The sequence below is a fragment of the Rosa rugosa genome, chromosome 5 (genome assembly GCF_958449725.1).
Source record: "Rosa rugosa chromosome 5, drRosRugo1.1, whole genome shotgun sequence".
Taxonomy (NCBI): domain Eukaryota; kingdom Viridiplantae; phylum Streptophyta; class Magnoliopsida; order Rosales; family Rosaceae; genus Rosa; species Rosa rugosa.
Window position 1 is genome coordinate 54,292,336 of NC_084824.1, and position 59,795 is coordinate 54,352,130.

Below are 59,795 nucleotides of genomic sequence, written 5' to 3' on the forward strand. Positions count from 1 at the left end.
TCTTTAGATGATGTTGAAATTTCACGCAAAGGTCCTTGCCATTTGTGATCCCAAGCCAAATTTCCAAAGAAGAGAACAAAGTTCAAACCATCATGATCACAAAGGAAAAATGGAGGACTCGGCCCAATACATATTTGGGCTTGGGCTTGTGCCTCGGTCCATTGTAAAGTTCAGCTCGTATATAACAACGTAAAGACTTAATATAGAGACAACAGAATCCCTACCCGGCATTAAGCAAACGTAGCAGAATGCAGGGTTTGCACATAAACAATCAAACCCACCAGCTGACATGCATGGAGAACATTCATAAAAACGCAAGCTAGAATTTATCATCTAATTAGGAAAAGAAAATCTTGACCAATATCCTTATGAGTCCAGGAAACCAGGACCCTTATTATAATAGGGAAACCTAGTACAAATTGGAATGTCTTAAACTCTGAAACTTTTTTGTTTTTATTTTTAAAAGGATTTTGGAACCCAGTCTTGAGGGGACAGAAAACCTGAACCCCAAGCTACAAAAAAATAATTACAATAATTCTCGTAGAGAACATCCTATATGTCTCATCTAACAAAACATCATCAACGGAAAATAAACTAGCAAGGTGAGCAAGCCTATTTGCTACATCATTTGCTTCATGGTAAATATGTCGGATTCTAACTGATTGAAAAACATTTAATTAATCTTTACAATCATCTAAAACTCGATTTACCTTTGAAAAATTCTTCTCCTCCCCATTGAGAGTAGCAATTAAAATGGCATATATCAATGTTAGACCAATCTTGGTGAATACCAAGTAGTAGACCAGCTCTACATGCCTTAGCTTCCATATTTAGGGTCGAGTATGCATGTACAAAAGGTTTAGCTAAAGCAGCAATACCCATACCCGAATCATTTCTGACCACCATGCCAATTGCCCCCACAACCATCTTCCCCTCTAAATGCACCGTCGTAATACGTTGATATATATTTCAGTCTACCACGAGATGGTTTTTGCCACTTGGTAAGAGGTCTCTTCTTCTTCCTCATAGCCTTAGGATGGTACTTCTGAAACTCATCCAACAATCATACAGTCCTCGAGATCATATTCATGGGCTGTATGTAGCACCTTTCCACACCATATTATTTCTCTCAGCCCATAATTGTAATACCCCGAAAAATCCAAATTAAATTCCATAGATTTTTAGAAATGATTTCACGATAGTAGGAGCGAGTACGAAGCTTGGAGGAGTTGTGGAAGTAGTTCGAACGATTTTATTTTCGAAAACAAACGTTTTTTAGGGGGTCAACAAAGTTGACTTTTTATACGTTCAAAATTTGGGAAAACTTCCTTCATGAAAGTTGTAGAGCTCGTCGATACGATCACGTGCATATGTGGAACGCAATATTCGGAGTTCGTATGAATAAGTTATGAATATTTGAAAATTGAGATTTTTCTATAAATAGGTGGAAAATCTGATTTATTTCGGAAGGACGAAAGTTTCTCAAAATTGCATTTTGGTCCCTGGAACTCTCCGTTCTCTCTCCTCCCTACGCAGCCGACCCGGTCGACCCGACCCGGCCCCATCTCCCTCCTCCGGCGTCCTCCGGCCACGACCCGGCCCTCTCCGGACTCGCCATGACACGCCCAGCCGCCTGGTAGCCTCCCCTTGCACCGCCGCTTCCCCCAGACGGAGATCGGAGCTCCCCAGCCACCGATCGGTGACCCGGCCAGATTTCAAGTTTTCCGGCGTTCCCTCGGCCGATCCTTCCCATTTTCGTGATCTCCTCTTCCTCCTGATCATCCCCATATAGGCCTTGCATGACGATTTTGGGTGTAGAGCGCTTGATCAAGGTTTGACTTTTTCGACGGCTCTGATTCAATCTGGAATCAGATCAGACGCTCCGGATTAATCCAAATTCAAAGCTTGATCTAGGACGATCTAGGCCAAACCAGACTTAGCTCCAGGTATGAAAGACGATCAACTCTTCATTTTGAACCAGTTTGTAGTTGGTCACTTTGCCATCGGAGGTGGTTGACCGGCGTTGACCGCCACGTTGACCGCAGTCTGACCTCCGCTTGTGGCGGCGCGTCGGACCTTTTTTTTGTGTTTTCATTATCTAGGCGATGATCTACGCATCCATACGAGCGTTTTGATATATTACAAGGTTATGGTAGAAAAAGTTGGTAAATAGTGGATTTACGTTTTGACGTTACTATTTACGGTTTTTACGTTTTATCTTCGGTTTACGATCTGCGAAGATCAGACCATCGGTTTTACTTCAAATTTTAATATGTTGATCGTATGACTGTCCCGGTGACTTTGTGAGGTCACGGGCGAAGATCCGACCGTTGGATCTTCGTATAATTGAGAAATAGTGATTCGGAAGGCGATTCGTGAGAATCCGACCGTCGGATTTTCATATAATTTTGTGGAGATGTTAGTAAGGGCGATTCAGGAAGATCTGACCGTTGGATCTTCGTGATAATTTTGGAGGATGATCCTAAAGGCGATCCGTGAGGATCCGACCGTTGGATCATCATTAAATTCAGATCCGACCGTTGGATCATCGTTTAATTTGAATCCGACCGTTGGATCATCATTATATTCAGATCTGACCGTTGGATCGTCGTTTAATTACATTTATGAGTTGTTGGCTAAGTTAAGATCATTATTGGATTAGGTTATCGACGGATTGATTTGGCGGACAATTCGGGAAAATTGTTGTTTTAGCTGTTAAGAAGACGCAGCTGGATTAGAGGTGAGTAAACCTCACGTGGTTCATATTACGAACCAAATAAATTTAATTACTTTATTTTATCGCAATCGTGTGAAAATATTTGTGGAATAAATATTTGTTTTAAATCATATGGACTTGATCAACTACGGTCCATAGGTAAGTAAAATGATTTCATTTATACAAATGAATTTCACGGTTTTTATGCTTGAACTATAGTTGGTATTAGTGGTCATCCCTGAGCGGATGATTACGTATATATATATTTACGTGAAATATATATATTGGTTGATGCGTGATTGACGTGATGAAATGATTGAGAATTGATTGGTTATTATTATTCAAGCTATTAATCTCACATTTAATTGTTGAATAATAGAATATTGATCATATGATGTGAAAGCCATTTTATATGCTCAATCATGATTATGTGGAAATTATTTTAAGAAATAAAGATTTATCTTGAAATAATATGTCTCTTTATGTGGGTGTACATATACATATATACGATCTATAAATGATAAAGATTGTATTTTGTGAATTTGATTATGTCTGAGAAGTACAGTTGTGAATCCGGGTGATTCCTACAACCCCGTGCTTAAATGAATTACTGGTAAATGTGTTTTGGTGTTATGAGACGTTAAGCCTGGGCCCTAGTCCCTACAGATAGTGCACTATTATACTCTTAGGAAGGTTGCTTACTTTGAGTATACATACTTGGGTATAGTACGTTGGACCCTAGTATGCTGCGGCTTTCCCGTACTTTGGGTATAGTACGTTGGACCCTAGTACGTGGATTTATGATTTGTTACCAGTCAACCTGGCTTACTCGTGCTTTGGGTATAGTACGTTGGACCCTAGCACTTGTATTTATGATTTGTTACCAGTTAATCCGAAAATTCACTAAAAAGAAAAGTGTACTTATATTATTTTGATCAAATATCTATTGGTGATATATTGTTAATATGTGAAGGTGTTAGTGAAAAGAGAATCAAGCATGCTTTGCTTTAATGTTATTTCACATATTAATGTTGCAATATTTGTTGGTTGTGATCAGTCAAATGTTGAGTTTTAAAAGAAAGCATCGAGAATATACTTATATGTTTCTTATTGATTTTTGGAGTTACCTTGTGAGTGTGTTGATTGTTTATTTGAGTTATAATAAATATAATTGAATAAATCAACAGTTCTTTCTTGTTTACTCATACTGGCTGTCAAAAGCTTACCGGGTTTTGTGTTGTTGCAACTCCCGGTACACTATTCAAATTGTGTAGCGGGTAATCCTACAGGTCAGGAGAATCAGGGCAGTGATCGTGCGGTTTAGAGTATTAGTATTAGTATTAGATTTATAGCATTTGTTTTGTGAGGAGAATTGTGCTCTCTTGAGCTTTATAATTTGTTTTGGTGAGAGTGTACTGTAATAAGTAGCTTGAGGATTTGGTTTATGTAATTATCGAGAGGTGTAATGTGCAGTTGATTTTGAGAAAAAAATTCTGAGATTATAAACAGGGTATTTGAGGTTCATGCTTCGAATATGAATTGCTTAAATTCAGAATTCGGGGTGTGACAATAATAGTCTCGCTGGTCAACAGAAAGCTCCGGGCCAATACAAATAGTTATTTGGGCCAACACATATCACACTCTTCGAACCCATGCAATTACACAAATACACTACAAATTAACCGAAACCCTAGCATTGAGCTAGAAGATCGCCATACAGTCGTACACCAAAAACCGAAAAGTCTAGCGGAATGAAGGACAGTGGAGATCTCAAACGTGCACATGAAGATTTAAAATCATAACTCCAAGCTGCAGAAGGTATTGGAGATGACAGGACCAATGCATTACCGGATGAGATTCTCTGTCATATACTCTCTCTTCTCATGCATTTATATATGAGGATAATGCAGCTTGCATTGAGCAAATGAAGCTAGGTTTCATCAAGGGAGACAACACCAAACATATATCACCTAAGTTCTTTTACAATCAGCAACAACAAACACTTCTAAAGATTGAAGTGAATCAAATCCACGATTGTAGCAGACTTATTTACTAAGTCGTTATCTAAATCCACATTCGAGAAGCATGTGCAGAGCATCAGAATGAGAAAATTATCCGAACACCCACGATTGTAGCAATCAGGGGGAGATCTCGACATCAGAGGGAGGTATAATGTCTACATGTTTGATCTCGAAGAGTGAAGGACGTGTTGTACTCTTTTTTCTCCTCCTCAAGGTTGTTTTGTCCCACAGGGTTTTTATTACTCGAGCAAGGTTTTTAACAAGGCAACATTTGAAGCGTCATGATGTCATAAGCGAGATACCAAGTTTGAGCGGCACAATGGGGAGTGTTGAAGGATATTTGACTTTAGTGTGTCTTGTCAAACTAGAATTACTTTCTATAGTTGTAATAGGAGAGAATGTTGTAGATTCCTTTTTCTAGTTAGAATAGGATTTCTTGCACTCCAACATACTCTATATATATCTATTATCAATGAAAGACACAACTATTCTCTACAATTTTCTCTGCATCCTTTATTCTTAAACACGTAGAGCTGGAAGATCGCCATACACTCATACACCAAAAACCGAAAAGCCCAGCGGAATGAAGGACAGTGGAGATCTCAAACGTGCACATGAAGATTCAAAATCACAACTCCAAGCTGCAGAAGGTATTGGAGATGACAGGATCAGTGCGTTACCGGATGAGATTCTCTGTCATATACTCTCTCTCCTCATCCCGTTATATTCTGTCCGGACCACTGTCTTGTCTAAGAGGTGGAACAACTTGTGGACTAGTTGTATTACCAACCTTGATTTTGACATGTATGATTTCCGTTCATCATGGCATAACTATCGCATTTTCGTCAGGTTCGTTAATCGGGTGTTGGCCTTACGCGACTCATCGTTAGACATCAGAAGATTTCGTGTTGATTGGGTCGATTGTGAAGATTTCTCTATTATTGATCGTTGGATACGTGCCGCCATCAAGGCTAATGTTGTTGAGCTTGATGTTTCTTTTTCTGTGGAATGTTCTGGTGAACCTTACTTGGTGCGTCCTTTCGAAATGCCTCGAAGTGTTTTTACCAGCAAATCACTGGTGGCTTTGAAGGTGAAGTCAGATTATCTTACCTATTCTCTTCCTACAACAGGTTGTTATTTCCCAAGTCTCAAGTTCCTTCATTTTTCTTCTGGGTATAATTCCGATTCGGCCTCAGAGGAAAATCTTTTCCGTAGCTGCCCTGTACTCGAAGAGTTGACTATAGAAGGACATCATAAGGAAGATGTTTTGAATTTCAACATATCTGCACCTGAATTGCGGATGCTAACGACCATCATTTCAGAAGAAAGGCATGATGAAGAATTTGATGAATCGGATGAAGATTCTGGCGGAGAAGGTTCTGGAGAATATAGGGTAGAACCCTGCAATTTCTTTATCGATGCCCCGAAACTTGAAAACTTCTGTGTTGCGGGAGAGGTTATGTCAAAGTATATTTTGGAGAACTCAACCTCCTTAGTTCAAGCCAAAGTTCAACTCCAAGAGTTCCATGAAGCTTGCGCTCACCGTGTTGCTGAGTTCTTGGATAGAATTTCAAGCGTCAGATATATGGTCCTTTCAGCTCCTGATTTTAAGCCTTGTTTGCCGCATGTTTTTAGTAATTTGATCAAGCTAGAGCTGGTTTTTTACAATCAGTCTTGCTGGAAATGGCTTGCCGACGTGCTCAACATATCGCCTAATCTAGAATATCTTGTCTTAGACTTTGCAAAAATCAAATCAGGAGGACGAGATTCATTGCCTGATTTGGAATCTTTTGGCGATGACTTTGCAAGCATCAACATGAGAGAAGGATGGGATTCCTTCCATCCACCAGAGTTTTTGCCTAGTTGTTTGTCTTCACAGCTCAAGACTATCTCCATAAAGGGATTCAAAGGAACACCGAATGAGATTGGCGTGGCAGTGTATTTGTTAATCTATGGTGAAGTTCTAAATAAGGTGATTGTGTCTTGTGAGAGTTGTTCCAGCATTCGCGGTGCAAAGGAGAAGATTTTATCCTTTGTAAAGGGTTCAAAGACATGTCAAGTTAGTTTTATCTGAGAAAGTTTTATCTGAGTTAGTTTTATCTGAGAAAGTTTTATCTAACATGTCAATTAAAAGGAGGTTCCATCATGGTATTTTATTTTTCTCAAAGGTATGTCAGTATCTTTTGGTTATTGACTTGGTTTGCAGCTACGAGAATATTTCAAGTTTAATTCTGTCTAATACTTGGAAGTCTCTAGTCTTCTTTGTTTCTTTAAGTTATCAACGGGTTGAAGGCCGCAAGTTTCTTATTATACAAGTAACCAGCCAAGTAATTCTCTTTCTTAATACTGGATAGTATTTGGGTCTCAAGAACTAGTCTGTATAAAGAATACAAGCAGATTACTAAAATGCACTGCCATCTCAAAGTGCCTACTAACCTACATCTTGAAAGAAGTACAAAAACCAAGCCCAAATATGAACCTATATCTTCCGGCAGGCAACAGGTCTCAGTTATATACAAAAACAGAAACACACTTCAACTATGTGTGAATGAAAGAAAAATTGAAATGATCACCTCACTGAATACACGTGGTAACTTAGCTAACTAACCTGACTAATTTCATATCCCATGAACCATGACAACAAACATTATGAGGATCATCAATGTAATAGAGTCTGCATGTGTAGTCGAGCTACCTGTACATGAGAAAAAGGCAGAGAAAATGAATTCAGCATTACACTGTCAATATGAATAACTCAAACAGATACTTTAATCCCATTAGTATAGCTGTTGGAACTAGCATTCAACTGAAATTTCTGAGTAAAATCAGCTCCTAGAAGAGTCAAAAGTCAAATAATATATGTTTTGTTGTACTGCTTTCAATAAGTAAAGTTTCCACCAGAAGTGCAAGAGTTCACCCCCCAACACACACACACACACACACACACACACACACACTTGACAGAACAGTCAGTTTCTATTCTCCACCATAATTCTTACTATTGTCAGCCAATGCAGGTGGTGGAGGACTAGTAGACTTATTTGACACCGAAATCCCAAGGTTTGCACAATCGATTCCAATTGTACCTTAAATACAAAGAGTGAAACAGTCAGACATTATCTTCTCATCTGCATTGCTGCATACTCATTCATCATCATTATCAGTATTTAAAAACTTTAGGTGCTCTTACATTCTTTAAAGCAAGGGAAGGTAGTCACATTGAGCAGGTTATAATAACCTTCTCCACATTCACATTTGTACGCCAATTTTGATGTCTTGTTGCAAGTTCCACCTCCACAATCCATCCAATAGCAAGCTATAAGACCAAAAATATATAATAAGTGAGTTTATCTAGGAAAAGAAGGAGAAAAAAACAGTCTGTTGTATAAGAGTCAATACGATCAAAGATTGATGTGTTGGTCTTGTTCGATTTATCTGAAATTGGGGCTGGTGCTTTTGCACAGGAGTAATCCAGGTTACCTATAAACATCCACAACCATATATCAGCAACCTCAAAATCATGACATTGGTTAGAAATTATTCATGTAACATTATATAAATCTTTGACTTACGGGTAGAATATCAAAGTTAAAAGGAAAGTTACACTCAAAATCTTTTGACTTATAGGTAAGATATCAAAATCACAGCTTTGCAATTAGAAGTGTGTGCATATCTCACAAAGACAAGATTAGTGTGTGACTAACATGCACTACCAAATTAAATTAAATGGGCATTATTTATTAACAGATTTTGTCCTTTGGGGTCAGCTGTTTGTCATGGTTTGATATATACTTCAATTTTATCTGAAATGTAAGCTGTTCTGCTGTTTAAATTTCAGTCCCGGTTACTTGCCCTGTATTTATTGCGGAGAACAAAGGCTATCCATATACCAAAAACCCCTTACCCCCAAGTCCCCAACCAGTTACCACTGAGCAAAGATTACTAACATCAACCAAAGTACTAAACTAAGAAACCGGCATTTAAAAGTATTAAGATTTTTTTTGCATATTTAAGAGCTTTAGAATAACAAACACTCTTACACTCCCAGAAAAACAAGGCGCACACACACAGACACAGATATATAAAATAAGGAGAAATATGTATGTGTGTGTGTCTATATTATTTTAGTCGAGAAGATATTATTTGACTGTTATTACTAGATACAGTCCATAATCTACTTGTTTATGAATTATGGAACGAGAAAGATTGAGAGCCCTTACAATTGGGAATCACACAAGGTAGAAACTTGAAGTGATCACTATTCTCAATAGTGGTCCGATTCCACCCAGAATCACATTCACATTCGAAAAAGAAAGTGCTACTGGTTGAAGGCTTGCATGTCCCTTTACCACATTCTATGCCTTTGCAAACATCAACTGTGATCAGAAACCACCATTCCAAGCGATAGTGAGATAAAAATGAAAATCAAAGAAAGCCCAGTAATTTAATAGCAAAAGAATGAGAATGAAACAAACCCATGACTGGAGAGATAACAGGAGCCAATATGTCGCCTAATGACTCGGCAGTGACAGATTCAAGAGGAAGAAACATGGCAAGAAAAACACAGAAAATGGGGAAAGCCATATTCTGAAGTCTCAAAATTTGCAGATACTAAGACAAGGCAGAACAGAAGCTGGCTGGAAATGAATGAGAGAGAGACAAAGGGGAGGAAGGGCGGTGAGGTATGCTTGTGATTTAATGTTTGACCTGTGGATCGGATGAGATGAACTTTGAATTGGAATGCTCTATAGTACTAGTTAAGATTTGCTATAACGTGGCTGAGCTTCAAAGGTTTACATGGGCAAAAGTAGGTAGTTGGGAGTTGGGGTATGGATCTTTTTTCAATACATGGACACGTTAGATTTATACATTGTCCATACTCTTTTGAGAAACTTTCAAAAAGTGATACGTTTACATAAGCTTTATTTATGTCACTTTTTTGAAACTCTTTCTATAAGATATTTTTTCGACCACAAAATAAAAATTTACAACGAAAAATCTCGAATATAGCCAAGACTTATTCTATTGGAATTGAAAGCATGAGATGCGGAGAGAGGCGGTGAGCTCTTCCATGCCATCAAATAACGAGCATGGTCAGTATCAGTTATAGCATATGTTAGAAAATTAGTTTCTCTTTTGATATATTTGAACCGAATTACTTGTAGCTGTACGTTGAGAGAGCTAGCATTTGGATGTTATTTTTATCAGGAACTTTATCCGTCAGGAAGGAAAAATAGCACCCATTATGCTATCCAATATTAGCTTCCCTTTGTATAAGAGTGATAGATTGTTCATACTTATTTGGTCGATATCGAGAACCTTTCAAGAACTTCTTATCGATATTTCACTGGGCTCCCTCAAATCTGACCGCTGCTCAAGTAGTAATACCGGATTACCGGCTACGTTGTCCTCAACATGATTGAAATTACAATTCATGGTTAATGTGTGATGGAGATGTGATTACGACCATCTTCACCACCACTAAAAGCTTTTAAGTTGAGGCAGGTAAAATTCTTTTTCCCTCATAATGTGGTTTTGAAAACTTGTTCATAGCAAGTCATTTTAGAAAAGAGCTTTATGTAAAACTTGTGACGACTGTACTTGAAAGTTTCCTACTTATTATTGTGGGTAGATTCAAGTCGATAATCCATATGCCATAGACATAGAGTTAGGGTTAGGGTAAGGGATTTGAACCTAAGAACCGTTTGGAAAAATATTCAAAGAGCCAACTCGATCTTTAAACTTTAATTATAGGCCACCAAGAGGAGCAGCAAAATATTAATTGAACTTTGAAGTTTGAAGTGGAGCTGATTTCATTGATGATGGCAACGAAAAGTTCTAAGTGATTAGGCAGGAAACAGTTGTAAATGCCCATTCAATTTTGAAATATGCCCAATGAGTCAATGACCATACATAAACATTAAATTTTTTAACAAATTACCAATAAATACAAACTCGCTCAAATAATTCCCACGCGCAGAGTTGAAGGGACCTATTTCCTTGCGGTGAGCTCATAAAGTCCATGTAGACATGTAGGCAAATTCTTTATTTTTTACTGACGAAAATGTCCCTTAACGCACGTAAACGAGAGAGAGAGAGAGAGAGAGAACAAATCTGGACCAGGTCAATCAAGGAGACGAATTTGGAAATCTCACTCAAATATGAAGTTGGATTTGTAACCCAGATAGAGAAGAGATCTAGATCTGTATCTATATTTGGATCGAGATTGAGATCAATCAAGGCGATGAATCTAAAATTTTCATTCAAACATGAACTTTGAATTGTAGATTTAACACTTTGAGGTATGTTTTTCTATATTTTGAATTTTTCTATTCCATTTCTATTGAAATTCACAATGGGTTGTTTTGCATGTGGATTTTCTTGTTAATTCAGACTTACTTTTTATTATGTTCATGGTGTTGTAATCAAATGCTAGCTGATATATATAATATGATTGTTTTTTTTTTTTTTTTTTCTGGTTAATACATCTGATTTTACTTAATCGTTGGTGTTTAATTAGATTTTCACAGTTCTGTTTTCATGAAGTAGTTGGTTAATTCAAGTCTCTTCTTGCAGGGTATTTTAATTTCTATCCAGTGGCTGAGGTAGATGTTTTGTTCCTATTACACAGTTTGTTACCGTTACATATAATGACGGTAAAGTTCTTAGGAATTCTAGTTATCTACTAAATCCCTACCGACCCTCATTAGCAATTAACATATTCCTACTAACCTACAATAGGATTACTTTATTCCTACTGATCCTCAGTAGCAATTTTCTATTTTTATACTAATCTTCCGTATGAACTATTGGTTTTCATATTGACTCGTAGTTAATTCCCTATTTCAGTAGCTAGTACACAATTCTCAATTACCAACTTCAGATTGACCGTCAATAGGAAACACATCCTTGCTACTGACAATCAATAGCATTGATACATTACTAATGTGTCACTTTCATTTAGTAGTAGTCACCCGATTTCCACTCATAATGAGGCAAGAAATTCAATTCCTTACTGATTTTGTTAGCAATTACCCAATTATTAATTGTTTGTTACAATTATACTGACTGTCAGTAGTAATAATCAAATTCTCTGTTGGTACTCAGTAGTGATCATCTAATGGATACTGATGAGTCTAAATGTTTTCCATATGAACTTCATCTAGTTAGTAGATTTAATAGTTTAGTTCTCTCTTCATACATGTCTATAGCCTCACTTTTATCATGTATTACTTAATCATTTACATATACGAAATAAAGTTGCACTAACAAATACTGTATATATATCAGTAACTTAAACTATATATAATAACAATTGACATGTTCATGATTTGTTTATTATTTGTAGTTTCACAACATGCCTACCAAAAAATGTTCATAAACTATGGATAACACGTGGAGAGTGCAAACAAAAAGAAGGAAGTATAAACTCAATGTTAAGAACAGAGGCAAAGACCAAGAATGTAGCAAAGGAGAAATATTGTATTGTAGTACAAAACTAATCTCAAAATTTACTTGTCATTAAAGTTGAAGGTGTTTTTGAAATGTCAATCAAGTGTAACATTGAGAAAGCTAATGCAAAATTGCAAGATTTTTGAATGTTACTGTTGGTCAATAGTATTTTATAATACTTGCCTTGATTTAGATGAAAATGGCTAGCCAAATATTTTTGGTTTATTTCATTTTATTGTCCATGCGGTGGCAGTTCGGTAATGACTAGTCATTTTGAAGCTGCGGTGGCAATCTGATAATTACTGGTCAATAGAAAGTGACTGCGCTAAAAGTAAGCGCGCAATTTAACCCTGCAAAATGTAGTTGTCAGTGTAGAATAAATAGAGATCGTTCTAGCCGGGGATTGATGGTACACCTGTAATTGCAAAAACAAGTAAATAATTAATAAAAGTACAAAGTATTATTTACAAAAATAAAACAAAGAATAAAAATATATACAAGTTAATGTAAAAAGGGGGTTTAGGATTATAAAATTAATAATTAAAATAAATAAAATAAAGAAAATGTAAAAACATATATACCAGGGTGGAACGCAAGAAATAAAGATCAAAACCACAATCATATGCATGAAATCCAATCACAATTCCTATAGTTGATTAACCATGTCATGAGAAAGAAGTTGACCATGTGAAACGTTAATAAGTAAACGATTTCCCATTTTTTACTTTCCTTGAATAATTAATCTAAGTGAAAGCATCTAAATTAATCCTATTGAACATGCAATCATAGTCTAGAAAGCTAGCTAATCAAGAACACATTCAACGCATGAAGAACAAAGAAAGGATGTCAACCAAAGTGAACAACCTAGTATGAAAAAGTTCATCTATTTGCAATCCTCCTTAATTGATTTCGACTTTTGTCCAAAGCCTTTACTACTTATGATTTAGGTTCACAAAACTATTAGGTGAATTGTTTACCAAAATCTAGCTCCAATTACATGCATATATCCTAAGTTGGCCACCAAAGAACACATACATGCAAAAGTTTTCTGTAAAACAAAATCAATTAAGCAATCTCACATAAGCAACATATAAATCAACATATAAAAATAACAACTTTATTTCAAAACATATAAACGGGCTTCAAACTTTGCCCTTAACGTCATGTTAACTAGAATTCATAACTCTACGAAATCAAACAAAGGAAAAGAAAAGAAAGTTTGAAATACACCATGAAAGATGAATGACAAGCCTTCAGACGAAGAACTTGAAGATCCTTGAAAGCAAGCAATCTTCTAGGGATGACACAAGGATGGATGTCGGATAAGATCTTGATGTATTGCAAGGCTTCTTCTCCTCCTTGGTTGAGACGCAGGGCTTCTGAAGACTAGAGAATGGAGAGAATTTTTGGTGTTTAGAATTGTGAGGGAGAGAGGTGGTGTCGTGGTGTGTTAAGTGGTCTCAATGATGCTCCTATTTATAGGAGGATGACAACTTAGTCTTCAAGTCTTCAAGTCTTCAAGATTGATCCACACAACATCAGCCAATCAGATAATTCCACGTCATCTTTGCTATGTCATCTAACCAATGAGAAACCTCCAATTTAACACCTTGATTTAGGGAGATTATTTTTCAATTAATTGCATGATTATTTTATGATTTGTCTCCTCAATTTCAGCCAAGAATGAATGTGGAGATCAAGGAATGTATCTGGACCTGTTTTCAACCTTTCTGCTTGTTGCAATCCCTTGAATTTCTCCTTCCTTATCTGTTGAAATCTCCCTTTGGCCATAATCATGCATTTAGGATTTAATTGAGATGTCATTATCCATATATATTCTTGAAATTCGGCCAAAATCAGTTTGCATCAAATACGGACCCAAAATTTGATTTTTAACCATTTTTTCTTGCCAAAAATGACTCCCAATCCATATCACCTTTGTAGAGGACGTTTTGAGCTTGTTCTTGGGCTCTCCTAGTCCACCTAGGTATCCTATTGTCATCAGGACTCCTAGTCCAACGAGGACTCTTCACATGAAATGTTCTTGAAGCTTTTGCTTTCCTAGTTCAACTGGGACTCCTTGTGTCATTAGGATTCCTTTTCCTGGCAGGAGTAGGTTTCCTGGTCTGACCAGGAAAACTTCATTTCTTCATTTCAGCTCATTTCTGCAGCCCTTGTGCTTTGCCTTAGCTATCTCCAACGTTTTCCTAGCTTCTTTTTTTCCTTTCAGTTTATTTCAGCTCCATTCCCTCCATGAGACCTAAAAATAGAAATTTTTATTAAAATTACTAAAAGTAGAAACTTTCTAATAATGGAAACTTTCCTAAACAAGAAGGATTTATTTAAGGAAATAACTAAGTAAATATGAGGAAATAACAATTAAAATGTCACATTAAAATGCTCCTATCAGAAAGATGCGGTGACAATTTTGTAATTAATGTAAATTTTAAAGTTTATTTTGTATTAGATAGAAATATAATAAACCGCATGGTATTACGTTAATTTCTGTTTGCGCATGGATATTAGGCTGGATCAATTTACCTTATTGGTAAATTGCTCTAAAATTTTCATGATTACCGAGCAAGCCATCTTCAATGGCCTCAGGATAACCTAATTTTTCAAGTTCCACCTCCACAATCAATTTAGTAGCAAGCCATATATACAAGACCAATCAACTATATGAAATTCATTACTGTTATGACAAAGATGCTCTTGATAGTTTTTCTTTGACCTAGCACTATCGTTTCTAGGGTTTATAGTTGACGGCCGTGTATGACCAGTCTATGACAATTCTCAACCTTCTTCCATGGCGGACTCACTCTCCACCCTGCAGGCTACAGCCTTTGCCTTGTCTGACGAGGCTCATATTGATCTCGGGTTGGCAGGTGAGGCATCCCTGCAAGATAATCACCATTATATGGTGGGGAAACTGCTCACACGAAACCCTAATATTGCTGGCTTTGTTGGATCCATCACTACCATCTAGAGGATGAGACAAGGGCTATTAGTACACGCTGTTGGGGAGCGTTTTGTGTTCCAATTTGATCATGAATTAGATCGGAACAAATACCTCCATGGTGGCCCCTGGTTTTATCGAAACATTATGCTGGTAGTGGCGCCATATGTCGCTGTATCAATTGTAGACTCTGTCCCACTTCACTCCTTGGAGATCTGGATGGTAGTGAAAGGATTGCCACCAAAACTTCAAAACAAACTCGCTCTATCCATGATAGGATCTTCTAACTGGAAAGTAGAGCGTTTTGATCAAGTGGCTCTCCATCGACAGGACGAAGAACGACGAATTCGTCTGGTGATTGACACAAGGTGTCGATTCAGATTCTTTTGTAAGTTCTCTTTCTTTACTACAATGGTGGTTGATTTATCTTTTGTTTATGAAAGGGTGAAAGGGTTGTGCAAGAACTGTGGTTTGTTTGTTCATGATGTGGAGGGTTGTGATAGGAGCATTTTAATGCGACGTTTTAACTGTTATTTCCTCATATTTACTTAGTTATTTCCTTAAATAAATCCGTCTTGATTAGGAAAGTTTCCATCTTTAGAAAGTTTCTATTTTTAGTAATTTTAATAAAAGTTTCTATTTTCTAGGTACATTGGAATAAATGACAAGGAAATAAAGCTGAAATGAAGAAATGGAGTTTTCCTGGTCCAACTAGGAATCCCAGTCAACGCAGGAATCCTGATGAGGCTAGGAAACCTGAAGGCATTAGGAGACCACATGGCTTGAAGATGACGTGGGAGATATTATGGGAGATTAAATCTGATTTTTGCATGGGAAATGATGGAGATAATGTGGAAATCAAGGAGATTACGTTGAGAAAATCAAGGGAGAATTTCAAGGGATTGTGCAACAAGAAAAGACTCAAAACAAGTCCAGATTCGTTCCTTAATTCCCTCAAGATATGTTGGCTGAAATTAGAGAATAAAATCTGCAATTTTAATGTGGAAATCAAGAGAAAATCAAGGGGAGGATGTTAAGGATAAAGCCATGGAGAGATTTAAGGGAGAAAAAGTCCAAAACAAGTCCCGATTCATTCCTATTTTCACTCAAGATTATTTTGGCCGAAAATTAAGAGAAAAATCAGATAAAATCTTGGGAAAATCAGCAATAATATATTTGGAAAGATTAGGGATTGATTTTGGAGCTTCCTGATTGGTTGAATGACATAGCAGAGCTGACATGGCATTAATTCATTGGTTGGAGCTGTGTGGTGCAACCAGAAAATTCCTTGGAAATTAAATTCATGAAGCCTTGCCTTCCCCTATATAAACCCCCCTATGCTAGATGTTTTAACAACAACAACACCACAACACCTCTTCATTCAGAAAAATTATCTCCATTCTCTAGTTGCAAAGTTCTGCGTTTTCAAGCAAGGAGAGGAAGAAGAAGAAGGAGCCGTGAAGATCATATCCTCCATCATCCACCTTGAAGGCTTGCTTCCAAGATTCAAGATCCAACCATCTAGCTCTCCATCTCCATCTCCACTCACGGTGTAATTCGTTCCTTTTCCTTGTAACCTTTTTGGTTTCCTTGTTTGATTTCGTATGAACTTGTTTCTAGTTAACCTAACGTTTAGGGGCAAAGTTTAAGCCCAATTTCTATGTTTAAATAAAGTTTTCAGATTCTATTATTGTAATTCGAGAGTTGCTTATGTGAGTTTGTTTAATTAAATTTGCTTTATAGATATCTTTTGTATTTTAATCTTATGTGGTTCGAAACACTTACGGTTTTGATATGAATGGTGCTAGATTTAAGAACATGAAATCAACTTTTTGTTTTGTGTAACTTGAATCGAAGTAGTAAAGGTTTTGGACAAAAACCGAATTTAATTAAAGAGGATTGCAATTAGGTGGACTTTTTCATACTAAGTTGCACACTTGAGTTGATAGCCTTTCTATGTGTTTCATGCGTTAAACATGTCATGATTGACTAGCTTTCTAGGGCTTGATTACATGTTTGATAGGATTAATCTTTGTGCTTTCACTTAGGTTAATTAGCATTGAAAAGTAAAAAATGGGAAATTATTTGCTTTCGAATATTTCACATGATCAACTCCTTTCTCATGACTTAGATGATCAATTATAGGGTTTGAATCGAATTTGATTACATGGAATTGGTTTTGATTTTTGTTCCTTGCGTTCCACCCTTGTATATATGTTTTTACGTTTTCTTTATTTTATTTACTTTAACTTTTGATTTTATAATTCTTAAACCCCCCTTTTATTTCGTTATTTGTATATATTCTTTTTGTAAATAATACTTTTTACTTTTACTAATTAATTAATTGTTTTTGCAATTACATGTGTATCCTCAATCCCCGGTTAGAACGATCCCTACTTATTCTATACTAACAACTACATGCAGGGTTAAATTGCGCGCTTACTTTTAGCGTTACCAGGTTGTAATATGCTCTTTGTCAAAGAGAATGAGGAGTTGCAGATGGCAGTGCCAGTGGGTGAGATGGCGGGTTTGTCAATTGTGGCTGCAGTGGGAGGTTCTCGCACTGTTACTGTGCCTAGGGTTTCTGGTAATTCTAAGGTCCCTAGAAAGCCTAGAATTTCAGGAGAACTAGGGTTTATGTCCTAAGTTGCAGCAAAATAGGCTTTCAGCACAGAAATCAAGCTGCCTTCTTCTCCCATCTGAACTCTGAGTTTCAAGCCTCGGGTCTGCTGAAGAATGGGTCGCTATCTGTCACGCCTTTGATTTTTAACACAAATAAAAATTGATATATAATCCCATAATTATACATGCGTGATGGTTCAGCCATCAATACAAAATACTTGGAAACTTTTTCCCTTTAAACCAAGTACATACTGACGCCCTGAACCCACTATGTCAATACAGACCCGCTCCTCAGAGTCATATATTACATAAGCTTACGAATTAAATTGTCACCACAAAATAAAACGTAAATGCTCCTCAGAGCTTACTACATAACGGAAGTCTTTATCAACGGTAAAGTCACAAAAATGGCTTCCTACCGTAAGGCTGCAAAGACGCTACCTCAGCTTCAGCCACGATTATACTGATCTGCAGGATTAACCTCTACACCATTGAATAGTGCACCGGGTTGCCACACAACAAACCCGGTAAGCTTATGAAAGATTATATGAGTAAACTCAAAACCACAAAGTAGAAACACATTCTTAATTCACCTTAACCTAAACAACGATAAGCACATAACTCACAACTACAACCATCTGTTTCATAACCTTCCATAACATGCTTACGTAGGTCAACTCGTGACTAAAACCACATGCTCAGATTCTCAACCTAGCATCCAATTACACAAATTCCAGTCAAACAAAACCCCCTCAAGTAATGTTTGGAAATTCTTTGACGCACAACGGTGAGTCACATAGATCACACTCATTTCCTTCCTATCGGAAGCCTTTGCCATCAACACGACATCAAGGTGAAAACAAGGAATCACCTTCCTATCCTCACACAGAGCACAATCATCACCCCTATGGCCTTTAAGATCAATCAAACCATCAATCAATAAAATCAAGAATAAAACAAGGCAATCACAATTCAAAACAAGCAAAACAATTCATAGTAACCCCTGCGTACAGTTTTAGTTCAGGAGGTCACATTAAGACAAGCAATTCAAGTCATAGTAATCATCATAACCCCACACTCTGACATCCGTAGGTAACTCCGACTATCACAGCTAGCAGTCATCTCGATCTTTGTTAACTTAATAACAATTCAACTCCGCTACCGAGCAGTCATCACACTGATCATCACACAGATCTCACCGGTCATCCCACAGATAGCCATCATCCTACTGATCATCACACAGATTTCGTTCGTCATTATACATATAGCAATCGTCAAACTGATCATCACACAGATAACAATCATCCAACTGATCTTCACACAGATTTCTCCAGTCGTCACACAGATAGCAATCATCACAAAGATTCATCGCACTGATGTCATTGATTCATTACACAGATATTCCTACACAAGCTTTACATGACAATCATCACAAAGATTCATCACACTGATGTCATCGATTCATCACACAGATGTTCCTACACAAGCTTTACATGAAAATCATCACAAAGATTCATCACACTGATGTCATCGATTCATTACACAGATATTCCTACACGAGCGTTACATGACAATCATCACAAAGATTCATCACAGAGATGTTCATACACAAGCTACCATATCTTAAATCTCAATTAAGACGGTCATACTAGACTCATGGTATCACAACACATGAAATTCTACAATCACAACTCAAAACACAATTTCACCATTCTCGAGCAATAATAAACTCATTTCAATTATTGTTCACATCACAATGAAGCCACCAATACATATATATTTCACGTAAATATATATATATATACACACACACACACACACACACAAGTAGTCCACTCAGGAATGCCACTAATACCAACTATAGTCATAGTTAACCTAATAACTTCAAGACAATATGGTAATTATGCTCATATTGAATATCGTGAGATTTACTCACCTCTGAATTCCGTTGTGTCTTCACACGCTAACCAAGACAAGCACAAATCGCCGCAATCCGCTCAACACAAGCCTGTCAAGTACCTAAACACATACGGTCTCGATTCAGTGCACGAATCACAAAGTGATTAAAGTCCGAACCCCATTTTTGAACTAAAACCACAAAAGTGATGCCAATCGAGGCGAAACCACATCCGAGACCGCCCAAAGTCTCCGAAATACTTCTACGATCAATATGTCAAAACCACAAGTCGATCGAACACTCAAATCCTCACTCACGGATCGAATAATCGAACGGTCCGAAACCGTAAAAATCACAACATATTCATACGATCTCCAAAAATTACGTATTATATATCGAAACGCTCTTATCGACGAGTAGATGATATATAAAACCAGAAACTATCCATTACATGGCCGGAAGGCAGCCAAAACACCGCCACAGTCAGTGGCACAACCACCTCAACCACCGTCGGCCAAAACTCAAAACTAGATTAATCCAACTGTCCAAAATGTCAAGAACACCAAATAGAACAACTTTAATACCTGGGGTTCAAGCCAACTTGGCCTAGATCGCCGCCTATCTTCACCACAAGCCGCCGTGAACTGTTCACCATGAGTTGATCCGATTCCAACGTGAATCGATCAAAACTAACACCATAGATCGCTGAGGAGGCTCCTACGAACTCAAAACAGAAAGCTTGAAGCCATGACGTCGCCGGAGCTAGGAATTCCGATCGGGTCCTACTGCACTCAAAAGCTACTGCCTTCCAGCACCGCACATGGTGAGAATCGTCAATAGAGGACGTCACAGGGAGGAGTGCACGGTGGAGGCGAGTCGGTCTAGGCTTGCTTCAACGGTAGAGGTCACCGGAAAAGCTGGGTGAGAGAACGGAGGTTTTGAAAATTTTCCAAAAAGGGAAGTTTCCAAAATGAAAATAGTAAGTTTCCGAAAACGGAAACCCCTATTTATAGAATTTTTCCAAACTTCAATCGCTTATAACTTTCTCATACGAACTCCGATTTTCACGTTCCATATGTTCACGAACTCGTATTGACGTGCTCTACGACTTTCATGAAGAAAGTTTTTGGAGAAACCCAACGAATGAAAAGTTAACCCTTGCACCCTAAAATGACATTTCTTGAATAATTATTTGCCCGAAACACTTCTGCTCCATCTACGAGCCACGAAACCGTCCGATAACCACTAATTAAATTCTGGAAAATCCTCGGAAAATAATAATGAATTTCTGAGGTACTACATTGTCTTTTCTGGTGGCTGAGACACCGGCTGTTAAGGGTCTTAGAGGTCAGAAACGGACCACTGAGGTGGCGATGCTGAAGCCCTTGAAGTGTTTGTTGTCTCTCCATGCATTGGAGCTACGTGTGACTGAGGATATAAAACTTTCTCTACCTCAAGAGCAGGGTCCTTGATTATCTCCCCTAAGAAGACAAAGCTCGGATGACCTATGGGTGAGAAGAACAAAACTAAAGTTGCAAAGATGGAGGAGGTAGTGGTGTTGCCTTGATCTAAAGTGAAAGGTACGTAGGAAATGATTCCTAAAAAGGCTTGAGGAGGAAACTAAAGGAGAGTCTCTCCCTATGGAGGATCCAATAGAGGCTACTGTTCTGGAGAGTGGGAATGCTGCAAAAGATGTTCGGGTGGTTATGGAGGATGCTAGCAAACCTTTGTAATCCAAATGTGCTTGCTTCTGCTTCTGTTCAGGTTGAGGAGTTGAATACCTTTTCTGAGAATTTGCTTTAATTTCTGCTTGAGTGGGGAAGATCGACGAGAGACGAACTTCTTCTTGTTTACTTTATTCTTTTTTGGGGTAGTTTTGTTTTCTTGTTTTTGCGCTTAATCCAAAAAGGTGGGTGTGATAGGGGTGTGCTTAGTCGTATACTCGTTTGTGGGTGTACTTTGAGGTGTACTCTGTGTGATGACTTTTTCTGGCAGCCTTTACCGGCAAGTCATCATTGTATTGCTTGCTGAATTGCATAATAGATGACTTTTTCAACTCAAAAAAAAAAAAAAAACTGTATGAAATTCATGAATGGAAGTGTTGCCTTTGCTGGCTTTATCTGTAACCGGGGCTGGTGCTTCTATAAAATAAAACATGCATCATCAAGACGATGATAATCGGCAAAGAAATACCGGAGTTTAACCATACTCTTCTCTCTCTTATCCCTAAGATTACCTCTCCCAAGCAGGTGATCGACTGATCGAATTCACGCCTATTAGTTTGTGTTCAATTGTTTATAAGTTGATTTCTAAATCTCTGGCCAATCGGCTTAAGAGGTTTTTACCATGATAAACTCCGCTATCAATGGTTAAACTTCTTTGGTTCAGCTAGCTTTAATCGGCCATACAATTTAATTGGAACTAAATCTCATAAAACTGCCTAACCTGAGGATCTACTATGTACCAGGGCAAATTAGCAAATAAACACTTTTTATTTAACATCCTTGAGCCAATTAAAAAGATGTTTCTGCATATGGCTGCAAGTTTTTATGGTATAACAATCCATCAGCAAGTACATGAAACAAAACTAGAACCAGGAATGAAGCTTAGGAACAAACAGAAACATTAGTCCGACAATAGGGGCAATCCGAATGGGCATGAAGCCAAGGCGAAAGACAATGGGAATGAAATTTATGGGCACACGCGAGCTCCATGGCCTCTTCTCCTGCCTCAAAATTCTCCAAGCAAATAGCACAAACATCTATTTCATTTCTGCTGAGAGAGAAGAAGGATCCCCGTGAAGGCCTCCCTAATTGCTTTGAACTTGAACCCATTTTGGCATAATGGTTGCTGCTGCTGCTCCTTTGTCAAATTGGTATATACAAAACTAGGTACTTAGTAATTACTGATTAATTATCAATCACTCGTTTATCATATTGGAATTTAGAAAAGATAATTAAGAGAGTGCACCTTGAGCAGGGTCTGAAACGGCCAAGCCTTTTCTCTAGTCTTTCCCGAGCTTTATGAGCTGCTTCATCATCCAGAATATCCATGGAAGTCATTGATGGCTTGAACCATTGATTTCCTTCTTGACGGGGGTGGGTGTGGTTTGATCTTCTTCTTGGAGGCAGACCAACACCAGGTAGCCTTCCAAACCCAGACATTTATGTTTTGTGAAACAAGGAGAGAGCTAGCTAGCTAGATATATATATAATAATTCATTTTGACACCATCATCTCCCTTGTGAATTACAAACAAACTTCTAAAAGAAATGGTTAGAATTCAATTTGAGCACGTCAGGACTTGGTTGGAATGCAATCAATTTCCAACAAAGTGATTCTTAGAGCCCAACTCAGGAGCTGCAAATACAAACAGAAATACAGCAGTAATGCAATAGCAGATGATTTTCCACTTGGCTATTGTTCTCTGAGGGGTTCAGGCAATATTAATGACTTCTTGTTAACATTGTGCCAACTTTTCCACAGAAAGTTCAGGGTAAAGTGTAACAGTGGGGGTCTAATTGTTGTGCACAACTGCATGCAGTCATGTGTTCTTGATGAACCAGGCCCGTCCCCCATTACGGGTGATTTCAATTTCATACAACGAACTATAATTTGTGTGAAGGTTTAATTTGATGAGATTTGGTCCTGGGAGAATTAGTGTTCATTTTTTACGAAAATTTTTTTTGGGCGGAAGTGATGTGAGGGAAGAAGCCCCCAACATGGCAACATGCACCCCGAAATTTGTTACACAAGAAAAATGATACAAAGGATGGAGTCCATGTCAAAATCTTCCGAAACCAATTAAAACTAGCGACAAAGAAGTAATCCATCAATAAAAAGGAAACTTAAGAATGCAAAAAATTTGTATGTGAAAAAGGAGGTATTATTATCACAATGACCAATACCATTAATTGACAATGCTTAGAAAGGCCTTGATTATAAAGTACCATATGTCATGTATTATTACATTGGCTAAGTACGTAGCATGGCAATGGTTGGAGAGACCCATTAATTTCTCGTGGCGCATTGCTCGTGCTGCACCAGCTGCTCACTATGTTCGTCCTCCTCTTCCTCTTGCTGTGGCTCCTCCATATTGTGGCTGCAGATAGATATAGTGACTATCACGGTGCTCCTCCGTCATATAATACTACTTCTGGATTCTATGACTATCCAGTCTCACAAGCGTCTGTTACGGTTGGGCGTCCTGCTGGTAAGCCCATGCCAAGACTCAGAAACGTAGCCTTAGAATCATTTACAGTATTGAAAGGATTAGATTCGAGGGAAACACAGGGGATAGTTGCATTCTCAGCCTTGGCCACAAGAATTCTGTTGGTGACATTGACGGCGACCAAGATGCATGAAGATCAATCATGCAAGAAGCCTCTATATATATATATATATATATATATATATATATATATATTTATATATATTAATTATATGTGAAATAATGTATTCTAGCAACGATACACCAGTGGTAAATAGATTTTCCAGATCTAACGCCATGGATTCTTATTAACTATTTTACTGTCGATCAGCTGCTCTTAAGATCAAATAATCGATCATGGACTAGTACGTTTGTACGTACGTATATGTGTCTGAGGTTTACAGACCTCTTTAATTTTTTTGCTTTTTGTCAAATTAAAAAGCTTACATGAATTATATTAGAAATCATGCATGATTTAAAATGCAAGCCGTGAAGAAAATAAAATGGGCTCCTGTTGAAGGACCAACAAACCCTAAATCAACCCAGCTGGTATTGGTGGTCACTCGCTCCCCATATATACAGCTGGGAGCTAGGTACGTAGTAGATGATCATTGAAATTAATGGTAATTGCACTGGCTGGTTTTCATTACGATGAAATAAGACAAGTCGATGAATCTATAGAAACCAATGAAGAAAAATAAAGATTCTAGGACCATTTATGGGTTAATTTTAGACTAAATAATAAATATGCTACAGAGTGGTTGCATATATAGGCTTCATGTAAAACATTTGCATGTGAAGCAGACTGTTGATATCAAAGTGAATGAGTGTTGTCGATCACGACCTAATAAAAACTGTAAGGAAGAAATTATATTGGTAATTAAAAAGCTAGCATGTATTTTTATGCATGGAGCTAGTTGAATGATGATAATATATCACATATATATCGATCATTTTGAGTTGTTGACGAACATAAATTTGACTACCATTTCACTAAAACAAATTTAAATTTTAACAGGCCCCTAAAGGCGTAGCTAGCTTGTTAATGCATGGTCCAATCCAAATCCAGTAACCCAACCCTACATGATCCACAACATGACAACCATGTATTGATATATACAACAACATGATCGACGTACCGACGTACCACCAACTAGGGCAAAGTTAGGAATGATTAAGTTGATAGAAATACAATTCCTATAGTAACAGCTCCTTAAAATGAATAATTCCACATTGTTTAAGGAAAATTAAATTGGGAGAGAATTGAGTCGTACTTCAATAAGCCTCTTTATATAGAGAATTACAAGGCATAGGTACAAGGAAACGTAATATTACATTGATTGGATATCTCCAAGATTCTCCGATATTATCTCTAATTCTAATCCTATTACCACTAGGTCAAGTAATCTAGAGTTTAGGGCAGACACATATTCTGAATTTACTTGAACACTCCCCCTTGTGTCGCCCAAACGTGGTGCTCCTCTCGTTGCCTCATTAAAAACCTTGCCGAGTAACAAAAACCTAGTGGGGCAAAAATAATCTCGGTCGAAGGGGAAAAAGAGCATAACACACCATTCATGTTTCGAGATCAACATGTAGACATCTCCCCCTGATGTCTACATCTCCTCCTGATGACTACAGTCATGGGAGTTCGGATAACTTCCGCAAACGATGCTACCAACATATTTCTCGAAAGTGGAATTTAGGCAATGACTTAGTGAGTAAGTCTACCACACTGTCCTCAGATCGAACCTAGTTCACTTTGATCTTGAGGAGAGTCTGTTGTTGCTGATTATGCTTGGTGTTGTCTCTTTTGATATAGCCTTACTTCATTTGTTCAAAATAAGCAGTATTATTCTAAATGCTCGTAGGCTCATCTGTGGTAGACTTCAAACCACAATTGATCGAACATGTATAATTATGGATCCAATCCATATACATTCAAGAACCACTTCATGAAGAGCAATATATAATCTCTACATGGTTCGAAGATATAGCGACTAGGGTCTATTCTGTAGACCTCCAAGATATCACGGTCTTTACCCATGGCGAACACTTAACCAGTTTGGGAATGACTTTTGTGTGGGTCAGAAAGATACTCAACATCAGCAAAACCTTCCAAAACACATGTCATTTTGGGATGGGGATAGAGGATGCAGACCAGTGTTGACGGCGTTCTTGGTGTGTGATGGGTCCGAATCTATCATCTCTCTGTAGGGATAGAACAAGCCCATATCAATCGTACATCTCAAGTACCAAAAGATATCTTTTACACCAATCCAATGGCCCAACCAAAATCCTCATTGGTTGCTTCTAAAGCCTCTCGCTTGTTTTACAAAGCCTGTTCCTTAGGGAAATTAGGACTGAGACCGTCTTATGCAAAGGATATGAAAATACTCATTCTATTCTTAAGTAGGTGCGATTTACCCTAGGAGCATAGAGAGTTTCTGTGACAGTAATCAAGGTGCCATTTGGCAAGGGGAACTTGGGTTATTCTATGTCCTTGAATTAATACTGATGGCCCAGCCATCGTAGTCACAAAGTAATATGCTCAGAATCAAAATGGAGTGATAATGAAAAGAACTCGAAATTTTATTCATAAGCCTACAGAGTACATCATTGTCTCTTAACCATTAAGAGAATCTAATCCAAATGGTAGTTAATGCAAAACAAAGGTAGTCGTTTAAATTCTTTTGATAACTCCAAAATAAATATGACCAGGTGAGTAGAGAGATGTCGGTGGAGTAAGGCTCGCTTAAGTACCACTTATCTCAAAACCTTTATAGACATCATACTCAATTTGGATGAGCCTATGTGAAGAAAACTAAACCAATAACAATACTACAAAGTATATGGCAATTGCCTATTACATCTCTTGGAAAAATAAAGACTTAAACAGAATTGGCGATCTATTGATCCCAACCAGATTTGAAGTCTTCAACCCTTCACTCTAGATCATCTTCTTGATCTTCTTGTTCCATATAGTGAGCTTCTCTTACTTCACAATATGCTTTGTAGGCGGTGACGATATTTCCACGAGCTCTACAAATGTGTGTCCAATGACCGGACACTCCACATCGGGAACATACATCTCTGTGCTCAGACTCCATTGATTGAGGCGCTTTGAAAGCGTCATTAGGATGACTCTTAGTGTTGGTGGCACCACCAACATGGCCAGAGGCGTTGCCTCTCTCTCTTTCCACGTTGACCTCTTTGGTTCTGTGTCCACCTATTTTGGCGGTTACCTTCCTCATTAGAGCGAGAATATGGACCAGAACGTCCAGAATTGTCCTAGATTTAGGGTTTCGCTCTTGGCGCCCTCCCTCAGGGGCGCGACTATAATTGGACTCCGGAAAATGCTCTGATCCCACGGGTCTCAAATTATAGTTCTTCACAAGAATGTTGTTATGCTTTTCAGTGACATTCATAGCTCTAATGAGCTCATGAAACCTTGTGATCAGTCTTGCAGTAACATCGACTCGATAGTTCTTTGCAAACATCAAAACAAAGACCGGGAAGGTATAGAGAGTCCTCTCAATCAACATCGCATCTGTGATATACGTTTCACAGAATTCCATTAAGTATTTAATGCGAAGTGCTTCCGAGTTGTAGTCAATAACTGACTTGAAATTATAAAAGCGGAGGCTATGTCATCTCACTTCTAGTTCAGGAAGCAGGGAGTCACGGACGTTGCCAAATCTTTCTTCGAGTAAGACCCACAACCTCCTGGGGTCTTCTTCATTCATATACTTGTACTGGAGCGAATCATCCATATGACGAGTCATTAGGATGATGACTTTCACCTTATTTGCCTCTAAGGCTGCTCTATTTGCTTCCGAAGCTTGAGCTCGCTCAACAGTTAGCACGTCCTGGCTAGGCTCGAGAATCGTATCCAGGATTCCATCGGCCTTGAGATGCTGGCGGACATCACAAACCCACTTGTGATATCCAGAGCCAGTTGTTCCCAATGGAGCAAAGTCCAATTTGTTCAGGTTACTCATCCTGAAAGAAAACAAGAAATTATGGTTAGTTTCGGAGCGTAAAAGGCTACCATGAAAACATATAAAATTTCTGAGCGTAGTCGCTCCTAAGAAATTATGAATTTCCGAGTGTAATCGCTTCCAAGAAATTAGGGATTTCTGAGCGTAGTCGCTTCCAAGAAATCTGATTCCAAGAGGTATTGGATTAGATCGAAACAATGACGTGTTTGTGGTCGATCATAACTTCTCAACAAACTCTAAGTTTGGAGGACTCTACAAGCTCCAAACTTGGAGTGAGCGCAAACCCCCACAGTTCGGCTTTTGGTCTCCCCTAAGAAGAAGAAAGGGGGGGGGGGGGGGGTAGAATTAGAAGGGAGGTTGCAAGTCCCCGAGGAAAAAGAAGAGAAAAAGAACAAAAACTCTAAAAACTGGAACTTTAAAACATACCTCTAATTAGAGATTCTGGTGTGGCATGGTATGGCGCGTTGTGGCAAGGTGTTCTAGGGTTTTAAGATTTTTGGTTTTTGGGATTTTAGGGTTAGGGTTCGTACTGATAACGTGTTTAAGGAAAACTGAATTGGGAGAGAATTGAGTCGTACTTTTCAATCTCTTTATATAGAGGATTACAAGGCATAGAATCAGAGTTGTACAAGGAAACGTAATATTATATTGATTGGATATCTCCAAGATTCTCCGATATTATCTCTAATTCTAATCCTATTACCACTAGGTCAAGTAATCTAGAGTTTGGGGCAGATACATATTCTGGATTTACTTGAACACACATTTTATTTTGACATAAAAACATGACTGCCTCTTCAAAAAAAAAAAAAAAAAAAAACATGAACTGCATTAAAGTGAAAACAAGATTAATTCATTTCAAAAAAAGAAAACAAGATTAATTAGGCCCAACCAAAGAGGCCAAATAATATCAAACAAATATTATATAGAAAAAAATGACTCTTTCTCTCTATCTTTTTCTTCTTCTAGTCTCGTTTGAGAGGCTTGGGTAGGTGGCAAGGGGGAGCTTGTACTCATCTCTGCGTTAGAGCAAGTCCACCGGTTCCTCTTTAACCGGGCAAAGCATGGATTTGTTGAGGTGGTGACCGGGCAAGAAAAAAAACTCCCTTCCACCAACAGAAGCTTGACCGGGCAAAGGAATGACTTTCTTGACTTCAGTCAAGAAAAAAGGCAAGAGGATGACATTTTCCTTGCCCAGCCAAGGCTTGTGCCAGCTCCGCCCACACCCAAACGTGGTGACGTCTGCGGAGAGAGAAGAGGTGAGGCGACCTCGGGGGCTGCAGCAAGGAGAAACTGAAGCAGCAACAGCAAGCAGACCCGCCTGGGGTTGCTTCAATCTCCACCTGGGGGCAGCGTCTGGGCGGGCTGAGGCGACGAAGCGGCCGGACGAGGTGAGGCGACCTCGGGGGGGGCGGGTCCTTGGCCGGAGGACGGAGAAAAATCCGGGTCTGGTCGGACGAAACCCGCCAGGTCTGGTGCAGCTGCGAGAGAGAGAACCGGAGGGGGAATGAAAAAATGAAAATTTAAGATCCTTTGAAACAAAATAGAATTTTTTTTTTTTTTTTTGCTATTTATAGAAAATTTTCAGATTTCAAAAATTCATAATAAATTCATACGAACTCCGAATATTGCGTTCCATTTATGCACGAGATCGTATCGACGATCTCTATAACTTTCATGAAGGAAGTTTTCTCAAATTATGTATGTGTAAAAAGTCGATTTTCGAGACCCCCTAAAATTATATAATAATGAACAGTGTTGACTGGGCAAGAAAAACAACGGCTGTAAACTCATGTCCAGTGGCAGTGAATAGTAACTTGACTGGTCGAATTCTTGACTTCTCGACTTTGCCTTTTCTTGACTACGGGTGCACTTGCTCTTAGGCCTGCAAGTGTGGCTGGGCAAGGGAATTCCTCTTTCTTGATTATGATTGGGGAAATGCTGACGGGGCTACCACTGGTGTGGGCTCTCATCGCGGTTTTCTAAAAATTATTGGATTTGGATTTTCGGTAGACAACGATCGGATTTTTGATGGTTTGGATGTGACAGTAGGTCTGAACCGGCTTGCACACAGTACGAGTTTGATGGCAGCGAGCAGCGTCATGCGATGGGATTGGTGGCCAGGAGATCGAAGGCTGGTGGTGGTGTTGTGCGGTGGGGCTGATGCGCTGAACTTCAGGCTTACTATTTTTGGCCTCAATTTGTCCATAAATTGCACTTGTAGGACCTCAAAACGTGAGCAAAAGTACTAAGCACAAGTCCCTCCCATTGGGTCTCTTAATCTAGTAGATAAAGCTTTTAAAATAGAGTATATAAACCTCATACACAAGTAGTCTATAGTCTATATAGTTTTAGACAATTGTTTAGTTGTAAATAAAGTGCCCCTTGACTCAAGTCAAGCTGAAATGTTTTGGATTGAAAATTTCACATAAATGCCTAATAATTGAGTACATTAATTTGGAATAGTTCCTCTCGAGTCCCTGAAATCTCATAGCCACCTTCATGCTTTACGGTTTAATCAATTTGGTCAAGTGATCATATATCTTAATCAATGTGTGGCTTTCTGCAATGATAATATATATCCTTTAGTAGTCCTTTTGTAATTAAGGAAAAAAGATGATCATCTCCTTAATTTGCTGCATTCAACATGAGGAATAAAACAAACTAAAACGTACAGCAATAATAAAAGATACCATTTCACTTGTAGTAACTATACAACCAACTTATAGCATGTGCTTACAGAAGAAGCTTAGTCACATACAAACAAAACAAGATAATTATTTAAGTGCTATAATCTTCAAGAAAGCATTCACATTTCACAAGCTTTCTGATCTTTAAATAATTTGTCCCATGTGGTGAGCAATTAATTAAGCAAATTAGTATTGTTATCTTATTATATGCATTCTGAGTATAGATTTATCAGCTAAACTGCAAAAAATTAATATTGCTTGAATGACAGAATGTCTTTTGAGGGATTATATGCACTGGTCTCCACATGCTTAACTTTCAAGTGGATGCATGCATGAAGGTTCAAAAAATAAACTAATTAAGAAACATGGATATCATTGAATCATTGATGACCCTACCCAATAGATCTTCTGTATCAATAATCCAAACTATATATATTAAATTCCACCCATAAAATTCATAAATTTTCTATGTATAATATGCTTGAATGAGTTGAATCCAAAAATTTCCCTATCAAAGGTATTTATTGTCATCTTTCATGATGCTGCTGAATGATAACAATGATATGGATGGGAAACAATATTTTAAAAGAATAAATTGTCTAGTTAAATTTGAATTTCATCAGAATCCGTTAATTTGAAGAAAATAAATTTGAATTTGAAATTTTATTAATATTTTATTGAAAAAAGATATTGTTTTGACTAAACTAAAATTGACATACGTACTCCACACACTTTACAAATTCTAATTAAACTCTTTAATTTTTCTACTAATAAATAATTGAATAGGATCCTTTCAAAAGATAAAAAAAAAATTGAATAGGATCCTGGTAAGATGAGTAAGAGGGATTACAGGCTGATTGTGTCTACTAATTTTTATAGGATTATGTGTTTAATAATTGGAAGGATATACAGTATGAGAATAGAACAGTGAAGGGTGTTTCCATGAAGCAAACACCTAGTCAAAGGGGAGCACATAAACACATACCATGTGATTGCCAACTCTTTGATTTTATTATATGTCGACACACACACAGATATATATATATATATATATATATATATATATATATATATATATATATATATATATATATATATAATCTTGCTCAGGTGCGGATAACAAAAACGTACGGATTTTGTGTTTTTCCCCACTTTTCGATCACACATTCACATCTTAACCGTTCAGTTTTTAGGTCCTAATGTATAGATCAGCTCTGCAAAATTTCAGCCAATTTGGTGATCGTTAAGACATTCAAAACTGCAATTTACACGAACGAACCAAATCTGTCGAACCGGAACCGTTCGTATATATTGTTGTAATTTGCAGTTTTGAATGCCTTAATGATCACCAAATTTGTTGAAATTTTGCAGAGGTGATCTATACATTAAGACCTAAAAACTGAACGGTTAAGATGTGACAATGTGATCGAAAAGTGGATCAAAACTGGAAATCCGTACGGATCGAAAAACTGCTGACGTCCGCAGTGGAGAACCGCTGTATATATATATATATATATATATATAGTTGAACAATAATGCACTTTACTCCTTTTGAGCCATTCTTGTGTAAATGCCTAAATGGGTAAGATGGATGGGGATATATAAAAACACTATTCATTTGATGTTCATGTGCTACCACCCTGTTCAATTTAAGAAGCTGTTCAATTTAAGAAGCTGGATGGAGTTTCCTCCTTAATCTATTTGATGTTCAATTTGTGCATATTGTATTTGTTAAACTTGTTTGTTTTCGTACTGTGATCTATTGCTTATGTGTAAAATTAATATTGTGAAAGTTATGAGTTTGAAATTTACTGATATAAAAATCAATAGGATAAAAAAACAAACAATAGGAACTTAGTTTTAGTTGCAGTGAGTGAGTTATTTTGTTAGACATAATCTATGAGGTATCCGTTCATGGTCTATCAATTAGCAACTTAATTGGTGACTGTTGTAGATTCATCACATCCCAGCTAGCGCACGCACTTGTTCTTAAGGAGGCGTATGCAAATAAAAATTCTTTGAAAATACAAAGATTTTTAGTTGACTTCAGACTTCTTATTGATCGAGGTGACACAAAAAATAGTTAGAGTAGGTAAAGTGCACGTAATACCTATATATGTCAACTAGAATTCTTATATTTTTGGTCAATTAGCTGTTGTTTTGTCACTTATGTTTGTAACAATAATTCGTGTGGGAGGGAAGAGGGATATAAGGTTCGATCGATGAAGTGAAGAATTTGCCCCCAATTAATTTTTGTTCAAACGGATTATCAGCTCCTATCCACATACGTTACTCTTTTTCTAAGAGTTTTTTTTTTTTTTATCGGGTAGTTAGCAGTTAGTAACGCACACGCCCATGCAGTGGTATCCCAGCGTTAGGACACCTGCACAGACATTGCGGCTAAAGCCAGACTAATCCACTGCACCGCAGACGCACGAACCCAAAGGGTCCCTCAAATCTGCTGGTCACGGGATGGAGCTGAGATTCAAACTCTAGACCTGGGGGTTCCAGACTTGACCGTCTTTTTCTAAGAGTTAAAAGCAAAAATAGTAAAATACCACAATAAAGTTCGATAGGCATGCAAATAAGATCAATTGTGAAAAATTATCTTGGAAAAATTAGGAAAGAAGCAAGACAATTTTGATTCTTCATTTTAATTTACGTACTCCAACATCAAAAATTTCAGTCCTGCATGTAATAATCTGATCTAACAAACAGCTCTCTTATTAACCAACGAAGATTTATGGATTCCTCATACATTAATTGGATGCAGAAATAGCTCTCGCATTTACTAATGCATTTAGTTTCTGATTGCATTGTAATAATTTGATCCAACAGTTCTCACATTAAACCAACCCTTCACCTACTGTCTTATCTCATCTTGAGGCAGCGTAGAGGCTATTAAACCATACTTTTTATAGGTGTGAATATTAAACCATACTTGGTAGAAGGTCTTGGTATCAATCAAGAACCATAGATAACTTCCACACCTAGTTTCACTTTGGATCGTGTAAAACTTGGCCTCAACTCAACCCCAATAGCTAGGATAGGATAAGCACGTGAAGAACCAGAGTCTCCTTAACTCAAACACTTGTATTAGGGATCCCACATCGCCCATTCTACTAATCTCTGTCTATTTGTAAAATCAGAAAACCCAAATGGACCCCCAGCTAGAGTACTCGACACCTCCTCCCCACCCCTTTAAAATGCGTATTTTACACTAGTGCTGCCTGTTCTTGACCCATTTCCACATGCTTTCTGATCCACCAGATTCCATGTTAAACCCAACTCACATGGTTTACCAAACCACCCTTGATGCCTGCATCAGAATGACGATTACCAGAAGGGCAAAAATGGTAGCTGAAAGTCTAAAGTTAAGGCAAGGAATCTATGCCTAACTTGGAAAATTGACACAACTAGATATCAGTGTCCAGGAAGTTGCATATGAAAGTTAATAACAGAGAAGGATCAAATAATGACCGGACTAGCTAGCTGGCAATTTAAGATGTAATCTAACTGAGAGGGCCAGTTATAATGCTGAAAGCAACTTACCAAGAAGAGAGATCTACTCCTCTAACTCATCATTTGTTGCTTTCTTCTTTCCATGTTGTTGATGATCCAGTGGTGGCATCTAGCTTAGAAATTAGGCACAGATAATGGGAAAGACAGGCAAATGGCTTAGAAGCTTCTTGACAGGAAAGAAAGACAGAGATCACAAGGACAAGGAAAAATGTCCAACTACTACTACTACCACCACCACCACTAATCAGAATTGCTCACCTGCCACTACTCACGATCAGAATCCCACCACTCCAAATTCAACACCAAAGGAGAAGAGGAGGTGGAGTTTCAGAAGGTCATCTGCCACATCCCCAGCTTCAAAGGACTCAAATGTTGTAGAAGCATCACCAACCACACCACCACCTGTGCCCTCAACATTGGATTTCTCTGATAATTATGAGCAGAAAAAACATGCCTTGGCAGTGGCAGCAGCCACGGCTGCTGTTGCTGATGCAACCGCAGCTGCTGCACAAGCTGCAGCTGCTGTCATGCGGCTGACAGCAGCTGCCAATGAGAAAACTGCCGCCATTGAAGAGGCGGCCGCCATCAAAATTCAATCCGTATTTCGTTCTTATCTGGTATGGAAATATTGAATTGCAATCTATGTTCTTATTAATCTGGAAAAAAAAAAAGAAAAAAGAAGAAGCCTTGTATACAACGTTTCTCTCACATGATTAGTCTTTTGAACTGTTATATTGGTTTTGTTGCAGGCAAGAAAAGCATTGTGTGCATTGAAAGGACTAGTAAAGTTGCAGGCATTGGTAAGGGGTCACCTAGTGAGAAAACAGGCCAAAGCCACGCTGCGGTGCATGCAGGCATTGGTGACAGCACAGGCTCGAGCTCGAGCTCAGAGGATTCGGATGGTTGAAGATGGAAATACTGTTAATCCTAGGCCATCCACCGGCAGAAGGTCTTTACAGGACAATCGGCTCAGGCATTCTTGTAATGTAAGTTACTAAGTTTCATACCCTTTGCCAAAGTCTTCGATTTTCCTGCATCCTGTCATTCTCAAACAGTTAAACTAGTCAGAAACTTAGAGCTGTGCTGATTCAGTATTATTCCCAAAACATTCTCCCTGTGTTCTTTCACTGTTAATAGTTTTGTTCATATGAAATAGTGAACAGGTTTCTCATTACACCAATATTTGGTCTGCAATGTGGTTATGTTACTGTAGGAATTTGATAGAGGCATAGAAGAGAACATTAAGATTGTGGAGATGGATCTTGGGGAATCAAAAGGAAATGTGAAGGGCAGAAACAGCTACTCGAATCACACACAAGCCGATCGACCTGATGCTAGATTTTCGACTCAGTCTGCACCAAATCATCAACCATACATAAAACCAGACAACTGCAGCAATGTCTCACCAGCTCCGTCAGCTCTGACTCAGGACATGATGAGTCCAGGAGCCTTCAGTGGCCATTTCGAGGACTTTTCCTTCGGAACAGCACAAAGCAGCCCCCAGTGCTACTCTGCAATGTCCAAACCGGAGCCATCAAGAGTTCCTTTTGCTTTTCCGAGGCCAGATTATGCAGAACAATTGTCCTATGACTACCCATTGTACCCAAATTACATGGCCAATACACAATCTTCAAAGGCCAAAGCCAGATCACAGAGTGCACCAAAGCAAAGACCTCCAGATGCATTTGAGAGACAACCAAGCCGACCGCGAAGGACATCAATGGAAGGAAGGAATCATATCCCAAGGTCTGTGAAGATGCAGAGGTCATCTTCACATGTAGGTTCCACTGCTCAAAATTACCAGTACCCTTGGTATAATATCAAGCTGGATAGATCCTCAGTTTCACTAATGGAAAGTGAGTGTGGCTCCAGCAGTACTGTGCTCACCACAAATACCAACTACTGCAAATCTCTTGTTGCATTTAATGTGAGTAGTACTCAACCTCAAATGGTAGTAGTCGATTATGAAATTAAATTAAGACTGAGTCATCAAATATCTAATTCACATTGAATTTTGTATTTTGTTTGCAGGGACATGGAAGTAGGTACTAATAAACAGTGCATATATCCCTTCCCAAAGTAAAAAAGAATATGCAGAGAGTAATTAGAGAATGCAAGCTCCAATGGGAATGGACTAAGATGGTGAAGATCTTCCTCACCAAAATTTCTGACCTCTTGATTGTATTTTTTTTGGGGTTTAACGTCTGGTTTTGCAAGACTGTATTTTATTGAAGTTCCCATTTTGCATTTGATGTTTCCATTAGGCTAAATATGTGCTCCAGAGGCTTACAGGTTCAGATAAGTAGCTTTATCCGGATCACAATGTAATTACATTGTAATCTGTCTACATAATTCATCAAGCATTATTTTCTGAGACGATTACTTTTTCTATGAATCAATAAAACCTGGTATATCTGTCCCTTAAAAAAAGAAAAAAAAGGGTTAACATGGTATGACCACCACAAAACCTCGTTACAGTTCAGTTTCAGGAAATGTGACAAATGAATAGCAGGCTTCTGAGGAAGAGTCCTTGGATGTGGTTTTCTGTTGGTGGCTCTGATACTAAATCTGATCATGTTCACCATATAATTTTTTAGGTGAAGAGAACGACTTATTTATAACCCTATTAAACACTTGGCCATCTGAATGTGACACTAGTGCTCCTCAAGCCATGTTCCTCAGTTTCTATTTTTCTTGACTCCAACCTGGTCCAGCCAATTGACTGTGCAACAACCAAAATAGACCAGAGCAGGTTGGAACTATATCAAAAAGGTAGAGTCAACCTCGCCATACGATCCTGATTGAACTAGAACTGGTAATACTCAGAGACGCGTCGTTCCCTGCATCATCACATCTCTTGTTACATAAATAACAAGTTGGTCCTTTCAAAAAAAAAAATAAATAACAAGTTGACATATCGCTATCTATGAGAATATGAGACTGCGATTGGGCGTTATTACACCACACGCATTTGTCCAATATCTGAAATACCTCTTTGTCAGAGTAAATGACATGTTAACTATCATCAAGTGTAACTCGTCAAATATATGACAAATCGTGATAGTAACAAGTGTTAACTATCATCAAGTGTAACTCGTCAAACAACATGCTGCTCTATGGAAAACAACCCAAGCTTTGTTTGTAGTTAAACTGGATGCAACTAGATGCATCACCCTGACAATATCTATGCAGCTTTGAAGTTACTTCCTAAACTAAGAGTTACTTCATCAAGTTTAAAAGTTTAATACCGCAACTGATTAAACATGACAATTAAGATAACAAGTTCAATTAACATCTCCTAGCTCTATCTGACAATTGGCTTGCATGTTGCTCACTGTCAAAACTAAGACATAGGGCCCCACTTAAAACAACATCAAATAACAAAAGCACTTCAAGATGAGATACAGCAAGGGTGAAGTCACTTAATTTCCCATGTAATGCAGTTTGTTTAAGCTTAACAAACTACAGGATCATATAGCAACTAATGAGTCTACATAATACATATCATTAAAACTCGGATTATATAAGCAGGAAAGTAAAACATTACAATAATTTGGTGCTTCTAGTATCCTTGAAAGGCCATGCAGTTCAGTCCTTTGCATCAGCAATGCCTCCTGCAGTTATCTGAACAATGTGCCTTGCGCGCTGTCAAGAATAACAACATATCGGCTCCCCCTAGTATCATCATAATATAGTGTCTCAGTCAAAAGAATAAATTTTCATACATACTATTCAGAATACCTAGTAAACTAATTAGGTAAGTGTGGAAGGGATATTGCTTCAGCCTCAGGCAGGTTCGGAGCATCAAACACCTTGCAGACATGCTGTTCGCCGTTGCCTTTCCTGAACATGAGCCTCACTGTTGCTGCATGGGCTAGCACATGTCCTCCTGCTGGTTTCTTTGGATCTGATATGAACACTCCTCCACCGGGATCAGCTATTACTGCACAATTGTAAGATTCGCAAATAAGCCTCCAAAAGGACATGCATTGATTACTTTAAACAGGTTGGAATTTCGGAACAAGGTCCCCAAGACATATAACTACTTCATACCAGGTAAATCAATGATTACCTTGGTTGGTCATGTAGACATCAACATTGAATTCCTCAGCAATCTTTATTAAAAGGGAAAGCATCTGTGCAAGTTTTTGCTGCAAATAATAATTTGCTCATCTCATAAAAGATAAATTATGGATAAAGACGTAGAGCATAAGATCTAAGTGAGTATAGGCATTGCAGGGAACCTGTGAAACTGACCTGGAGATCTCCAAGTTCTCCTCTCCCAGTAAAATCCCCTCGAAAGAGAGAAATCACCGAATCCACAACCTGAAACATGAGCATATCAATCATCCAGGTCTATTTGTATTATAGGAGAGGTTTGGATAGCAAAAGTCTACCAGAATTCTGAATCGCTTTTCAGCCATTTTTGCAGCTAGACCAAGAAGCAGATTATACTGATGCTCGTATGTATATGCACAAGCATAAACAATCTTTTGCAGTCACAGAAAATAACATGGTTAGTACCAGTAATTGTATCACTAGTTCAACTGATATAATAGGAAAAGTAGCAGCTTTTGCCGAGGACAGCTCCTGGGTCCAAGCCAAATCTTTCAGCTATTGGTACAAGTCTTTCAGGTCGACTGTAAGTGCGCTTAATTAAGAAGAACACATACATCAACCAGGTGGAATTTGTCTAATCATTTATTAGAAGAATATATACTGTAGGAAATGTTAAACAGGACGGACAAAACCAAGTATACAAAGTTCCTTCTGTATCTGATGTAAGCAACCTTTCCATTCCCTCCATGCATGTGAGAAGGAAGCTGCAAAGAAACAGGGAAGCTTAGTCAGCAAGGCTTGATAATAAATGAATCAAAATGCAATTGCATGCAGTAGTTTAATCTTATGGAAAAGTAGTACTGGGATCCAACGTTAGTTAGAATGACAGTGGAGTAGTACGAAAACTACAATTATCCCTTAATTAGTTGGTTTCCCAATCTATCCTGAGAAGAACCATATATATGTCCTTAGTAATTGTACTCAATGATACTGATCACGGAAAATTTTAAACTAACATTGCACTCTGTTCAATGCCATTATTCTTTTAGTTAGTGAAATACCACTACAGTGATACCTATATTTCCCAGTATGCTAAGACATGCATATATTTGGAGAGAGGCAAAGCTGAGTAGAAACAGAGTGTATGTGCAAGCTGTGTTTTCCCTGACCTGAAATCAGGTGTTTATTTTGGTCAGTAGACTAGGGGCAATCAAACAGAAGAATTCTTATGTTCAAATCAGTGGCGGATCTAGGATTTGAAAATAGGGAGGGCTACATATTTATGTGTCCCTTTGGGCGAAGCCCAAAAAATTTTTTTTAGTACAATAATGCACAGGTGTGCGAATGCAAGAGTGGGGAGATGAGAACCTGAGAGTTCAAGTGTTTCAAAGATTGAATTTAGTCCGTAAATTAGGTCTTTTTGCGAAGAAGAAGAACAAGAAGAATGAGAATTTGTGATGGACGGAGAGAATGGAAGAGCCAGAGAGGAGTTTAACTTCGATAATTTGAGAGTTCGGGTGGCTTCGTTAAACAAACATACATATAAACAAAACAAATACATCATATATATAGTTTTTTTTTTCAACTCAAAAGTTTGTTCTGAATATAAAGCCATGGATAGGACGAAATAGTTAGCAAATAAACCCAAGCCCAATCTGCAAAGTTAACTCTATAAACTTGAACTGATTACTCGACATTCGAATGAGGCCAAGCTCCTGGACGAGATACTGAGATAGCACAACAATTGATAAAATGATAAGTATTGAAATCAATTAAACCCACAACAATTGCACAGCAGAAAGAAGACCCACTGATCAACCTTGATAAGTTTTGAAATCAATTAAACCCACTTACCCACGTCAATTAAACATTTAAACCCACATCAATTAAAGTATACATCTAATTTTTTTTCTAAGCCTAAAAATCTCGGACGGGCTCCAGCCCGCCCAAGCTACTACTTAGATCCGCCCATGGTTCAAATCAAGCAATAGACCACAAAAAATGCATTAAATAAAGTGTGCTATGTGCTCACCTAAATTCGCCATAGGCTTCTGTAATTGCGCGATAGTTTCAATCCCACCTGAAATCAAATAACACACAATTAAATGAGACAAAATAGTTAGAAGAGTAAATCATACTCTATATTCAACAACGAAGAGAGCAACATTACCGCCTATTAGTAGTTCAACAAGGGCTTGGCTTCCAGTTGTAATGCGCGCAAGATTTTTCTCTATACACAAAAATAAAATTCAACTTCAATTCTCAAGCACATTGAACATTAGCGTGTTAAATAAAAGTACGAGAAAGTGTGAATTTGATCAAACATCTCAGATATGATTTCGATTTAACTAAGCCATAACAGCTTTAAACTTACTTTGGTTAAAGCATCACTTCCAGTAATATATTCAAAATTATGAGACGAAAAAAGAAAAAAAATGAAAATTGACAGCAAAACAATATTACAAACACCATGAGATAATCTTATATTTATTTTGCAGATTATGGAAAATATGAGCGCTAACCACTATACTCTTTGCCGCTTCACATGTCTTATCGACTTTAGCCTCAGACAAACCTTTGAATATTTGATTCCCGTCAAATCTGACGATCAGAAAACATTGAAACCTAACATGCTCAATTTTACAAAATTGAACCGAAATTTGTTTCACCTTTTTGGTGTGCATCATCAAGCCATTGCAGGTGTAGATCCCTGAGTCCTGAAGCTTCTTGATGTCTCTGGCATTGATTCCTTGAGCGGTCATTGCACAAAATCACGTTCGAAATTACGAATTCAACTGCTTGCCTGCTATCCATTCCTATGACATTCTTTACAGCAACACCTCCTAGTACCAATTGCGCGACCTAGCTCCATCCTTAGATGTCATTGCATGCACTGAAAACAAGAAAAATCATTAATGTCGAGAGACTATATGATCATAAAAAAACCAAAATCCAAAACCTACAAGCAAAACAAAACTAATATAATAAAACAACAGACTACGACTGTGAAGACTTGAACTCTGTTTAGTTAACAAGTCTAATTTTACTCTACTGCTAAATTATGTTATAGCTGTTCAAGTAAATCCAGAAAATGTGTCTGGCCCAAACTCTAGATTACTTGACCTAGCTGTAATAGGGTTATGAATTAGACATATTCTCCGATTAATTGTACGATTATCTTTCCTTGTACAACTCTGATTCTATATCTTGTAATCCTCTATATAACGAGGCCCCTACTATCAATGAAAGCACGACTCAATTCTCTCCCAATTTCAGTTTTCCTTAAACACGTTATCAGCACGATGTTCTAACCCTAAAACCTAATAGCCAAAACCCTAAATCCGAATACAAAACCTTGAAAACTTTCTGCCCCCGCCGCACACCTTGAAGACCTCTACCCAAGGAGTCCAGAACCGGCGGTAGAACAACCAGAACCGGCCGGAAACCTACAGAACCGGCCACCGGAATCTCTAAATCACCTGCAACAAATACTCCACCGGTTCACCACCTTTCGAACCTCCAATTTCTACCAAATTTTGCCAGCAGAAGCTCCTCAATCCAACGATTCAGGAACCGGAAGAAACAGCCCAAAAACCGATCTACAAGATACTGAACTGGCAGCTAAACCCTACTGTAGAAAAACCGGCAGAAGAAGAAAAGAGAAGAAAAAAAAAGGAGGAGCCCAAGCCCAGAAGCCCAAGCCGCAGCCCAGGAGCCCAAGCCGCTGGCATCAGCATGCCGTCAGCAGCCACATTAGCCCTGCCGCGTCAGCTCTGCCACGTCTGCAGCTGTGCCACATCAGACCATTGTAGACCTGCCATGTCAGCACTTCCGGTGCCACGTCAGCAACTCCGGTGATAGGTCACCGCCGACCACTTTTCAAGCCACCGCCGGCGACTTTTCCAGCCAAACTTTTCGGAGACCTATTTCAAGGTATTTTTTTTTTCTAAAAGTTTCCGTTTTTGAGTTTTTATTTCAATTTCTCTTGTTTTTCTCGGGGACTTGCAAACTCCCTTCTTCTACCCCCCCCTTCTTCATCATAGGGGAGATCTAATTAAGCCGAACTGTGGGGGTTCATGCTCACTCCAAGCTTGGAGCTTGTAGAGTCCTCCAAACTTAGAGTTTGTTAAGAAGAAACGATCGACCACAAACATCATTGTTTCGATTTAATCCAACCCCTCTTGGAAGCGACTACGCTCGGAAATTCCTAATTTCTTGGAAGCGACTACGCTCAATTTTTTTTTATTGTTTTCGTGGTAGCCTTTTCGCTCCGAAACTAACCCTAATCTTTTATTGTTTTTCAGGATGAGTAACCTGAACAAGTTGAGCTTCGCTCCACTAGAGACAACAGGCGCAGGATACCACAAGTGGGTCCGTGATGTGCGCCAGCATCTTAAGGCTGATGGGATCCTAAGTACGATCCAAGAGCCAAGTCAGAACGTGCTTACTCCTCAACAAGCTTCCGCTTTTGAAGCGAATAGAGCTACGAGAGAGGCCAATGAAGCTAAAGCCGTAATTCTCATGACAAGGCACATGAATGACGCTCTCCAGAATGAGTACCTCAATGAGGAAGACCCAAGAAAACTATGGGTAGAACTCAAGCAGTGTTTTGGCAACGTACGTGACTCCCTGCTTCCTGATTTAGAAGTGAGATGGAATAGCCTCCACTTCTGTGATTTCAAGTCTATACTTGACTACAATTCGGAAGCACTTGGTATCAAGTCTTTGATGGAATTCTGTGGGTAGAAAATCACTGATACGATGTTGATCGAGAAGACTCTCTCTACTTTTCCCGTCTCTGTATTGATGATAGCCAAGAACTATCGGATTGATGTCAATGCCGGACGCATCACAAGATTTCATGAGCTTATTAGAGCCATGAACGTAGCTGAAAAGCACGACAACATACTTGTGAAGAACTATAACTCTAGACCCGTGAGAAAAAAGCCAATTCCGGAGTCTAATTATAGTCGTGTCTCTAAGGGAGGGCGCCAGGAGAGAAACCCTAAGGAAAGGGATTATTCTGGACGTTCTAGTCCATATTCTCGCCCCAAAGAGGAAGGAAACCGCCAAGATAGGCGTGCACGGAACAGTAGAGGTCAACGTGTGAAGAGAGAGAGGGGCTATGGTGGTGGTGCCACCAAGGATCATAGCCGTCCCCAACGCGTTCTAAGCACGCCTTGATCAAGGGAGCCTGACCATGATGATGCTTGTCTTCGGTGTGGAGCGTTCGAACATTGGGCTAAAGCATGTAATGCACCCCAGAATGTTGCTAACGCGTACAAGACGTATCGTAAAGCAAGGGAAGCAAATTACATGGAGCAAGAAGATCAAGATGACGATCTCGCTCTAAGGGTTGAAGACTTCAAAGGCCAAGATCCAGAGACTGGCGATTTTGATTAAGTCTTTTTATTTTCCAAGATATGTAATAGGCAATTGCCATATATTTTTGTAGTAGATGTCAATGGTTTAGTCTTTTTTCAAAGTAGGCTCACCCAAAGTAAGTGTGATGTCTAGGAAGGTTATGAGATTAGTGGTACTTAAGCGAGCCTTGCTCCACTGACATCTCTCTACTCACCTGGTCACTTTTATTTTGGAGTTACCAAAAGAAGGTAGACGACTACCATTGTTTTGCATTAGCTAGCATTTTAGATTAGATTTTCTTTGGTTAAAGAGACAATGATGTAACTCCATTGGTTTATGAATAAAATTTCGAGTTCTTTTCATTATGACTCCATTTTGATTCTGAGCATATTACTTTGTGACTACAATGGTTGGGCCATTAGTATTAATTCAAGGACATGGAATAGCCCAAGTTCCTCCTGCCAAATGGCAACTTGATTACTGTCACAAAAACTCTCTATGCTCCTAGGGAAAATTGCACCTATGAATAGCCAACGGATTCCATGCGAAAACGCATGTAGAGAACGCAAATGAGTTCGTTTGCTATACCTCTAACGATTGCAAACAAAGGCACATCTTAGAGAAATTTATGTGTCTCTCTAGTGGATTCTATGTCACTATTCGAGCTATTAAATCCAATAAAGTTATGAGAGAAGATCTCTTGAATTTAGACACATATTGGCTTTGTTTGTCAAGACAGGATAGGTCATCCTGGTCATGATATGATGATCTGTCTACTAAAGACTTCACTTGGACATCCTTTCTTTCTAGCTAAACGAAGCATGAATCAAAAGTTGATTCCTGAACCAAGTGTGACCGCCGCCGCTGCCTCCGAAGCTGCCGCCATCCACCACCAGCCTAGGGCTAGCATAGTCCTTATCCATGATGCCATGGACAACGTACATCATGGTGATAACGCCCCAGGTGATGTTGCAATCACTAACTTTGCTTCAAATACCGTTTCAGACGTTTAGGCCCAACCAAAATCCTCATTGGTTGATTCTAAGGCCTCTCGCTAGTTTTACAAAGCTCATTCCTTAGAGAAATTAGGACTGAGACCGTCCTATGCAAAAGTTATGAAAATACTCATTCTGTTCTTACATAGAGTCCATGGGGATTCTGTGGACTGATTCAACCAACCTGCGGACGTTTAAATATCTCATGATGTTGGTTGATACGCAAACACGCTGGTCACGTGTTGTGCCATTGTCCACCTATAAATACTGCTTATACTACACTCCTAGCACATATCATATAACAACGGGCTCACTCCTCAGATCATCCTATTCCGTCAATTGGACTTGACGATGCTAGAGAGTTTACATCGAAGACTTTCGATGGTTATTGCATTGGGACTGATGTTGGACATCATATTCTCATGTACACACCTAAATGGTCTCACGGAAACGACTACGATGGTAGTCAGGACATTGGTAATGAGCACCAATCTCCTTATATCCGCTTGGGATGATGCAATATCGCATGCAGCTATGCTAATTTGTCTATGACCCACTGCCACTCAATCTACCTCTGCATTACAGCTAGGGACTGGGTACAAGTATCTTACTTACGCATATTTGGGTGTGCCATTTATGTGCCAATTGCGCCGCCACAGCGCACTATGATGGGTCCTTACAGACGAATGGGCAACTACGTTGGATTTGAGATTCCAACAATCGTTTGCCACTTAATGCCCTTGCTAGGCGATCTCCTTACCACTAGATTTGCGGATGTCACTTTGATGAGACAGTCTTCCCGTCGTTAGGGGGAGATAAGAACACGAATGTTCAGCAGGAACGACAGGAATTATCGTGGCCTGTCCCTACTATGTCTCATCTTGATCCATGTTAAAGTGACTAGATCAACATCTGCTACAAATATGCCTGCAAGGAAAGACGTCCCTTCGAGAGGACGTAGCGCCACCCTACACGGAGGTAGGCATGGCGCCAACACCAAAGAGAGTGGCACTCTGGAGTTATAGGCCATGACCCCAGCTAGGATGCGTGAGAGGCCCGTGAGTTCAAAGGATAATTTGGCACATTCCAATCCTTTGATCATCAAGACTCAAAATCTGTCTCATGAGAATCTTCTAGATTATGGTTATCGTTGGGGGACGCCTCAACGTCAGAACCTATTCCTGAGAATATAGAGCTCTATGAAAATTACACTAGTGTACATGAGACGTGGGACAGAAACTCCATCATAATTGATGATGTAGTTGAGCATTTCGTTACGCATGAGTTTGTTGAGTCCGATGATATCGAACCACGCTCCGTTGATGAATGAATGCCAACGTAGAGAAATTCGGCCTAAATGGAAAGATGCGATCCATGTTAAGTTGGATTCTCTAACGAAGAGGAAGGTTTTTGAGCCAATGATGCCAACACCTCCTGACATAAAACTTATTGACTAATGGGTCTTCGTTAGAAAGCGTGTTGAGAAAAAGAGATGACAATCTCGCCTTATGGCGCAAGGCTTCTCACAAAACGCCCTGGAATCGACTACGATCAGACATATTCTCTCGTAATGGATGTCATTGCACTCCACTACCCTGTCAGTTTGGTAGTTTCTGAATAACTGAACATGCAGCATACAAATGTGGTCACTACGTATCTCTATAGGGATCTAGATATGGAATGTATATGAAGGTTCATGGTGAACTTTATTTACCCAAGTCAAGTGGCTCTAGACCACGAAGCGCGTTTACAATAAGGTTGAAACGCTCACTAAAGTGACTACTTGATTGGGAAGGGATATGCCCGCGCATTTTCATAAAAAGTTCCGGATTCTATCGTTGTTCATGTTGGACATGATCTTCATTGGAAGCTCTTAAAGAATTAAGGAAAACCGCTGAACACTTGAAATCCGAGTTTGAGATGAAGGATTTTGGGAGAACACGATTATGCCTCGGTTTCGAACTTGAGCACCGTGTTGATAGATGTTTAGGCATTTTGACAAGGTCAAGCCTTCAAGCACCCCCATGATTGTCCGTAGTCTTTATCCTAAAAATGATCCTCTTCATTCAAAGGACGATAACGAAGATGCGCTAGGGGCAGAAATGCCCTAATTAAGTACAATAGGCGCATTATTGTACTTACCTCAATGCACAAGACCAGACATCTCATTTGCAGTGAACTTGTTAGCTAAAGAATAGCTCTGCGCCAACGCGACGCCATTGGATTGGTGTAGAAGATATCTTTCGATACTAGAGATGTACAACTGATATGGGCATGCTTTATCCTTACAGAGAGATGATGGATTCAAACCTATCACTCACCAGGAACGCTACCAATAGTGGCCTGCGTCCACTATCCCCATCCCAAAACGACATGTGTTTTGGAAGGTTTGCTGATATTGGGTATCTCTCTGACCCACACAAAGGTCATTCCCAAACTGGTTAAGTGTTTACCATGGGTAAAGACCGTGATATCTTGGAGGTCTACAGAATAGATCCTAGTCGCTATATCTTTGAACAATGTAGAGATTATTGCTCTTCACGAAGTGGTTCATGAATGTATATGGATTGGATCCATAGCTACGCATGTTCTAACAATTGTGGTTTGAAGTCTACCACAGATGAGCTTACGAGCGTATTGGATAATGTTGCTTGTTTTGAACAAATGAAGCAAGACTACATCAAAAGCGACAACACCAAGCATAATCAGCAACAACAGACTCTCCTTAAGATCAAAGTGAACTAGCTAGGTTCAATCTGAGGACAGTGTGGCAGGCTTGCTCACTAAGTCATTGGCCTAAATTTCACTTTTGAGAAACATGTTGGTAGCATCGTTTGCGGAAGTTATCCGATCTCCCATGACCATAGTCATTAGGGGGAGATGTCTACATGTATGGTCTCGAAATGTGATGGGTGTGTTGTGCTCTTTTTCCCCTTCGACCGAGGTTATTTTTGTCCCACAGAGTTTTTGTTACTTGGCAAGGTTTTTAATGAGGCAACGAGAAGAGCACCACGTTTGGGCGACACAAGGGGGAGTGTTCAGGTCAATCCAGAATATGTGTCTGGCCCAAACTCTAGGTTACTTGACCTAGCTGTAATAGGGTTATGAATTAGAGATATTCTCGGAGAAATTCATAGATATCCGATTAATTGTACGATTATCTTTCCTTGTACAACTCTGATTCTATGTCTTGTAATCCTCTATATAAAGAGACTCCTATTATCAATGAAAGCACGACTCAATTCTCTCCCAATTTCAGTTTTCCTTAAACAATAGCTATATACTTATTTGTTTTAGTAAAAGAAGGGCCAAATATAGAGGTTTAGCTTAGTGTATGGGGTCATGAATGATGAATTGCTTGATCTCTGCTGATTTTGGTTTTGTTTTTATAACTCAAAAACCAACCAGCTTTTGTTGACAAAATACTAGAATAGAACCCAAGTACCTCTTGGAAAGAAAAGCAAAACATTAACCTATATACGATCATTGTCAAAAAGGAAAAAAAAGAAAGAAAAGAGATATTACAAATTGTGCATGGTTTCAAGAAGGATACATATATAGATAGCTGCAAAGTACTATATCTACATTAATACATGTTTCCATAAGCCACATTACATCAATTTCTTGTTCATGATTTGTACTTATAGCTTCCTTGACTTGCTGCCATTATATTTTGCAAAAGTACCAAAATTTCCAGCAAATGCTTAGCTAATTGTGCTCCTTCTTCTTGAGATTTCTTTGGCTGGAAGTTTTGTTATAAACCCTGCAACACATGCACAGAAACATATTAGAGAAAAAAAAAATCTGGAATGCTATTTTGTTTTATCTAACTGCTATATCACCAAGTAGCTTGATGGAAACACATGCTTATACACTTTCAACCACAAATAAAAGTCTGCAGATATAAATCTAATTGTGAGCTGCAAGTGGATGCTCTTAGAGCATTTTAAAACTTGGGCAGCAAGCTCAAAACAGGAGCTGGCAGTTTGGGATAATCTTCAGGTGTTTTTTCTAGCAGGAGCTGGCCGTAAGCTACTCTCAGGTGTTTATCTAACTGACTAAGCTAAGCTAGAGTAAACAGGAGGTGGCTAGATTACCTATAGGTTCTAAATATTACAGCTTCTAGTATAAAAGAGGTCTTTACCTGAAGTAAGAAAACATAAGTTAGAAAACAGAACATAAAACAATATAGAGATTCTGGAAATAGTAAAGTCCAGAAACAAGTTGTTAGAGGTCTGGAAACAAAGCTTCAACTTTACTAAACCAGGTTTAAGGTGGGGGAAGTTTTGGGGAATCTCAAGTATGATTTTATTTATTTGTTGATATGTTTTTGAATGGCATTTGCTGTTGATCAGAATGTTTAAATTATATGCTTAATTCATCATCACATTGCTTTTATCTAATCTTAGGTTGAAAAAAGGATGAAAATGGTCTTTCTAAATGTACCAAGCAAATTTCTATGTAGACCCATCAAATCAATTTTGCATGAAAAGACATTTATATCCTTGTACGAAATGACAATAATAGTCATGATAAATAAAAATAATAACAAAAAAAAAAACCATAAAGTTTAAAACTCTTTTTTCTATTTGTACCCAGCAGTTTAGTTGTACCCAGTAGTTCACTGTGTTTACGTTGTTACGTTGTTTCTTCCTGCAGAACCTTAAACCAAAATTTCACTTTCCTTTATAATTGTTTCAAGGGTTTAAAATAGCTCACATGCCAAGCAAGCTAGCGCATGTAAGCAGACAGTAGAGAATTGAATCAGCCAATGCTCTAATTAGATAAGCTGCAACCAAGTACGACGTAATCCTTAAAAGATTTTCTTAGACTTTCTAAATCAATTGGTGGCTAAACAAATAAACAAAGCCCTGTGGAGTGTGGATGGATCTGGAAGTTTGCAAGCTGTAACAAACAACAATAAAATAACCTCCCCTTTACCAGAAAAAGGACATAAATGGTTTGTATTCATTAAATTTGGGTGTTACAATTGATATACATCCAAGGTGGGAGGCTAGAAAGTTGAAGAGAAAAGAGTGATACAAGGGCATGCAATGCAATCCAAAGATTGCAACTGTTCGATAAAGTCGGCGGGTGAGATTTGCTGGGTATGAGTTTTGCTGGGTTTAATTGGGGGAAATTACTGGTCCCCCCTTTAACTTTTGGTGCGTCGACAGTTCAGTCCCTGATATTCCAATTTTAACAGATAAATCCCCAAACATTCAAATTTCACACAATTTGATCCAAAATTACCATTTTACCCCTCACTTCCTTTTTTCACACACACACACTCACATATATACATATATCTACATATACATATATATATATATATACACACACACACACATATGTATAAAATTATACATATATTTATATATCTACATATACATATACATATACATATACATACATATATATATATAGATATACACACACACATTAGATATATAAAAGTTGTGAATTTTTTTTATAATATGAAACATAAACATAGTATATAGACTTACCAAATACATAAACACATTAGATATATATGTATACATACATATACATATATATATATGTATACATACATATATATATATATATGTATATATATATATATATATATATATATATATATATATATATGTGTGTGTGTGTGTGTGTGTGTGTGTGTATGTGTGTGTATGTGTATGTATAAATCTGCATATGTATATGTACACACACACATATATACATATAAATATATATAAAAAGAGAGAGAGAAGAATAAAAATATACACACACATATACATACATATATACATTCATACATACATACATACATACATACATATATACTCACACACACACACACATACATATATATATATATAAAGAGAGAGAAGAATAAAAAATATATATACATACACACACACACATATATATACATATGTATAAAAGAGAGAGAGAGAAGAATAAAAAAAAAACAAAAAAAAATAAGTGAGGGGTAAAATGGTAATTTTGGATCAAATTGTGTGAAATTTGAATGTTTGGGGAGTTATCTGTTAAAATTGGAATAACAGGGACTGAACTGTCGACGCACCAAAAGTTAAAGGGGGGACCAGTAATTTTCCCTAATTAAAAATAAGGGTATTGTTGGAAAAGGTGGTGGGTGTAATTATAAATTCTATTTTTTTATTGGGTGTAAATTGATTTGCTAGGTCTACATAGAAATTTGCTAGGTACATTTAGAAAGACCCAGAATTAAAATAGTTGTGTAGTTGAGTCTAATACTCGTAAGGGACCAGCAATGTCAGCCTATTGTATATACATTTGGGGAGAGAAACCCCTTCAATTACTATTGATAAAATGATTTTATGTTTGGGCAAGATGACACTTGTGACCGAGATTAGTACAAAATCACTAACAACTGGAGATTGAGTCATTTTATGTTTTACACCATCATTACATTGTATGTATGAGGTTTGCTAGCTCTACTGAGATTTAAGCTCACCCCTTTTATGACATTGTGCACATGATACTCTTGAGGGTTAGAACTTAAATTCGGGAAATCTGGATCTAGGAGAAGGAGAAATAAACTATTATCTTGCTGTTTTGGTTTATCTTTGTTCAATAAAGTTTATTTTATAAGCTTGTTTTCGTTTATCTTGTAAGAACAGACTTATGTAATAAAGTGTTTCACAACCAAGTCACCTATGATTCTTGTTTTTTATATAGTTTTTATTTGCCAAAGTGTTTCTTCTATTTGACAGCTAAGAGCTATCCACATCCTCACTCGGAAAAAAAAAATTCAGATTTCCGGGATAGGGTGTGACAATGACCAAAAGTACTGATTTCACCTTTTATCTTCCATTTTTCATGGTTTTCTTCTCACCTCATGAATGATGGAACTCCTGCAAGTATACAGGGTGGATGTAGTATAGCAATGGAAGAAAAAGGGGTTGTTGTTCCCACGAGGATATTAGTTCAATTCACAATATGAAAACCTAAGTTAACTAAACTAAAAGAACACACAAAACAAGAAACACAAATCAACTAAGACAAACACAATGTGAGCCCCGGAAAAATGTATTGAGCTTAAGTGAAATAGTTCGATAATTTACTTATCGATCTCGATAATCATCCAAGCATTTGGGAGAGTTTTCAGAAATTTACACAAAGTGAAATCCTCGATTAAAGAGTTAGATGATAAAGTACGCGACACAACGAGTTCGTGGAAATTTTCGGGGAATTTTCTGGATACCCGAGCTATTTGTAGCGATTTTCTGAAGTTTTGGGATTTTGGAAATTAATTAAGGAAATAGGAAATAGGTGGAGCGATCCTAGCCATCCATTTCCTCCACCGATTGATCTGAGCCGTTGATCTCTCTTTAAAGGGAGGAAGACCAGGTCAGCTCGCTCCAGAACACTCGAGAGAGCATCAGAGCTCTCTGATCCGAGACGGTAACCCGCGACCCGACAACGTGACCCGACCGGAAAACACTCCTCCGGCTACCTGTCCGCAGTGGATCACCGGCAATAGCTTTGTCTCGCCGTCGCCTACGTCCCTGCAGTCTCAGATTATTCATGCAACGATCGTGCATGGAGAATCGACAATGGGAAGCTTCGAGTTTTCTCTGGCGAGTTCTGCAATTCCCGACGACTCCGGCCACCGTCTGAGCTTCTGGTGGTATGAAACCTCACCTACTCGTCATGCTCTACACGTTTATGAAATTAGTTCTCAATTTGGGTCGAGTTTTGATGGTTTTGGTTTCTGGGTGCTCTCGGGTCCATCGCTGTCCTCGACGCCGGCAGTTTTTCTGGGCTCTCCTATGCTTAGTTTTGGATGGGTCGTATCTGTAGAAGGAAGCCAACAGCAATTGGAGTAGAAAGTCACGGACTTGCTGGGTTGCAGACGTCGAACTCCATTACAAGTCGAGCTTTGAAGTAGGTAGGACGGAGTTGATCAACTAAGTGTCGACTCGGCTATCTTCGGCAATTGTGTTCTTCATCATCGAGGTTTCATCTGCAAATTCTGCCCCAGAAGGTAAAATTGAGGTTCTGCACTTTTGGGTACTCTTGATAGATTTGATGAACTGTGGTGTTTGGTTGAAATCAAAATATCCTGGGTACGAGCTTAATTACATACACACAATGGGTTGTGTTGAATGGATTGTGATTACCAAGTTTGATATTCTGTCAGTGTTGCTATGGCTGTTAGTGGTATGGTGTTTTGATGACTTTTGTTCGAGAATAGTTTTAGTGTTAGTGTTGAATTAAGATTTTGTGGTGGAAGTGGCCTAAAGTAATATATGGTTGTCCAGAGTAAATTAGGTACACCCATATTGAGTCAGTAAATATGTTGGAAAATATTGGGTGTCCATAATAATTCCGGCGAACTACTATGCGACACAATCGTTAAGTAAAGTGAACTTATTCATTGGCGAAATTAAGAATTGGACATAACTTTCATTTGCCTGTGCCTTTACCATAAACCTCAAGTGAATGTTCGATAATTACAATATCTCGATTGGTCAACCATGGTCAATGTTGGTCAAACTAAGAAGGTCGGTCAAACAGTGGTCAAAAGGGTCAACTCCTGGTTAAACCAGGAAAAGTTGGTTTGGACGATATAATAATCGTTGAGATTTTGTATAACTGTTCAAAAGTTATTAACTATCGAAATGTCGGAACTTAGGACTCCAGCTACCCGAGGAACGGAAGGTTCGTGATCTCCGAACAACGTGAAATGGTAAAGCTTCGAAGTCCAGGTAGGGGACTCGGGACTCTCTATTGGCTAGTGATTTTCCATATTTGATTATATACGTGATGCATGATGAAAGTACACTGTGAGTTCAAATTTAAAATGTTTTTAAGCTAACGTGCGTATAAGATTGTTGATGGCGGTGTGTGAGAGCGGAAAGGTGGTCGATGACTTCCTTGGGGATTAGTCACCCCTAAACCTCCGGAGGGTTAGCTACACCGGTCGGACGGTGCGCAATCGCAATGACGACCCGGTTCCGTGTGTGTAGCTAGTGTGTTAAGTTTGGCGCTCTGTGACTGGTAAGGTCAGATGTTGGTTCTACGAAACCAGACCATCAAGTAATGCGCACGTAGTTTTCTAATCATGCATCAGGTTTTATGATGAAAAATATTTTAAGTTTGTCGTTCCTTTAAATACATGGTTTAAGCATGTTTTCATACTGAGGCCTCAATAATTTATTTATCAATTTTCAAACCTAGTCGAGGTAGAGTTTCTGTTGAGTAGCGAGGACGAAAGCTCACCCCTATAACAGTATGGATGCAGGTACTGTGCACTGGTGACGGGACAGTGGATACAGAGCTGGGTGTGCGGAGCAAGTTCGGTAACTCCTTGTTTGGATTCTATTCTAAATTCTACTTCTCGAACTTCGTGTTTCGGAGCTTGTTGTTATCTAGCCTCGTGTTAAATTTAGTTGAATTCTCTTTCATTGAATTCATACTTCGTGTGATCCTTATCCAAGTTCGGGACGAACAAAATAGATTTTAGTAACTCAGGTTTTCACCTCAAAAATATTTGTAGCTTCCGCTGTGTTTAGACAGGAAGTTTTCAAACAAAATGCCTAGCGATTCTCTAGGATGTAAATCGATCGTTCGATTTATGTTTTAGAGACTTGCGGCACTGTAACAAGCTTAAGCTGGTGAGGTGCAGCTTGGGGCGTTACACACAATGACTCAAACTAGGACTTATGATTTTCACGGTTTTGAAAGAGTTTATGATAATGGGAAAATTATTCGAAAACAGAAACTTAAAAAGTAAATCTAAATAAATTGAAATTGAGAAGAGTCTATAATGATTAAAGGTAAGAATATAATGATGATGAGCCTAGGGTGTCGGAATCAACCACAAGCAATCTTATCTACGTTTTGAACCAACCAATGAATTCTTTCGTTTCTTTTAGATAACAATTCCCGTATCTAAGTTCAGGTACGACACTTAGACCATAGTTTTCCTTAAGTGTATGATTCTCTCCAGGTACGGCAGATGTCGTATATCCTAACATGCAATCTATCCAGGTACGGCATAAATTTAACATATAGGACTCATTACGTTCTAGAAAACAAGGGAATGATGCAAACCATTACTTCAGGTACGACAATAATGTAATTCACAATTTTTTATCTCATGAAGCTAATTTGAATTAGATTGCAGGTACGCCTCAAATTCATCTTCTGATAACTAGATGCAAAGCCCTAAAGGTCGCGAATCAATAGAACTTTAACATAAGCAACAATTCAAGCAGAGATTAAGCATTTATCAAAAAGAAACTATTAATCCATCAATTGAATATCAAAACATGTAAACAATCATGCTAGGGCCTCATCCTAGCCCTAGAAAAGAGGTTTAGAAAAATAAAACTAAATAAAACATAGGAAAAACATGAAAAGAATGGAAAGGGAAAAGAAGGGAAGATGGATGAGTCGTCTCTGCTCCTTAAGCGTCTTCAATGTGCTCCCGAGACTCTCCTCATGTAAAATTCGTGCTCCCTTATATAGGGAAGATTTCTGCTCATCTTTGGCTCCAAGTTTCCTTGTAAGACTTTTTAGATTTAGATTCCTTTCTTCATTTGGAATGGAAAAACCTTGAAATATATCTTGTAGAAGTAGGAATAAGTTCATCATTGAATCCTCATCTGAATTAACTTCCTTGAAACATTAGGATTGACAATCTTGCACCGTGAAACTTGAGTTCTCCATGAAATGTTAGTGAACTCCCGAGCAGATTTGCTGTTGTGACCTTTCTTCAATCAAATAATCATAACTTGCTCCAGAGGTATCGAAATCAAGATCCGTAAAATTCTACAGAAAGTAGACATCCGTAGCTTTCCAATGATATAAGGCTCATTGTCTGATTCGATCTGGATAACTCCCAGTAATTCGGGGAAGTTGGAAGTTCTGCGCAGGCAGATTCTGGGAGCTGGGCGTCTTTCAATCCAAGTTAGCTCATTTTAGCTTCTTTTCTTCTTTCCATGGAACAAACCTACAAAAACACTAAAAGATGTAAATGAATCATAAATAAGGAGAATTAAACATAAAAACCAAGATTACGAGACATAGAAATATAGGATAATATGAGCACATCAATAAACTCGCGCGTTAATGTATTCAGTAACCATGAGTAGCTAAGGGTGTGTCCTGTAACGTTTTATGAAATTATTTTTGTAATACTGGATTGTAGAATGAAAACAGGGAATTAAACTACAAGTTTTTAAGATGTAAATATATGTTCGGCACAAGTATTTCAAAATTTGAAATATTAAAAACATATCTATCATTTCAAAAAAAAAAAATTGTAGCTCTCAGTTTATACAATCTGAAGCTCTATTTTTTTTTTCTTCAGTAATCATGAAAAATTGACTATTTTGTTTGTATTGATCATGAATCATTTATTGGTTGTTATGAGCTTTTAAACAAAGTATTGTGAATGAGATTGAACAAGAAGAACCAAATCCCTCAATTTTGTTTATAAAATATATCATATGAAATTGCAAGCTCCTGAATCTTTAGTTCAAAATGATAATTCAATCAAATGTCTCAACCTTAGTTGTTAATTTCTCTAGCCCATGAGATAATCTAATTATATTGAAGCATAAAATGCCGAAGCTTTCACCCTAAATCATCCATATAAATTAGATCTGACACATGAAAGAGGAATTTTCTAAATCCTTCATTCTTCTCCACTGCATGATTCTGCAAGTTTCAATTGATTGAAAAAGACGGGGAAGAAGAAAGTTAAAACAGCAGATAAAGTAGATGAGATCATGAGAAGAGAGGATAAATCTCAATGGAAATTGTGGAAGAGAAAGAGAGAAAGATCGAAAGAGAGGAGAAGAGTTTGTGGATCTATGTGCTTAAAAGTAAAAAAATAAAAATAAATCACTTTCTCTAATTGCAGGGTGGGTTGTTTTCAGGAAACAAGGAAAACGTCAAAAAGTCATTTTCCATATTTATTCATAATTCCTGAATTGTTTCCTAAAATTTTTTTTCCCTGTTTTTCAAATTTAATGCATCGAACGCAAATTACATAAGTTTTTGAATTCGTAAAATAAAAAACAGTATCGTAAAATGATACCGAACGGGCCCTAAGTTTTTTGTAGTTAGGGGTCGATTTAAGTCCTAGATAAGTTTTATTGGATATTTTGATTTTGAAACTAATATAGTTCTTTCTCTTGGATGATAATTGGTGCATCGTGCGAAAACTGTTTATCCTTTTTGCCTAATCACCGAGCGATGAGCCATATGTAAATGTGTGACTACCCATATCATTGTATACCTAATTTGTGGGTCGACAAGTAATGTGGTATTTGTGTGAACATGTTTCAAGAATAACCTTAGAAATCATCAAATATTGGTAAAAATGAAAAGTATTTTCAAGAAAAAGGATGTCTCTATTGGTAAAAATGGGTTTTTGTTTCCCGATTATAGAGCTTGTAGCTTTTTGGCCCATTGGATAACCAATAAAATTATAGTTTTGAGCTCGTGGAGCAAATTTTGATGAGGGATGAACAGAAACACATCCAAAAACGCAAATATGAGAATAGTCGGGAGGCTTGTGATAAAGGACTTCAAATGGGGTTTTCTTATTCAGTGAAAGTATAGGAAGACTATTATGGGTAAGGATAAGGTAATGGAATTGATAGAGAAATTCATAGACCTAGGTAGGATTAGAGAATTGATCAAGGGAATAGAGATGATGATAGAGATCATAATGGGAAATAGAAGAATTCTATATGGGTAGGCAGTGGTAAGAACACATTCCCCCAAAAGTATAAGTCGGCAAGTGAGATTGAAAGCGAAGAGCCCTAACAGTTTCTAAGAGATGTCTATGTTTGCGTTCAACAACACCAATTTATTGAGGTGTGCAAACGCAAGAATGTTGAAAAAGAACCGCTTGTTCAAGAAAAAAAATCCTATATAGAAAGAAATTCCACCCCGTTATCAGAACGTATTTGTTGAACATGAATTTCAAATTGATTTTTGACATGAGCAAAAAAAATTTAAAGCAGAGGTTGTGTTTCACTCTTGTGACGCATTAAGAAAACTCATGTAAAACAAGAAAAATCATCCACAATATAATGAGCGCCATTGAGTGAGTGAGTCTTATGAAATCCCCAAACATGACAATGTATAATAGAAAAACATCAAGAAGTTGATATTGAACTAGAAGAAAAAGGTTGGTGAGTTTGTTTAGCGAAAGGACAAATCTCACACTTATTGCTAGAATCAAAATGAAAATGAAGCGATTTATTTGCTAGATATTGTAAACAAGCAGGAGAGGGATGCCTCAAGGGGTGATTTCAAAGGTCGGAAGAGATGGTAAGGTGACAAGCAAAAGAATGTTTAGAGGTCTCCTCGTTGCTTACCCACACCAATTATCATTTTCAAAGCCATGTCCTGCAAAATACACCAAGATGGAAAAAAAGTTACCAAACAATATAAGTCATCTATAATTCTTCCAACAAATAAAAGATTGACATTGGGTGAGCTATGACCTGTTGGTAAATTATAATTCCAACATTGTGAAGGTCATGGGTTCGATTCTCACTGACATATGTAAGGGTGGGGTGGGTTAAGGGTTTAAAAAAAAAAAAAAATGACATTAAATGAGTGCACACATGAATAAAACATTTCAGAAAAGTCTTCATTGATTTTAATTGACCCCTTCATGGAAATATGAGTCTTGGTACCACTAGGCAAAGAAATTGGTGGCAATAAAGTATCCTTGTAACTACTTGTGAACAACTTCGATAAATTAATAATATAATTTGTTGTTGCTCCACTATCAATATTGGGGGCAACTGGTGACAAGCCTAAAGCAAACTTGGAAGCACAAGTCATGAGAAAATGGTGAAAGCAAGAGATAACGCAACAAGTGTGTGGTGCAAATGAAATAAGAGGTAGGGTTTTTTTTAAGCCTACTCTCATATATACGGTATACTATATTAGAAAAATATTTGAGATGAAGTAATACTCTCATTGATATAGAAAGATTATATATAAACTAGTTGCTTGTACAACAGGTAAATCTCTACAAACTAGGGATACTAGAAATATACAGATAATCTCCTAAAGAATCTTTAGTAAAGATACTGGTAACAATATTAATAACAAAAGATTGTTCACATGAACCTAACATCACTATACCTATTAACCTATACCATATAATTGTCTTGTGAAAAAGTAATTAGCTATAGTTCATTACACTAGAGTACGTTAATTAATGGATTTTTGTCCATTTACCCTAATTTTAAGGTCATTTATTCCACTTATCCTATTAAGTTTTTTCAACTCCTCCTTACCTATAAAGACTCTAATAAGGTCTTCCCTAGTACCCAATTAAGTTTTTTTTTTTTGAGACTATTTTACCCTCACCCCTTTGTTACATAGAGAGAGAGAGAGAGTGGAAGAGAGAGAAGACATAGTAGACTTCGCCGGGGTCCCGTCATCGGCCGAGGGAATCAGGTCGCCGGCCATCAGACTTCTCTGAAAACCTAGCTGAAGGTCCCTAAAGAGGTAGTTGGAGATCTCATATATAGGTCAATGGAAAGGTTTATTACCCCCTCCCCTAATAAACCTTTATCGCCTCCTAATAGACGTCTATTAGGAGGCAATAAGGAAAAAAACGAGGAGATTACATCAATTCAAAACATTTATTGCCCCGCAATAGACTTTTGACAGACCTCTATAACCCCCCAATAGTCCTTTATTGCCCCCCAATAAAACTTTTTTTTTTCTTTCCTTCTCGGCCTTCTGCCCCCATTTTACCAAAAAAAAAAAATTTGATTTGGGCACCCACACATCTTCTTCTCCCTCCTTTGCCGATTGCAGACCAGGGACTGGAACCCTAAGTGCTTCGTCTTCTTCAAGCGAGGCCTTGCATCAACTTGCCGGAACCGCTCGCACCGAGCACCGCCAGCATTTCACCTTCTCAAGACTCGTCGGAGGTGCATGTGGGAATCGAACAAGGAGTCCATTCTGCCGAAATTGGATGAATCAGAGTTGTCCAATTTTCGTCAGCGTCGACTCTTTGAAGACAAGAATGTGGCCTCTATCCCACTCTTGCTGCTTCGTCCCATGCTTCGCGGTTTGCGTCGATTCTTCCCTGCGAGAGAGGACGGAGTCGGAGACCCGTGGTTGTGTGGTAGGTGAATAGGCAGGTGTCGTACCAGGCAAAGAGAGAAGGAGGAGGAGGGAGGGGGGGAGAGAGAGAGAGAGAGAGAGAGAGAGAGAGAGAGAGAGAGAGAGAGAGAGAGAGAGAGAGAGAGAGAGAGAGAGAGAGAGAGAGAG

At 38.2% G+C, this 59,795-nt stretch overlaps 3 protein-coding genes, 1 long non-coding RNA gene and 1 pseudogene across 4 annotated transcripts; 3 read left to right on the top strand and 2 right to left on the bottom strand.

Annotated features, from left to right (window-relative positions):
• Window positions 1–5,246: 5,246 nt before the first annotated feature.
• Window positions 5,247–7,037, top strand: LOC133712800 (F-box/FBD/LRR-repeat protein At4g26340-like). The gene has a single exon (XM_062138909.1). It carries the CDS (start codon window positions 5,321–5,323, stop codon window positions 6,809–6,811), a length of 1,491 nt encoding a protein of 496 aa, XP_061994893.1. The 5' UTR covers window positions 5,247–5,320; the 3' UTR covers window positions 6,812–7,037.
• Window positions 7,038–7,194: 157 nt separating this feature from the next.
• On the bottom strand, window positions 7,195–9,545 carry LOC133710562 (uncharacterized). The gene is made up of 6 exons (XM_062136664.1): window positions 9,213–9,545; window positions 8,958–9,113; window positions 8,137–8,217; window positions 7,928–8,053; window positions 7,737–7,823; window positions 7,195–7,432 (listed from the first exon to the last, which is right to left on the bottom strand). The coding sequence occupies exons 1-6, from the start codon at window positions 9,319–9,321 to the stop codon at window positions 7,356–7,358; spliced, it is 636 nt and encodes a 211-aa protein (XP_061992648.1). The 5' UTR covers window positions 9,322–9,545; the 3' UTR covers window positions 7,195–7,355.
• Window positions 9,546–34,002: 24,457 nt separating this feature from the next.
• LOC133709651 (protein IQ-DOMAIN 19) lies at window positions 34,003–36,462 on the top strand. The gene is made up of 4 exons (XM_062135459.1): window positions 34,003–34,703; window positions 34,836–35,072; window positions 35,300–36,013; window positions 36,118–36,462. Exons 1-4 carry the CDS (start codon window positions 34,221–34,223, stop codon window positions 36,136–36,138), a joined length of 1,455 nt encoding a protein of 484 aa, XP_061991443.1. The 5' UTR covers window positions 34,003–34,220; the 3' UTR covers window positions 36,139–36,462.
• Window positions 36,463–37,674: 1,212 nt separating this feature from the next.
• On the bottom strand, window positions 37,675–40,997 carry LOC133711973 (meiotic recombination protein DMC1 homolog; annotated as a pseudogene).
• Window positions 40,998–53,170: 12,173 nt separating this feature from the next.
• Window positions 53,171–53,959, top strand: LOC133707768 (uncharacterized). Its single transcript, XR_009845271.1, has 2 exons — window positions 53,171–53,570; window positions 53,765–53,959. It is a non-coding gene; the product is annotated as an uncharacterized LOC133707768 (long non-coding RNA).
• The last annotated feature ends 5,836 nt before the right edge of the window (window positions 53,960–59,795 follow it).

Coding starts and splice junctions, on each gene's coding strand:
- LOC133712800 (XM_062138909.1), top strand. CDS start 5,321: ATGAAGGACAGTGGAGATCTCAAACGTGCACATGAAGATTCAAAATCA.
- LOC133710562 (XM_062136664.1), bottom strand. CDS start 9,321: ATGGCTTTCCCCATTTTCTGTGTTTTTCTTGCCATGTTTCTTCCTCTT. Junction 8,218..8,957: donor ACCTTGTGTGATTCCCAATT/GTAAGGGCTCTC, acceptor GGATGTTTATAG/GTAACCTGGATTACTCCTGT. Junction 7,824..7,927: donor CTTCCCTTGCTTTAAAGAAT/GTAAGAGCACCT, acceptor TTTGTATTTAAG/GTACAATTGGAATCGATTGT.
- LOC133709651 (XM_062135459.1), top strand. CDS start 34,221: ATGGGAAAGACAGGCAAATGGCTTAGAAGCTTCTTGACAGGAAAGAAA. Junction 34,704..34,835: donor CCGTATTTCGTTCTTATCTG/GTATGGAAATAT, acceptor GTTTTGTTGCAG/GCAAGAAAAGCATTGTGTGC. Junction 35,073..35,299: donor GGCTCAGGCATTCTTGTAAT/GTAAGTTACTAA, acceptor ATGTTACTGTAG/GAATTTGATAGAGGCATAGA.